At 43.8% G+C, this 61,479-nt stretch overlaps 1 protein-coding gene and 1 long non-coding RNA gene across 7 annotated transcripts; one reads left to right on the forward strand and one right to left on the reverse strand.

Moving 5' to 3' along the window:
- The first annotated feature begins 627 nt into the window (after positions 1-627).
- On the forward strand, positions 628-2,718 carry LOC126984704 (uncharacterized). Its single transcript, XR_007737482.1, has 3 exons — positions 628-2,044; positions 2,183-2,447; positions 2,573-2,718. It is a non-coding gene; the product is annotated as an uncharacterized LOC126984704 (long non-coding RNA).
- Positions 2,719-2,792: 74 nt separating this feature from the next.
- On the reverse strand, positions 2,793-56,355 carry LOC126984702 (constitutive coactivator of peroxisome proliferator-activated receptor gamma-like). 6 transcript variants are annotated; one of them, XM_050838602.1, is made up of 15 exons: positions 56,256-56,355; positions 50,098-50,200; positions 46,719-46,922; positions 42,488-42,643; positions 40,358-40,613; positions 37,488-37,674; positions 36,299-36,410; positions 33,444-33,642; positions 9,825-9,911; positions 8,338-8,492; positions 7,467-7,682; positions 6,423-6,518; positions 3,736-5,455; positions 3,541-3,645; positions 2,793-2,939 (listed from the first exon to the last, which is right to left on the reverse strand). In XM_050838602.1, exons 2-13 carry the CDS (start codon positions 50,170-50,172, stop codon positions 5,051-5,053), a joined length of 2,148 nt encoding a protein of 715 aa, XP_050694559.1. In that variant the 5' UTR covers positions 50,173-50,200; positions 56,256-56,355; the 3' UTR covers positions 2,793-2,939; positions 3,541-3,645; positions 3,736-5,050. The 6 variants fall into 6 exon arrangements, with proteins under 6 accessions (XP_050694559.1, XP_050694556.1, XP_050694558.1 ...); XM_050838600.1 differs by having other exon boundaries at positions 2,924-3,003; positions 3,200-3,645; XM_050838599.1 differs by having other exon boundaries at positions 3,541-5,455.
- Between the last annotated feature and the right edge of the window lie 5,124 nt (positions 56,356-61,479).

Raw genomic sequence — 61,479 nt, forward strand, 5'->3', positions numbered from 1 at the left:
TTCTTGCACCCTATATTGACAACTTCACACATCCCCGATCACAAACTTCCGTAACAAGAGCGAGAAAACAATCCAGAAATGAAGGCTTATAGAGTCCATCTACCTTTTGATACACAGCTAGTAGTCTTCTATTACAACAGAACCACACAAGGACAAATACCAAACATGAAGAGCTGCCTCAGGATTCACAAAGCACAATATATGTATTCTGTTCAAACTCGTAGAAAGAAACACACATATGAGAGAATGGCTCAAGCTCAGGTCGACGGCACGGTGTGGGTGTGGGGGACAACGGGCATCATGTCACTAGGTGCTGAGCGAGGGTTCCCACAGCGGCTGCATGGAACGAAAGGATAACTCGAGGAACGGAAGGTGTGCTCGCAAACTTGTGTGTTACGTCACTGCCAGAATGAACACCAGGGAAGGAAATTGCTCTGGAAAATGAACTCGATTAAGACATTGATCAACAGACATCTCTTATATATCTCATCTAAGTTCCTTCAGAGTACCTTATAGCATGTGCTTGCAAACTTGTGTGTTATGTCCCTGCCAGAACGAACATCAGGGCTCTAGAAAATGAGCTCGATTAAGACACTGATCAACAGACATCTTTTATATATCTCACTTAAGTTCCTTCAGAGTACCTTATAGCATGTGCTCGCAAACTTGTGTTGCGTCCCTGCCAGAACGAACATCAGGGAAAGAAATTACTCCGGAAAATGAACTCGATTAAGACATTGATCAATAGACATCTCTTATATATCTCACCTAAAGGGGCTATTACACTGGGCAAATCTTCCGTGGACCTTCAGTCAAACCAGGATTTCCGCTGGCGAGGTTCTCATATTTCCGTAGTTTTCTGCCGTGTCCACGATCTTCCAAAGCTACGGTAGATTTCACTGAAGGACGACGGTATTACTCACCATCAGCAGCAGCAATAACAAGAAACAAATGAGAACCACGCCAGCGGAAATCGTGGTTTGACTGAAGATAAACGGAAAATTTGCCCGGTGTAATAGCCCCTCAAGTTTCTTCAGAGTACCTTATAGAATGGGCAGCATACTCTTGTTGCAGGTCATTTTCCGAACAATTTTTTCAAGGCATAGGTTAGCGATAGTTTTTAAATGGTACGACTTTTCTCAAGGCTAAAAATCATTCCTCATTTGAACTTAGCATAGCCGGGGGGAAGGGAGGGAGGGGATGGGGGCGCTGTTGTCGTCTGGGAAAAGGGAGGGGCGGGGGTCGGTGATAGCCTGGGAGAAGGGGGGGGGTCTCTTATAAGGGTGGGGAGGGTTGTGGCTCTTAAATGAAATCAAGACTATAAGGTTCTCTGGAAATTTAGCAGTTATAAAAATGAAGTTCTCAAAATAAAGATTGGTCTAAACTCTTTACTCAGACAATAACTCATTTCTGTCACTCTTCCTCCCTTGCTGTGAGAACTGGCTGCAACGTTCCACACAAACGCACGAACACACCCCCGACGAACATACCCACGCAGCACATGGGTCGCCTCTTACAAGCTACACACCATGGAGGTACACTTCCAACACGGCGAAGAAAATATATTCACATGATGCAGACGTTGAACGGAGAGACAACCAACCTCGCACCCTCTCTGTGGCCCCTTGTAACATCAGGGCGTGTTCTCCCATCTGTGCACACCCTCTCAAATAGCTCTCTCACACCAGGAAAACAAGACGACATGTGCTTTTGAGAACTGAGCTGAGGAATGAAAATAATCCTACCAATTAAAGAACGTAAAGAAGTAAAGATGGTCTCTGGTAAATTCTCCAGTCTGTACGCTCCCTCCAATTAGCGCCCACACCAGGAAAACAAGGCGATATGTGCTTTTGAGAACTGAGCTACGGAATAAAAATAATGCTACCAGAGAACGTAAAGAAGTAAAGATGGTCTCTGGTAAATTCTCCAGTCTGTGCACACCCTTTCAAATAGCTCTCACACCAGGAAAACAAGGCGATATGTGCTTTTGAGAACTGAGCTGAGGAATAAAAATAATGCTTCCAGAGAACGTAAAGAAGTAAAGGTGGTTCTGCTAAGTTTTCCAGTCTGTGCACACCCTCTCAAATAGCTCTCTCACACCAGGAAAACAAGACGACATGTGCTTTTGAGAACTGAGCTACGGAATAAAAATAATGCTACCAAAGGACATAAAGAAGTAAAGATGGTCTCTGGTAAATTCTCCAGTCTGTGCACACCCTTTCAAATAGCTCTCACACCAGGAAAACAAGACAATATGTGCTTTTGAGAACTGAGCTGAGGAATAAAAATAATGCTTCCAGAGAACGTAAAGAAGTAAAGATGGTTCTGCTAAGTTTTCAAGTCTGTGCACACCCTTTCAAATAGCTCTCACACCAGGAAAACAAGGCGATATGTGCTTTTGAGAACTGAGCTGAGGAATGAAAGTAATGCTGTCAAAGAACGGGAAGGTGGGTGATAAGTTTTCCAGTCCGTATGCTCCCTCCAATTAGCACCCACACCAGGAAAACAAGGCGATATGTGCTTTTGAGAACTGAGCTGAGGAATGAAAGTAATGTTGTCAAAAAACGGAGAGGTGGGTGATAAGTTTTCCAGTCTGTACGCTCCTTCCAATTAGCGCCCACACCAGGAAAACAAGGCGACGTGCTTTTGAGATCTGAGCTGAGGAATGAAAGTAATGTTGTCAAAGAACGGGAAGGTGGGCGGACAAGGGTAAAGAAGTAATGAGAATGAATGCAAACAAAATATAATAATGTTACAAAAAATTAATAAGATCTCTTCTCGAAATTATGATCCGAGGAAATAATGTAAAATATAAAGTTGTCTGAATTCTTGAGGGCTGGAAATTTTCAAACACACAAATTAACAGACTTTTGCTCGATATTTTCCTTATACAAGATCTAATTGCATTGGTGTATACAAACTACAGAACATGCCCTGAGCTACAATGAATTTTCAAAAGTGCAGATTAACAGAATTTTGCTTGATATTTTCCTGATACGAGATCTAATTGCAATGGTGTAGACAAACTGCAGAACGCCCTGACCTACAATTTTTTTTCCAAAGCGCAGATTAACAGACTTTTGCTTGATATTTTCCTGGTTCAGTACGAGCTCTAACTGCAGAACATCCCCTGACCTACAGTGAATTTTCCAAAGCGCAGATTAACAGACTTTTCCTCGATATTTTCCTAACACGAAACCTAATTGCAATGGCATATACAGACTGCAAAAATGCCCTGACCTACCATGTATTTTCCAAAGCACAGATTAACAGACTTTTCCTCGATATTTTCCTGATACAAGATCTAATTGCTTTTTTTTTAGTAGCGGGCTTTTTTTTTCATTATTTTTTAATTTTTTTGTGCCCTTGAGTTGTCTCCTTTGCTGCAAAAAATAAATAAATAAATAAATAAATTAAACTGCAGAATGCCCTGAGCTACAATGAATTTTCCAAAGCACAGATTAACAGATTTTTCCTTGATTTTTTTTCCTGGCACAAGTAACTGCAATGGCGTACACAAACTGCAGAACACACCCTGACCTACAACGAATTTTCCAAAGCACAGATTAACAGACTTTTCCTTGATATTTTCCTAATACGAGATGTAATTGCAATGGCATATACAGACTGCAAAAATGCCCTGACCTACAATGTATTTTCCAAAGCACAGATTAACAGACTTTTCCTCGATATTTTCCTGGTACAGCACGAACTCTAACTGCAGAATGCCCTGACCTACAATGAATTTTCAAAAGCACAGATTAACAGACTTTTCTTGATATTTTCCCGATACGAGATCTAATTGCAGTGGCGTATACAAACTGCAGAATGCCCTCAGCTACAACAAATTTTCCAAAGCACAGATTAACAAACCTTTGCTTGATATTTTCCTGATACGAGATCTAATTCCATTGATGTATACAAACCACAGAACACACCCTGATCGTTACAACCCTTCTCCTTTGTTGTAAAAAAAATATAAATAAATAAATTGACCACAGAGAGACCAGCGCTGCGTAACGTTCAACTCATGGAAGCTTTAGCTGTGCTCGTTAACACATGTAGGCGCTCTCAGACGGGGCTGTGAGTGGCTGACGGGGGGGCGGGGAGGGCGGGATGGGGGGCAAACGTCACATTGAAGGGGGACCACACGATGAGTTGCATAAAACCTTGCCGTAGTGACATAGCCTAGACGGTCCTCCTCCAACCAACCTGGATGATTTATTATGCCATCGGTCTTTAATTTACGGTTTGTTTACAGTCTGACGGAGCGCCCCGAGGAGCCTGACCCATACGCAACCTTGGGCCACACTCCTGGGCGGGGAAAGCGTCCGTCCGTCTGCCGTGGCCCGCACAAAAATACTGCGTGTAACTCTGAAAAATGGACAGGTGTGATTTGAGGACGTTGACTCGTTAACTGTGCAAAGACGGAATGAATGTGTCCGACACCCAAGGGTCCAAACAGATTGATGTCCTTTGGGGGGTTGTGAATGTCCGGTGTGGAGGGAGGGGCACACACTAAGCCTTGGCGAGAAACACTAACCCGAGACCTGACCCCGATGCCGCACGTGCAGACAGGCAAAGGTGCATTGGGGTAGGTTAGCAGCTGTGTACGTGTGTGTGTGTGTGTGTGTGTGTGTGTGTGTGTGTGTGTGTGTGTGTGTGTGTGTGTGTGTGTGCTTCAGCCATGCACACACAATACTGCTCCCAGCCAGTCCCATGAAGGCGTTGTGCTGCAAAAAAGGTAAACACTGCCTTGTGCGTGTGTGTATGGAGCACTGCTACCACTACAACTAATGCGTACAGTGTTGCTACAGCCTGTGTGTGAGTGCGTGTGTGCGCCTCTGCCGTGTGCGCAGCAGGTATGCCCACGCGCGCCGCCTCGGCCAGCCGGCACAACAACAACAACAACAAGGGGCGGCGGGGTGAGTCAGCCCCAAGTGTCACCCTGACCCAACGCTGGCAAAGCCGTGAGGTCAGGACCATGGCGGGGGAGGGGGGAGGGGGGAGGGAATACAGAGGCCCTGACCTGACCTTATGTAGCAGGTGATCATGATGCCATCTTCTTGGGGGACCTGGCGGGGGACTTAGCTGCCGAGGACTTGGCGATCGGGGACTTGGCGATGGGGGACTTAGGCTGCGGGGACTTGTGTGGGGGCTTGACGTGGGGTCTGCCGGCATGGGGGGAGCTGGGGGACACCATGGGGGAAGGGCCGCGGGAGTGGTTCTTGCCGTGGATGTTTTTGGTGATGGCGAGGGTGGTGGGGTGTTCCCGCGCCGGGGTGGTGGGGGGGGTGCCTTCGGGGGTGATGGACGCCGCGCACCCCTTCTTCTTGGGGCTCTCGTGGGGGCTGCGGCTTGGGGAGTTGGGGGCGTTGGACTTGAGGGGGACCGGCGGGGGCATGTGGGGCATGATGAGGGTCTTCATCTCCATAAACTTCTTCAGTATGGGTTCCTGGAAGGGTGGCGGAGGGAGGCTGTTAGAACACTGGCATCATCATCAAGAGAAGATGGCGCCACTATAAACACTTGCCTGCGCCATGACGGGCTGGGGCCAAACATCATCCAGGCCCCTCAAGCAAGCCTACCGGTGCTATAGGCGTAGACGTAAAAAATAAATAAATAAATAAATAAATAAATAAAAAAAAAAAAAAAAAAATAAATCACCTACTACTTCTCTCTCTTTTTTTTTCTTTTTTTTTACAGTAAAGTTGAAGACTCAAAAAAAATAAAAAAAAAAAAAAAAAATAGCCCGCTACTCTTCTACTACTACTACTACTACTACTACTACTATTACTACTACTACTACTACTACTACTACTACTATTGCTTCTTTCAATCTTCATTCATCTTTATCAACTCCTCTTCCTCTTCCTCCTCCTTTTCTTTTCTACTTTCATTTATAGAAGATTTATACATTAATTTTTGTTTCTTTCAATTTTCATTCGTCTTCTTCATCAACTCCTCCTCCTCCTCCTCCTCCTCCTCTTCTCTACTTTCATTTATAGAAGAAGATTTATAGATTGTTTTTTGCTTCTTTCAATCTTCATTCATTTTCTTCATCAACTCCTCCTCCTCCTCCTCCTCTTCTTCTCTACTTTCATTTACAGAGGAAGAATCAGTCAAGGAAATACACTTGCAAGAATCCATCATAGGACTTTCATAATGTAAAATTATATTTTGCTTCTTTCAATCTTCATTCATTTAATCGGATCTCTGCATACATTTGTACTTGTCTAACTGGACCTTTGCTCATAATGGTTGAGTAGCCCTGATATATAGATTAATTTTTACCCTTGAGCTGCTTCCTTTGGTGTATAAAAAAAGGGGAGGGTACGGCCGGACCTTGACTCGATCCACTGGTTAATTTCACCCTGACCAAGCCACCCACCAGCCACCCTGCCGAAGCATTGCCCCCTCACCTTGTGCTCGCAGAGGTCGTCCACCCTGGCTCCAGACTTGGCTCTCAGGTAGTAGTGATGGAACACCTTGCCGTCCCAGAAGGCCCAAGGCACCATCTGTGGGGCGAGGCGGAACATGCTCACCATAACATCCACGGCAGTCACCAGGAAAGGAAGTGTGTCGGTGAGGAACAGCGCATGAGAGAGAATGTTATGCCTCTAAAAAGATACAGGAATAATATCAAATAAGCAGACAAATAAATTATGATGAAAAAAAATGTGCTTAACTCTAGATTACCAGCATTGTCCGGAATCCCGGCATGGGGGGTTGATGAGCATCGCATAAGGATAGCTGTTAGAGGTACGGTGCTCTGCGGCCATGACATCTCAGTTAGCATTCTGCCCTTGGTGTGAGGTACGTTTGTGTTTTCCCGTGCTTAATTCCTGAACTATTCCCAATTGTCCGGAATTCCTGACAATGATAGTAATTATGACATATCAAGTATAATGCAGGCATAAGGGCTTCCGAGGCTGGAACATTTCGGGGGACGTGTGAACCCCACGTGCGGCACAACTCAACACAGTCAGCCAACACAGTGCCTGGCGGTGGTGCCTTCATTAGGGAAAAGTAGCTTTCTTTAAAGTTTTTTTTTCGTAATGTTATTTTTGGGTAATATGTTAAGTTTATAGGTCATAGAATTAAGAATGTATTCTAGTTTAAGTAGAAAATTTGTAATTAAACTTTCTACCATTCCTATATGTGTTTTCAAGCCCACAAACTTTGTCCAGAATTCCGGCCATCACTGGTAACCACGTTACTCCAACAATGCTGGTAGTCTAGGGTTAAGAATATAAAAATGTACAAAAAATGCATAGAAATATAGAGGAAATGTACATAAAAGAATAAAAATATACAAAAAAGTTATAAAAATATCCAAAAATAGCATAAAAATATTTGAAGTGTACAATAAAATGTTTAAAAATAATGATAACAAATAAAATAAAACAAATAAAAAAACAAATAAAAAAAATTCAAAATCCACCCAACTCCTCCGCCAAACCCACATTGAGCCTGGCCACGGGGTAGTCACAGGCGGCAAGGAGGAAGAAGAAGTTGACGAGGCCCTTCATGAAGATGGCGGCCACGTGGACCGCCCGGGCGTCAATCCTCTGCAGCGCGACGGACCGGATGAGCAGCAGGTCTTCGCGCGTCGGGGAGAGGATAGCGGCCATCATCGCGTTCATCTCCCAGTCCTTCAGTATGGGCTTAGGGTGGTGGCACTGTTATGGGGGCGGGGGGGGAGAGATGGGGGAGGTTAGTTTAGGGTACTGGTGGTGGTGGTGGTGGTAGTAGTAGTAGTAGTAGTAGTAGTAGTAGTAGTAGTAGTAGTAGTAGTAGTAGTAGAAAGAAGTATATTGTAGTGTTGTTGTTTTTCTCATTATCATTTATCATTATTCTTTTCCTTCTCTTCCTCCTCCTCCTCCTCCTCCTCTTCCTCCTCCTCTCATCCTTGTCTTATTCATTTCATTAACTCCTTCCTTACGTTATCTCCTCCTCCTCCTCCTCCTCTTCCTCCTCCTCTCATCCTTGTCTCCTTCATTTCATTAACTCCTTCCTTACGTTATCTCCTCTTCCTCTTCCTCTTCCTCCTCCTCCTCCTCTCCCTCTTCCTCCTCCTCCTTTCCTAATACTCCACATATACTTCTTCCAAAATCTCCCTTCATCTGCTTTATCAACTCCTCCTCCTCCTCCTCCTCCTCCTCCTCCTCCTCCTCCTCCTCCTCCTCCTCTTCCTCCTCCTCTTCCTCTCCCTCTTCCTCCTCCTCCTTTCCTAATACTCCACATATACTTCTTCCAAAATCTCCCTTCATCTGCTTTAAAAACTCCTCCTCCTCCTCCTCCTCCTCCTCCTCCTCCTCCTCCTCCTCCACTCACCTGCAGGTAGAAGAGTAAGGCCACAGGGACAATGAGGTGTGGCGGCAGAGAGCGGATGTGAGTCCCGGAGAGCTGGGGGTGAACACAGTCGAGGAAGGTGCGCCATTTGAAGTCTGCATCGCCGTCCCATAACTCCTCCAGGGACGGGCTGCCACCTGTGTGTGTGTGAGAGGTCAAAGTCAGGTCAAGGTGGAGTACTGGGTAGGTAAGGGAATGAAGGAAGTAGCGGGCTTTTTTTTTATTATTGTTTCCTTTTTTTTTGTGCCCTTGAGCTGTCTCCTTTGTTGTAAAAAATAAATAAATAAATAAATAAAACCAATATTACAAGCTCTGCCATTCCGTTGAGAGTGACAACAATATCAGTCAACCAGGCCCTCTTCTGTATGAGTGTACATTAAACTATTTTGTGGGTTCATGGGTTATTCAATTTGTTAGTAAGCTTATCTCGAAACTATGTAAACACACACACACCCATATCCACGCTGGAAAATAGAGGAGGATTGAAAGGGAAAATGATAAACTGGATGGAAAGTTGCCTAAAGGGAAGAGAAATGAGAACAGTGGTGGAGGACATGAAATCAGAATGGAGAAATGTAGATAGTGGAGTGCCTCAAGGATCGGTACTGCACCAATACTTTTCCTAGTGTATATAAATGTAGATAGTGGAGTACCTCAAGGATCAGTACTGCACCAATACTTTTCCTAGTGTATATAAATGTAGATAGTGGAGTACCTCAAGGATCGATACTGGCACCAATACTTTTCCTAGTACATATAAATGATATGCCGGCAAAAGTAAATAGTTACATGAGTGTTTGCAGACGATGCGAAATTGCTGAGACACAAAAGAAATAGTAAAGACTGAAATTCTGCAAGAGGAACTAAATAAGATTTGGGATTGGAGTAAGAAATGGCAGATGGAGTTTAATGTGAAGAAATGTCATGTAATGGAAATGGGAAAGAGTGAAGGGAGACAAAAATGGACATAAAAATGGGAGATGGAGAAATATTAAAGAAAGTTCACGAAGAGAGAGACCTGGGAGTGACAATACAAGATAGTAAACAGCCTGAGAGTCATGTTAATAGGATATTCGGTGATACGCATAACATGGTGAGAAATATAGGATTAGCATTCCACTACATGGATAAGGATATGATGAAAAAGTTAATAACCACTATGGATCTTTGGATTCTTTTTAGGAGCAGTGAGTAGCAGGCTTTTTTTTTTTATTAATGTTTGCTTTTTGTGTGCCCTTGAACTGTCTCCTTTGCTTTAAAAAAAAAAAAAAAAAAAAAAAAAGATTAGACCAAAGATGGAATATGCAAAAATGGTGTGGTCTCCCCATAAGAAAAACACACACACACACACACACACACACACACACACACACACACACACACACACACACACACACACACACACACACACACACACACACACACACACACACACACACACACACACACACACACACACACACACTCACCCTCCAGCTCAACAGGGTCCACGAGGTCAGGTTCCTTCAGGGTAGCTCCGCTGTACATGCACCACTCTGGCACCTGGGTCCAGCCATCTGTGGGGTCAGGTCAAGAGAGGTCACACCAGGTCACGTTGCAGTTCAGGAGGGTCATGGGGCTGATGGGGCATTGTGGTGACTTGTGTGAGTGATTTAAGGTCAGGAGTGGTCAGAACAGGGTAAGGTCAAGATTGTCTGGGTAGGGTAAGTAAGGCTTGCAAAGGTGTGGGGTTATGTAAGGCATTGTTGGTTTTGTTAGAGGTCACAGAGGTCAAGGTCAGGTCAAGAGGAGCCTGGGTATGGGTTAGTCAGGATAGGTCACAGAGGTCAAAGTGAAGCATACCAGTCTTGTTAGGGGTCACAGGTCAAGGTCAGGTCAAGAGAAGGCTGGGTATGGGTTAGTCAGGGGAATTAAGAATGTCAGGATAGGTCACAGAGGTCAAGGTCAGGTCAAGGTGGGTGGGGGAACTAGTCTTGTTAGGGGTCACAGGTCAAAGTCAGGTCAAGAGAAGGCTGGGTATGGGTTGGTCAGAGGAATTAAGAATGTCAGGATAGGTCACAGAGGTCAAAGTGGAATGATAAAAGCAGGGGAATGGATTTTGTTAAGATGTGTCAAAAAGGTCATGGTCAAGGTAAGGTCAAATTAAGCAAGGGTAGGTACAGAGTAGGTGGGGATATTTAGTTTGTCACAGAGGTCAAGGTCAGGTCAGGGTAGCTGGGGGAATGGATTTTGTCAGGATGGGTCATAGAGGTCAAGGTCAGGTCAGGTCAGGGTAGATGGGAGAATGGATTTTGTCAGGATGGGTCACAGAGGTCAAGGTCAGGTCAGGTCAGGGTAGATGGGAGAATGGATTTTGTCAGGATGGGTCACAGAGGTCAAGGGCAGGTCAGGTCAAGGTAGATGGGGGAATGGATTTTGTCAGGATGGGTCACAGAGGTCAAGGTCAGGTCAGGTCAGGGTAGATGGGAGAATGGATTTTGCCAGGATGGGTCACAATAGCTCAAGGTCAGGTCAGGGTTGAGGGCAAGGGGTAGGAATTAAGGTCACCCTACTTTAACTGAGGTCACAACACAGTCAACAACAGGACGTCTTTACCTGAGGCTCGGTAAGGGATGAGTTGACTGATCTGCCAGGCCCGGGAACCCTCTGCCCTGTCTCTATAGCCCACCTCTGTACTGTGACACACACACACCTCTTGGACTAAAGCCCTAAACTCTGCCCTGTCTCTAACCCTACCTCTGTACTGTGACACACACACACCTCTTGGACTAAAGCCCTAAACTCTGCCCTGTCTCTAACCCTACCTCCGTACCGTGACACACACACACCTCTTGGACTAAAGCCCTAAACTCTGCCCTGTCTCTAACCCTACCTCTGTACCGTGACACACACACACCTCTTGGACTAAAGCCCTAAACTCTGCCCTGTCTCTAACCCTACCTCTGTACCCTGACACACACACACGCCTCTTGGACTAAAGCCCTAAACTCTGCCCTGTCTCTAACCCCACCTCTGTTCCCTGACACACACACACACACCTCTTGGACTAAAGCCCTAAACTCTGCCCTGTCTCTAACCCCACCTCTGTACCCTGACACACACACACGCCTCTTGGACTAAAGCCCTAAACTCTGCCCTGTCTCTATAGCCCACCTCTGTACCCTGACACACACACACGCCTCTTGGACTAAAGCCCTAAACTCTGCCCTGTCTCTATAGCTCACCTCTGTACCCTGACACACACACACGCCTCTTGGACTAAAGCCCTAAACTCTGCCCTGTCTCTATAGCTCACCTCTGTACCCTGACACACACACACGCCTCTTGGACTAAAGCCCTAAACTCTGCCCTGTCTCTAGCCTCACGTCTGTACCCTGACACACACACACACCTCTTGGACTAAAGCCCTAAACTCTGCCCTGTCTCTAGCCTCACGTCTGTACCCTGACACACAAATGCCTCTTGGACTAAAGCCCTAAACTCTGCCCTGTCTCTATAGCCCACCTCTGTACCCTGACACACACACACGCCTCTTGGACTAAAGCCCTAAACTCTGCCCTGTCTCTAACCCTACCTCTGTACTCTGACACACACACACCTCTTGGACTAAAGCCCTAAACTCTGCCCTGTCTCTATAGCCCACCTCTGTACCCTGACACACACACACCTCTTGGACTAAAGCCCTAAACTCTGCCCTGTCTCTATAGCCCACCTCTGTACCCTGACACACACACACCTCTTGGACTAAAGCCCTAAACTCTGCCCTGTCTCTAACCCCACCTCTGTACCCTGACACACACACACGCCTCTTGGACTAAAGCCCTAAACTCTGCCCTGTCTCTAGCCTCACCTCTGTACCCTGACACACACACACGCCTCTTGGACTCAACCCCTCAATGCCAATGCAAAACTCAAATCCTAAGCTTATTCATTTCCATCAGACATTTCTCCTATGAACTCTGATGCTAACCTAATTCATTTTTCTCTCAAACAATCCTATGAAGAGCTCGGATGCTAGCCTGTTCACTTCTATTAAAAACTGCCCTCGACGCCAATGTAACACTCAAGGCCTAAGCTTATTCATTTCCATCAGATGTTCCTCTAATTCCTTATTCATTTTTCTCTCAAACACTCTTCCTATGAAGAGTTTGGATGCTAGCCTGTTCACCCCTATCAAAAACTCCTGCAGTGAAGAACTCGGATCATGAACTTATTAATTTCTCTCAAACACTCCCCCTATGAAGAGTTTGGGTGCTAGCCTGTTCACTTCTATCAAAAACTCCTGCAGTGAAGAACTCGGATCATAAACTTATTAATATCTCTCAAACACTCCTCCTATGAAGAGTTTGGATGCTAGCCTGTTCACCCCTATCAAAAACTCCTGCAGTGAAGAACTCGGATCGTAAACTTATTAATTTCTCTCAAACACTCCTCCTATGAAGAGTTTGGATGCTAGCCTATTCACCCCTATCAAAAACTCCTGCAGTGAAGAACTCGGATCGTAAACTTATTAATTTCTCTCAAACACTCCTCCTATGAAGAGTTTGGATGCTAGCCTGTTCACCCCTATCAAAAACTCCTGCAGTGAAGAACTTGTATCGTAAACGTATTAATTTCTCTCAAACACTCCTCCTATGAAGAGTTTGGATGCTAGCCTGTTCACCCCTATCAAAAACTCCTGCAGTGAAGAACTTGTATCGTAAACGTATTAATTTCTCTCAAACACTCCTCCTATGAAGAGTTTGGATGCTACCCTGTTCACCTCTATCAAAAACTCCTGCAGTGAAGAACTCGGATCGCAAACGTATTAATTTCTCTCAAACACTCCTCCTATGAAGAGTTTGGATGCTACCCTGTTCACCTCTATCAAAAACTCCTGCAGTGAAGAACTCGGATCATAAACTTATTAATTTCTCTCAAACACTCCTCCTATGAAGAGTTTGGATGCTAGCCTGTTCACTTCTATCAAAAACTCCTGCAGTGAAGAACTTGGATCGTAAACTTATCAATTTCTCTCAAACATTCCTCCGATTCAGAGCTTAAGGCCTAAACTGTTTATTCCTAGCAAAAACTTATATTAAAAACTCGGATTCTAAAACTTCATTCCTATCAAAACTTGGACCGTAACTTCCTTCTTTTATATTTCTTTTTACCATCCTTTCCTTTCTCTTCCCTACCCTTCCATTCCCTTCCCTTTATATTTGTGTTCTTTTCTTCCCTTTCTATTCCTTTCCATTCCTTCCATTCCCTTCCCTTCCTGACCTTAAACTATCCTTCCTTTCCATTCCTTCCCTTCTCTACCCTAAACTATCCTTCCTTTCCATTCCTTCCCTTCTCTACCCTAAACTATCCTTCCTTTCCATTCCTTCCCTTCCCTTCCCTACCCTAAACTATCCTTCCTTTCCATTCCTTCCCTTCCCTTCCCTTCCCTACCCTAAACTATCCTTCCTTTCCATTCCTTCCCTTCCCTTCCCTTCCCTTCCCTTCCCTAAACTATCCTTCATTTCCATTCCTTCCCTTCCTGACCCTAAACTATCCTTCCTTTCCATTCCTTCCCTTCCCTTCCCTTCCCTTCCCTACCCTAAACTATCCTTCCTTTCCATTCCTTCCCTTCCCTTCCCTACCCTAAACTATCCTTCCTTTCCATTCCTTCCCTTCCCTTCCCTTCCCTACCCTAAACTATCCTTCCTTTCCATTCCTTCCCTTCCCTTCCCTACCCTAAACTATCCTTCCTTTCCATTCCTTCCCTTCCCTTCCCTTCCCTACCCTAAACTATCCTTCCTTTCCATTCCTTCCCTTCCCTTCCCTACCCTAAACTATCCTTCCTTTCCATTCCTTCCCTTCCCTTCCCTTCCCTACCCTAAACTATCCTTCCTTTCCATTCCTTCCCTACCCTAAACTATCCTTCCTTTCCATTCCTTCCCTTCCCTTCCTTACCCTAAACTATCCTTCCTTTCCATTCCTTCCCTACCCTAAACTATCCTTCCTTTCCATTCTTTCCCTCCCCTTCCCTTCCCTTCCCTACCCTAAACTATCCTTCCTTTCCATTCTTTCCCTCCCCTTCCCTACCCTAAACTATCCTTCCTTTCCATTCCTTCCCTTCCCTTCCCTACCCTAAACTATCCTTCCTTTCCATTCTTTCCCTCCCCTTCCCTACCCTAAACTATCCTTCCTTTCCATTCCTTCCTCCTTCCCTTCCTTCCTACCCTAAACTATCCTTCCTTTCCATTCCTTCCTCCCCTTCCCTTCCCGTCCTTACCCTAAACTATCCTTCCTTTCCATTCCTTCCCTTCCCTACCCTACCCTAAACTATCCTTCCTTTCCATTCCTTCCTCCCTTCCTTCCCTACCCTAAACTATCCTTCCTTTCCATTCTTTCCCTCCCCTTCCCTACCCTAAACTATCCTTCCTTTCCATTCCTTCCCTTCCCTTCCCTTCCCTTCCCTACCCTAAATTATCCTTCCTTTCCATTCTTTCCCTCCCCTTCCCTACCCTAAACTATCCTTCCTTTCCATTCCTTCCCTCCCCTTCCCTTTCCTTCCTTACCCTAAACTATCCTTCCTTTCCATTCCTTCCCTCCCCTTCCCTTCCCTTCCTTACCCTAAACTATCCTTCCTTTCCATTCCTTCCCTCCCCTTCCTTACCCTAAACTATCCTTCCTTTCCATTCCTTCCCTCCCCTTCCCTTCCCTTCCCTAACCAAAACTATCCTTCCATTCCATTCCTTCCCTTCCCTTCCCTTCCCTTCCCTACCCTAAACTATCCTTCCTTTCCATTCCTTCCCTCCCCTTCCCTTCCTTACCCTAAACTATCCTTCCTTACCTTTCCTTCCATTCCCTTGCCTTCCCTACCCTAAACTATCCTTCCTTTCCATTCCTTCCCTCCCCTTCCCTTCCCTTCCTTACCCTAAACTATCCTTCCTTTCCATTCCTTCCCTACCCTAAACTATCCTTCATTTCCATTCCTTCCCTTCCTGACCCTAAACTATCCTTCCTTTCCATTCCTTCCCTTCCCTTCCCTTCCCTTCCCTACCCTAAACTATCCTTCCTTTCCATTCCTTCCCTTCCTTCCTTCCTTCCCTACCTAAACTTTCCTTCCTTTCCATTCCTTCCCTTCCCTTCCCTAGCCTAAAATATCATTCCTTTACATTCATTCCCTCCACTTCCCTTCCCTTAACTATCCTTCCTTTCCATTCCTTCCCTCCCCTTCCCTTCCCTTCCTTACCCTAAACTATCCTTCCTTTCCATTCCTTCCCTTCCCTTCCCTTCCCTACCCTAAACTATCCTTCCTTTCCATTCCTTCCCTTCCCTTCCCTACCCTAAACTATCCTTCCTTTCCATTCCTTCCCTTCCCTTCCCTACCCTAAACTATCCTTCCTTTCCATTCCTTCCCTTCCCTTCCCTACCCTAAACTATCCTTCCTTTCCATTCCTTCCCTACCCTAAACTATCCTTCCTTTCCATTCCTTCCCTACCCTAAACTATCCTTCCTTTCCATTCCTTCCCTTCCCTTCCTTACCCTAAACTATCCTTCCTTTCCATTCCTTCCCTACCCTAAACTATCCTTCCTTTCCATTCCTTCCCTCCCCTTCCCTACCCTACCCTAAACTATCCTTCCTTTCCATTCCTTCCCTTCCCTTCCCTTCCCTAAACTATCCTTCCTTTCCATTCCTTCCCTTCCCTTCCCTTCCCTTCCCTACCCTAAACTATCCTTCCTTTCCATTCTTTCCCTCCCCTTCCCTACCCTAAACTATCCTTCCTTTCCATTCCTTCCCTTCCCTTCCTTCCTTCCTACCGTAAACTTTCCTTCCTTTCCATTCCTTCCCTTCCCTTCCCTTCCTTACCCTAAACTATCCTTCCTTTCCATTCCTTCCCTTCCCTTCCCTTCCCTTCCCTACCCTAAACTATCCTTCCTTTCCATTCCTTCCCTCCCCTTCCCTTCCCTTCCCTACCCTAAACTATCCTTCCTTTCCATTCCTTCCCTCCCCTTCCCTTCCCTTCCCTACCCTAAACTATCCTTCCTTTCCATTCCTTCCCTTCCCTTCCCTTCCCTTCCCTACCCTAAACTATCCTTCCTTTCCATTCCTTCCCTTCCCTTCCCTACCCTAAACTATCCTTCCTTTCCATTCCTTCCCTCCCCTTCCTTTCCCTTCCCTACCCTAAACTATCCTTCCTTTCCATTCCTTCCCTCCCCTTCCCTTCCCTTCCCTACCCTAAACTATCCTTCCTTTCCATTCCTTCCCTTCCCTTCCCTACCCTAAACTATCCTTCCTTTCCATTCCTTCCCTTCCCTTCCCTTCCCTTCCCTACCCTAAACTATCCTTCCTTTCCATTCCTTCCCACCCCTTCCCATACCATCACTACCCTAAACTATCCTTCCTTTCCATTCCTTCCCTTCCCTTCCCTTCCCTTCCCTACCCTAAACTATCCTTCCTTTCCATTCCTTCCCTTCCCTTCCCTTCCCTACCCTAAACTATCCTTCCTTTCCATTCCTTCCCTCCCCTTCCCTTCCCTTCCCTACCCTAAACTATCCTTCCTTTCCATTCCTTCCCTCCCCTTCCCTTCCCTTCCCTACCCTAAACTATCCTTCCTTTCCCTTACTCCCTTCCTATGAATAAAAACCTTCGACTGTAAGCTTATTCATTCCTATCAAAACTTGGACTTCAACTGTTTTCATTTCAATCAATAACTCGGATCATAACCTCATCAATTCCCATCAAACACCCGACCATACCTGCTTATTTGTGGGTTTCTAGTATAGTATGTAGGGTTTAATTATTACCATCTATATGCTAAGTTCATTAATGCATTTGACAACCTAACTTATCCTTAATCACTTTACTGGCTGACTAGATGACAAGTAACATTACGTATTATATTAACCTTATCCTCCCATGCTATTCCAAGATGCAGGTGAACTAATTATGCACCAAAAATGATGATACTTTAGCTTTACGGTTTGTAGTTTGTAGGGATCAAAATGTAGGCTGAGCTATGGGCGTCTGCTGCTAACTTAACCTTACCACCACACTCTCATCTACGACACCTCAGCATATCTTTCCATCATCGTCTAACACCACATATTTGAGGCTCATTTGTTCTTGCGTATTTGCACTCTCACGGGATGAAGTCAGGCTTGTGATGTCTCGTGTATATGAACAAGACACGGGACTTTACGAGCCTGATTCAACCTCGTACAAACACAACAGTCTATCGCTCTATCTAACACCAACTCTATATACCGGTCCCTTAAAAAAAACATCATATAAGGGAACAAAATCACCCGCTAAACATCCCACTCAATCTCATACAAACACAACGGTCTATTGCTCTATCTAACACCAACTCTAGTCCCTCAAAAAAACACATCATATAAGGGAACAAAATCACCCGCTAAATATCCCACTCAACTCCGCTACAGTCTTTTAAAAAATCTAAAAAAAACTATGGTTGTTCGTTTAGTACAGGGCCAACAGCTGTCTAGGGGCCTGGTGCACACAGCTGGGTCAATCTATCCCTCTATCTCTACGCCAGGCTAAGGGGGGGAGAGAGGCTGTGAGGAGAGGTGAGGATAGGCTGTGCTAGTGTTCTGCTGTGGACGGGTGAGAGAGAGAGAGAGAGAGAGGGAGGGAGAGAGAGAGAGAGAGAGAGAGAGAGAGAGAGAGAGAGAGAGAGAGAGAGAGAGAGAGAGAGAGAGAGAGAGAGAAAGTGGAGGGAAAAGAGAGAAAGTGGAGGGAAAAGAGAGAATGTGGAGAGACGGAGAGAAAGAAGAAGGGTTACAAACAGAGAAAAAGATAACAGAAAAAAAAGGAAGGGAGAGAAAAGGAGAGACAGAAAATGGGAAAGAAAGAAAATGTAGGTGAAGAAGGGAGACTAAAAAGATAGACAGACAAAGACATAGACAGAATAGATAGAAATAGAGACAAACAGAGAGAGAGAGAGAGAGAGAGAGAGAGAGAGAGAGAGAGAGAGAGAGAGAGAGAGAGAACTACAGCCTACAGAGTAATAGAGTGAGCGAGAGAGGATGAGGGTGCCCGCTTTGCCCTCTCTCTATCTTTGTTGAGGTCAGCCGCAGGTCACCTCAGATCCAGGCACTCCATCGCCACTCTCCAAGACCAGACTGACGTTTGTATTGCCAGGATCATCATCATCATCAGCAGTTTAAGCATAATATCGCTGTTTTACATATAAGTTTAACCATGTATCAGCGGCGGGTCAAATTTGTGGCTTTACCGTGTAGCAGCGATGGGCCAAATTTGTGGCTTTATCGTATACCAGTGATGGGTCAAATTTGTGGCTTTACAATGTAGCAGCGACGGGCCAAATTTGTGGCTTTACCGTGTAGCAGCAACGGGCCAAATTTGTGGCTTTACCGTGTAGCAGCGATGGGCCAAATTTGTGGCTTTACCGTGTACCAGCGATGGGCCAAATTTGTGGCTTTACCGTGTAGCAGCGACGGGCCAAATTTGTGGCTTTACCGTGTAGCAGCGACGGGCCAAACTTGTGCCATGATATAAACCCCCAAAATAGATGATACATAAACTGATCACAAATGCTTTGATATATATTATGAAATGGTTTGCGTGAGTGATGATTTTTTCTCATTTTTCTCGCTTAGAGGGACCATTAAGAAACATGATCCCCGCTGCTGCCAAGTCAATCATCAACTTATTAATCATTTTCATCTTTTGTATCCTCTCTATCATCTTCATCACCTTCATTTTCATCTTAATCACTATCATCTTCATCAGTTTGCTTCATTATCATTCCCATCATCATATTCACCATCATATTCACCAATCACCACCTGTATCATCTTCATCTTCATCATCAATCATCGTCTTATTAATCATTTTCATCCTTTATATCCTCTCTATCATCTTCATCACCTTCATTTTCATCTTAATCACTATCATCGTCATCATAAGTTTGCTTCATTATCATTCCCATATCTTAATCACCACCTACATCATCTTCATCTACACCATCAACATCACCATTACCTAATTCACCATCATCACCATCACAGAACCACAGAGCAGGAATGTACAGCCGACCACCTTTTCACCGGCACCACGATGTTACTGAAAGACCCGTGCGGTATGATCAGGCTCTCACAGAAGTCCCCGGAAGATAAAAAGCACCGTCATATCAGCATCGGTTCGGATTCCACACGTCAGGCAAGACAGAAGCAGCGGAGTGACTGGGGCGGCATGTGGTGGAGTGCGTAAACCCGTGGCGAGAGTGTGAGGCGGAGTGCGTGAGGTGAGGGGTGAGGCAGAAGCTGTGTGTGTCTGTGAGTGGTGTAGATGGGTTACCTGTATTGTCTAACTCCCTTGTAACTTTTCTACTCTCCACCTGTCAACTTTTCATTCCATTCCTTTACTCAGTCCACATTTTCCTCCCTCCACCTGTCAACTTTTCATTCCATTCCTTTACTCAATCCACATTTCCCTCCATCCACCTTTCAACTTTTCTTTCCATTTCTTTACTCAATCCACATTTTCCTCCATCCACCTGTCAACTTTTCTTTCCATTTCTTTACTCAGTCCACATTTTCCTCCCTCCACATTTCAACTTTTCTTTCCATTCCTTTACTCAGTCCACATTTTCCTCCCTCCACCTGTCAACTTTTCTTTCCATTCCTTTACTCAGTCCACATTTTCCTCCATCCACCTGTCAACTTTTCATTCCATTCCTTTACTCAATCCACATTTTCCTCCCTCCACCTTTCAACTTTTCTTTCCATTTCTTTACTCAGTCCACATTTTCCTCCCTCCACCTTTCAACTTTTCTTTCCCTTCCTCCACTCAACTCTACTCCTCCACCTTTCAACCTTTCCTTCACTCTTCCACACTTTCCTCCCTCCACTTTTTCTTCACTCCACTTTTCATCTTTTCCTTTCCTTCCTCCACTTACCCCTACTACTCCACATTTTCCTCCCTCCACCTTTCAACTTTTCCTCCACTCCTCCCTTCCCTTACTTAGCTTGACTCCTCCACACTTTCCTCCCTCCACCTTCTCTACACTCCACCTTTCAACATTTGCCCTGTTATATCATCACGCTCAGAATATTGAAACTCTCGGCATCTCGTCAAAAAACTATCGTGCAGAAACAATGGTATTTAGTCACACTCATTGCTAATAGCGTAATAATTCATGTGTTTATGGATGCAAAAATCAATGCCAATGAGGGTGTTTTGTTTTCAGTGAGGTGGATGAAATAGAAATAAAAAATCTCCTGAAAAAATTACGAGTTCCAATCAGTTTTCGCACAGCAAGCAATGTTGGGTGGACCTTGCGATAAAAAGGTGGTTCGGAGTGTAGTATATATGTTCCATCCACCTATACCAAACCCTCTATGTGTGTATGTGTGTGTGTGTGTGTGTTTGCCTAGTTGTATTTACCTAGTTGCAGTTTTACAGGGCCTGGGCTTACGCTCGTGTGGTCCCGTCTCCGTATCTATAATTATCCAACTTTTCCTGGAAACTTTGCACACTCTTCGCCGATACTATTTCTTCACTTAATCTGTTCCAAACCTCTATATTTCTTTGTGGGAAGCTATATTTCTTTATGTCTCCTGAGCATCTTCCCTTCCTCAACTGTGTGTGTGTGTGTGTGTGTGTGTGTGTGTGTGTGTGTGTGGGCAGGTGTGTGCGTCAAGACAAAGCAGTGATTCCGCTTGTGACGGTGAAAAAGACTGAGCTGCAAAAGACTTGAGGGAGAGAGAGAGAGCGGTAGAAAAAGAGAGCGAGGGCGAGGGAAAGGGAGAGAAACGCAGACAACAGAGGTAGATTGGTAGGTGGGAAGGATGGACGGAAGAGGCAAGACGGACAAGACAATTTCGTAGGTCGACTCTTACAAGTTTTCCTCCTGTGCCCACGTTTGTGAGGGCGAGGGAAGTCTGGAAAGTGTTCACGAGAGACAAGGTTACTGGGGGAGGAAGGGAGGGAAGGACGGAGGGGGACGGAGGGACGGAGGAAAGAGGCAGGCAGGCAAATGGGGACAATGGGATTAAGAGACACAAGGGCAAATTCAAAATAAGATTAAATGTGCAAGATGGTTCAAAAGACGTAACACTCCACAGTATGTAAATAACACGGGGCAGACCAGTCGATGAGAGGACAGTCCCTGAGGTTGAGACGGTACTGTAAAGCTCTCCTACTCACCCAATTGCTTCCCCGGCCAAGTTTGTGTGACGTAACAACATGCAATCCTTCTTACCGTTAACCGATACTCGTGTGATTCTCAAGCAAAAGTTTACTCTAGAATGGAACATATTTGACCTTCGGATGTGGTTATTAAAGAAAATGCAAAGAATAATTCAAGTGATGATGAAAAATGAATGATGAAGTGGTTTGATACTCAGGAATATGCTAATAAATATCAAAATTCGATCTTCATAACTAATATATCAAGCAAAACTTTACTCCAGAATTGAATGCATGTAAATATTCAATTGTTATAAGTGAAGAAAATGCAAAAATAATTCCAGTAATGAGAAAAATGTTAGCGGACTTTTTCGGTAATAAATTTATATGCGGGAATATGCAAAATAAATTCAAAAATGGATCTTCATAGCTTATCATGGTAGTCTTGCATAGTCTCAAACGCAGCTGTAAAAAATGCTCCGCCTTCCTTGTGGCGGCTTAACGGAGAGCCGCCGTGAGGAGGACACAGGCCGGCGCAGGCAAGCACGACAGAGCCTTCCAAAACAAGTCAGGAGAGAGAGGAAGACGAGCCATGCATTCAAACACCGAGGAAATAAACTATGAAGATCGCATTATTCCTGTTGGTACTATAGTCTCCCAAATATGTCAAGGCCGGTCTGGCGTAGGCTCCCGTGGGTCATTTCCTCCCCTCTGCTCTGCCACAGTCCCAACACCTATCCCTACCTCTCATATGTAAGCTATAGGTAACATATGAGAGGAAGAAATAGGTGTTGGGACTGTGTGGGAAAGCAGAGAGGAGAAATGGACCCACAGGAGCATACGCCTAAACGGACTCGTCAATTTGGTTTCACTGTAAGTTGATGTTAAAATGAAGTTGAAAAATAAGGATAAAATCATGTGTTGTTTTAGAAGAGGAAATACTGCCTGGATGTGTTTAAAATGAGTGAAGAATAAAAATAAAAATATGTATTGTTTTTGAAAGGGAAAATACGCCCCAGATGTGTTTAAAATGAGTGAAGAATAAAAATAAAAATATATATTGTTTTTGAAAGGGAAAATACTCCCCGGATGTGTTTAAAATGAGTGAAGAATAAAAATAAAAATATATATTGTTTTTGAAAGGGAAAATACTCCCCGGATGTGTTTAAAATGAGTGAAGAATAAAAATAAAAATATATATTGTTTTTGAAAGGGAAAATACTCCCCGGATGTGTTTAACCCGGTAGCAGCAGGGATCATGTTTCTTATGGTCCCTCTAAGCGAGAAAAATGAGAAAAAATCACCCCTCACACAAACCATTTCATAATATATATCAAAGCATTTGTGATCAGATTATGTATCATCTTTTTTGAGGGGTTTATATCATGGCACATATTTGGCCCGTCGCTGCTACACGGTAAAGCCACAAATTTGGCCCGTCGCTGCTACACGGTAAAGCCACAAATTTGGCCCGTCGCTGCTACCGGGTTAAAATGAGTAAAAAAAAATATATATATCTATTGTTTTTGGAAGAGGAAATACGGCCAGGATGTGCTTAAAATGAGTGAAGAATAAAGATAAAACATGTATTGATTTTGAAAAGGAGAATACACCCCCAAGATGTGTTTGAGGTCATCTGACAGTTATCGCCCACTGATGAAAATGTTGCCAATGTCTTAAAATCAGAACCTTCATGTAGAAAATAAAAATCAAGGAAGGAAGAACCAACTTATGATTAAAAAAAGGGAAGAAAAACATGGCATTGGGATATTAAAATCAAAACTGTCTTGCAGAAAAAAAAAAATTAAGGGAAGAACAACCAAATTATGAGCCTAAACAAAAACAAAACAAAGAAAAAAAGATGACGCTGAGACAATGAATGAAAAACGAAATTAATAGGAATGCAGAAATATTCAATAACAGCAAAACAAGAGAAAGGAGAAACTGTTAAGTATCTGAAAGGAAAACACAAATTAACCTAAAGAATAAAATGTATTTGGGACAATAGCCAGATGGAAAAATGTTAATACTTACACGGAAATATTGAACAACACAGCAAAAGGAAAGTGAAAGAAGTGAAGGAAATATTGAATCACACAACGAAAGAAAAATTAAGAGAAAGAAGCGAAGGAAATACTGAATCACACAACAAAAGAAAATTAAGAAAAAGAAGTGAAGGAAATACTGAATCACACAACAAAAGAAAATTAAGAAAAAGAAGTGAAGGAAATACTGAATCACACAACAAAAGAAAATTAAGAAAAAGTGAAGGAAATATTGAATCACACAACAAAAGAAAAATTAAGAAAAAGTGAAGGAAATACTGAATCACACAACAAAAGAAAATTAAGAAAAAGTGAAGGAAATACTGAATCACACAACAAAAGAAAATTAAGAAAAAGTGAAGGAAATATTGAATCACACAACAAAAGAAAATTAAGAAAAAGAAGTGAATGAAATATTGAATCACACAACAAAAGAAAATTAAGAAAAAGAATTGAATGAAATACTGAATCACACAACAAAAGAAAATTAAGAAAAAGTGAAGGAAATATTGAATCACACAACAAAAGAAAATTAAGAAAAAGTGAAGGAAATATTGAATCACACAACAAAAGAAAATTAAGAAAAAGAAGTGAATGAAATATTGAATCACACAACAAAAGAAAATTAAGAAAAAGTGAAGGAAATACTGAATCACACAACAAAAGAAAATTAAGAAAAAGTGAAGGAAATATTGAATCACACAACAAAAGAAAATTAAGAAAAAGTGAAGGAAATACTGAATCACACAACAAAAGAAAATTAAGAAAAAGTGAAGGAAATATTGAATCACACAACAAAAGAAAAATTAAGAAAAAGTGAAGGAAATATTGAATCACACAACAAAAGAAAATTAAGGAGAAGTGAAGGAAATATTGACTCACACAACAAAAGAAAATTAAGAGAAAGTGAAGGAAATATTGAATCACACAACAAAAGAAAATTAAGAAAAAGTGAAGGAAATATTGAATCACACAACAAAAGAAAATTAAGAAAAAGTGAAGGAAATATTGAATCACACAACAAAAGAAAATTAAGAAAAAGTGAAGGAAATATTGAATCACACAACAAAAAGAAAAATTAAGAAAAAGTGAAGGAAATACTGAATCACACAACAAAAGAAAAATTAAGAAAAAGTGAAGGAAATACTGAATCACACAACAAAAGAAAATTAAGAAAAAGTGAAGGAAATACTGAATCACACAACAAAAGAAAATTAAGAAAAAGTGAAGGAAATATTGAATCACACAACAAAAGAAAATTAAGAAAAAGTGAAGGAAATACTGAATCACACAACAAAAGAAAATTAAGAAAAAGTGAAGGAAATATTGACTCACACAACAAAAGAAAATTAAGAAAAAGTGAAGGAAATATTGAATCACACAACAAAAGAAAATTAAGAAAAAGAATTGAAGAAAATATTGAATCACACAACAAAAGAAAATTAAGAAAAAGAATTGAAGAAAATATTGAATCACACAACAAAAGAAAATTAAGAAAAAGAATTGAAGAAAATATTGAATCAGACAACGAAAGAAAAATTAAGAGAAAGAAGCGAGGGAAATACTTAATGACACAACAAAAGGATATAAAGACTCGCTGGAAATGCTCAACAACATAACAAAAGAATAAGGGAAAGAATACCCTGCAGTGCCCCCCTCCCTCCCCCATGGACTGGTCTGCCCTTCGGAATGAACAGTGTGAGAGGAACGGTGCTGCAAGGCTGAAGAGAACACCAAGTCGGAAAAAAAATGAAATGATAAAAAGGATAAACCAATATAACCAAGACTGCAGCACCTTGCCACGAGGAGGACACCAGACACCTACCATACAGGACAGTCAGACACCTGCAAGAAGCACACAGATATAGTTTGAGTGGCAGTGCTCCAGCAACACACACAGCACATCGCAACACTCGGCAACTCACACACACGCTCGGATTGGGAATGTCTCGCGTCGGCACTTTGGTTACGTTTGTTTGTGCGTTGTCTTTTCTGACGTGTGTGTTGTTGATCCTGTGAGTTAAGGGGAGCGTCCGCCACTTCTTTAATTATTAGCGCATGATCCTGGTTATATTCGTGTAAAATGTATGCTTATGGTGAAGTAACATACGCTTACTTTCAAATTTATAAGTCGATACATAATAGCAGGAAAATATAAAATGTAGTTTTATAGCGAAACTCAACTCTTTATTTCTCCTTCATCTGATGACCTACGCTGCTGGAAAAAAATAGCAAAGAAACTTAAAGCAGAATCCAAAAGATTCTTCATGGAAAATTTTTCAATTTTGATTTTGTTAAATGATGAGAATTTTTTTCAATTTCGTTGGTGTATCTAACAATACTAATTTTTTCCAACAATTGTCCCTCAATTGAAAAGAAACACGATGAAAAACTTGCACTTCAGGTTCTCTTTCCAATGATGTATTGTTTATTAATAGCGGTCAAATAGCAGTGAAGTAATTGTAGAAAAACTGAAACTAATCCCGTTTTCTAAAAAGGAGAGTTAAAGTCTGCGGGGACTTAAAGAATTTACCCTTTACACCTGGATCCCTTCCCGGGTGGTATTCTTTACTGAATTCCAGTTTTTTCTTTGTTTTGAAGGACTTTGTGTGTCTGATGGCGTCCTTTTCTTGGAAGTCCTGGTCACAAGCTGACGTGCCAAACTTATCTTTGGCTCCTCCGGGGTGACTGATGTATGTGTCAGCTCTGCTGCCTCCAGGGCTTCAGAATATTTTGCCACGAGCTAGCCGAGGCGCATACGAAGATGTGAATTTTTTCAATTTTATTAATTTTTTTTAATAAATCCATGGCGGACGCTCTCCTTATGTTAGAACAGTGCAAGCTGGGGTGACTAAAACAACTAATAAGAAAGAGGAATAAGAGGAGATATAGTGGAAGAGTTCACTTTGGCTAGTTGACAATGAAACAATGAAACAGAAAGCAATATGACAACAGAATGCTTTATGTGACTATTCCCAGGAAGGAAAACATAACAAAAGATCTTATGAATGACCTCTCAGAAATCAAGGAGGCATTATAAGTGTTTAAAACTGGTGCCCTACAAGATGCTAAGGGCAACAATACCATCACAAAACAAGAGTTCGTGCATGTCCGTTCATTTGCTGCCAAAATGGAGGAACAACGTATAAAAAAAAAGGAGAAGCAGAGGAGGAATAAAAAGGAGGAAATAAAAATCACACGCTGGAAAAGGCGCAGCACAGACAACACAAGTGCCGACAACACGAGACTCCCGCTGTTGTGTTCTTTATGCCGCTCCCCGTGCACGCCAAAACAATCCTTTAAATATTTCTTTTGGGGTTTTGGTTGGTATTGTTAGACGCTCCCTTCTCTTGCATCCATCATTTCTAAAGGCAAAATAAGAGATCAAACGCGTCTCCATGGGTGTTTCTTTACATTCACGGTATAGAGGAAGGGTCAGACTACCACCAGGGTCACAAAACTACCCCTGGAAATGCCCACAAATCCCACGAAAGCCTTGTTAAATGTATGTGCTTGGGCGCCGGAAGGTTTAAGAATATGACCTTTTGTCTTTTAATCATATATAACGGCTGCTAAGTCTGTACTGCTCATCTGCTAACCTCATCTGTAAACCAATTCTTGCCTGTCCTTATTACAGATACAGCACAATTCAGACCCTTTCTAAAACTCCTGTACCCTCCTGCACCCACAACCATGGAGGTACAATTGGTGGAGTCGACACGGCCCGCTAATCCCATTCATTGAGGTGAAGCCGACGAACTGTCAAATTTACGGCCAAAAGATGGGGGTGGGCGAGCCTGGCCGAGCCCATTAAGAGGGAGCCTGACCTGACAACACCTGACACCTGGCCGTAAAAATGACAGCTTGGGTGGATTCACTTAATTGGGCTGATGTCGCCTCCACCAATTCTACCTCCATGCCCACAACACAGCGTCCCTGATCCTGTTTACCCTGCAGACTCTGGCAATGTTTCCTTGTGTGTTCAAACCCACTGTTGTCATCCTTGGTGGCTAAACCCAGACTGCTCATTCTGTACCTCCCCTTGACTTTCATATGGCAGGAAGTGGAAAAGAAAGTTGGAAAGTTTCGTTTAGTCGGCACAACATCTGTGGTCATATGCCGGAGAGAGACAGAAGGGGAAGGAATTATAGGAGGAAGGAACAGATCCCAGGAGACAGGACACAACCCCCGATTAATACCTGGGTATCCGAAAAGCCGCCCAAATTTTTCCACTCCGCCCGGGAATCGAACCCGGGCTCTCTCGGTTGTGAGCCGAGTGTGCTAACCACTGCACCACGAAGCCCTCTAAGTGGAAAAGAAGTGTGAAGATCTATGGCCTCTACTGCTTCCTTTCAACAGTAAAGGAAGCAGCTCTTTACTCTTTACTTTTATCTTTTATAGGAGCGGCGAGTAGCGGGCTCTTTTTGTACTCTTTTTATTGCCCTTGAGCCGTGTCTGATGTAAAAAAAAAATATATATAAATAAAAGCTCAAGGGCACAAAAAACATCCAATTAATGCTGCTCCCACAAAGAAAAGAGTTAGTGGCAGTAACGAGGGAGTGTTGACTTGGGTTAGTGAGGTGTCTAACTTCATGGAAAGCAGCGAGACATCACATGAATTTAACTGACTTTTCTTTAAACTGTTTCCGGTCACTCTCACACCAAATACTGGCAATGAGCTAGTACTTGCCTACAATTTATTCAGCCTCACAGCCTGTCTCTCTACTATATACACTCGACCCTCGATTTAACGGACCCCGATTTAACGGACCCCGATTTAACGGACCCCGATTTAACGGACCCCGATTTAACGGATTTTGGATTTAACGGACGACAAAATCTCAACGGACATAGATTTGTCCAGTGTGACACTGGCTTTAGAAATATGAAAACCCTAAACAGAAGGCATCAGGCCGCGTCATGAGGCCGCGACGCACAAATTACAAACACACACACTGCCTCATGGCCTCTAGCTCCGCCCACTTTTTGGCCGCCCGACATTACGCATCGTATAGTGAGTGTCCGCCTTTATGGGGAAAAATTGAAAGCCGTCAACATCTTGCGCTTGGCCACCCATCTGGCCAGCCAAACGCACACGTGCAGACACCCCCAGCCGTGCGCCAGGCCTGGCCCCAAGCAGCTGACGGGCGGCTGATGACGGTGATGGCGATGATGAGTGTCGGCGGCGAGGCCCCTGCTTCGGCGGCACCCGAACGACATCCCCATCGGGGCCCGCGTGTGTGTGGGTGTGTTTATTATGGGTTTGGGCTTCTCAATTTGCCAATTCCCATCCTGCACATGATGCACGGGACCCCTTTCCTTTCTCCCATCTCTTCTCTTTGAAAAGAAGAAATGGGAGAAAAGAAAGAAGTTCGTGGAAAACAAGAATTAGCAAATTGAGGAGCCCGGGCCCACAATAAACACAGCCACACACACATGGGCCCCAAGGAAAGCACCGCCCGAGCGGTGCCGATGCGGGGGCCATGCCGCCGACACCCATCACCACCACCACCATCATCAGTTGCCCATCAGCTGCTCAATCCTGGTGCGTGGCCGGGGCCACTAGCACACATGCGCCTGGCCGCCTGGATCATAAAAAAAAAAAATAATAATAATAATAATAATGATAAAAAAATGTTCCGAGCTAGAAGGGAGGCTGGGTAGATTTGTCCAGTGTGACACCAGCTTTAGAAAAGTCAAAACTGTATTTTCAAGCAACGGACATTTTCAACCTTTTAATCCGTTAAATCAAGGGCCGAGTGTATGGTAAAAAAAATTATCGCAGAGGCCGGCTCAGTGGTTTGGTAAATGTTCGGTACAGATTGCCATGTCTGGGGGAGCTTGTACGTGTGCCTGGCTGCTAAGAGTGAGTGAGATCATGTGGATGGCAGGTGGTACTCAGCGGCCTTATGAATGCATGGCTGCCAGCAGGGTTCGGAGCAAGAGGAAGGTATTAGAATCCACCAGCTGAGGAGTGACAAGTTTTCCTGAAGGAGTAACAAAATTTTCCCCAAGACATACACTGACAGTTTTGAGTGTGCGTACATAAAAATAAAGTCCAGTACGATAGTGTTTTGATGGCACGGTCAGCGGACATAAAGAACACAAGTATGAAGGGTTTATCAGAGCACCGCGCCATTGTGCAGGAGGGAGCACAGGGACAGGGAGGGGAGGCCATGGTGGGGTCTCTTCCACACCACTCACAAGACACAAAACTGAGCATCACACACATGGGGAGGCAAACAAGAAGACAAATACCGATCATAGCTGCAACAATAACAATGATAATAAGAATAAGTTGAATAAGAATAATGATACTAATAGCAAAAAGGATAATAGTGGAATAATCATAATGTTGTCTTTCTCCTACCATCTTTGCTTTTAGTGGAAACAGTGGAACTTTACTTAAGTCTCCATTAATTAAACTTAAAGTAAATGTTTAGCTTCAATGAACTTATGTCTCTCTCTTTTTGAATTATAGTGACTCTCTCTGATAAAATAACCACAGCTTCCTCAGAATACAATTGACTTAACTAATACATGGGAGCAACAACACCAATAATAATAATAATAATAACAATAATAATAATAATAATAATAATAATAATAATAATAATAATGATAATAATAATAATAATAATGATAATAATAATAATAATAAAGTTTGTTCTGTGGTCTACAAGTGAAAAAATGTCTTCCAACTAAATATGAAAAAAAGGTTCACACTAAAATTGCTCATGTTTGTCGCTCTGAGGCGTCACTGTTTTAAGACCTCTCAGAAACACATTTACTAACAATAAATAAAAAAATATAAATAAATCAATTAAAACAAAAAACTATCTCTTGAAAATCTTGGTCAAAATTAGAGCAAAAGATTGAGGCAAAAAAAGTCTGCATTTCAATGTCCTTGTACAGCCAACACACATTCAGCGGAGGAAGGGAACACTGCACTGCACTACACACAGAGATGAACTGCCACCAAAAGTCTGCAATCTGTGTCTTAACAGTAAAGAAATACAATCGTCAGAATTTAGACAAACTGGAAATTCTTATTTTTTCCTCTGAATGAATTACGTACAAAATCCTTTAATCTAAACTCTATTAGTAAAATACTCCAGTCGTCAGATTTCGGGCAAACAGGACTGTCAAGGCTTGAAGCCTGAACCAATTGTCAACACACTTGTAAGCCAGGAATTACACAGCGGCCTCGCACCCAACGAGTCATTGTGTTTCATGTCCAATGCAGCATTTTTATGACAAGTATTTAAAACAAATTATTGTGACACATTTTAATGGCTCAGCGTGCAACAAACCAAGTTGACACGAGGCCAAAATCCACAGAGATTTATGTAACATATGGAAAGATTATCCATGGCACACTGCACCCGTCCACTCAGCCAGTCAGCCTGCTGTATGGTGTGGGACGCCGGCCAGTAATATGAGCAGGTGGTAATGTAATGCACAGAACTGACCAGTCTGCCTGCCCCCACACCCATGATGGTTCTTTATTGATTTTTACTGTATTTTTTTAAGTATTTTCAGAAACTCTCCAAAACACAAATTTCGTCCAACATGATGTGATCTCTGACTTAAGTCCCACATTGGACATGAGGCCACTGTACTTATCAAACACCGACAGTCTTAATTCTTTAACAAAAAAATTGTCACGAAAAAAGTGGTCTGAAGTCTGGAGTGAGGGAAACTATATAAAAGCTCATGGATTAACAGACTTTTGGTGTACAAATAAACTTGGCAGCAGGAGGAGGAGGAGGAGGATGAACTAAGAACTAGAAAAGGTTATAACAGGCACCCACACACACACTGCACTAAAAAGAGAATATAATCAGCAGGAAAAATGCCGTGCTTTCTTTTGTCACACTGAAAAGAAATGATAAAAAATAAACATCAACATCACAGACAAAAGCTAGGGAACAGAACACCAGGGGAAGTTTAGAGGGGGACAAACACACCTACAGACACACACACGGACGGACATGTACAGAAAAGGGAAATATTTACTATGCACAAAAACACGGATTAGGAAAAAGGACACAGGGAAAAGTTTACAAGGCTAGAGAAATTAGGGAACAGAACACCAGGGGAAGTTTAGAAGGGGACAAACACACCTACAGACACTCACACACACGGACAGACATGTACAGAAAAGGGAAATATTTACTATGCACAAAAACACGGATTAGGAAAAAGGACACTAGAAAAAGTTTACAAGGCTAGAGAAAACACACACACACACAAATGGACTATAAATGGCGCAAAATCACTGCCACCCAAAAATAAACAAAAAAGAAAGAGAAAAACAAACACCTATCCCCAGCCACTCGCTTAAAAAAATAATGGGACAAAATTTGACGCCTTGAATTATGAAAAAATATATCGAAGAAACTAACTTTGCCACTGCGCATGTGAACCGTAAAGTATACCTCTCAGAAAAGCGACATTTCTTGAAGGGGAAAATATTATAAAATGAGAACAACTGAAATCTGAAGAACGACAAATAAAGGATATATGGGAATTCAAGGCAAGGACCGTAGCATTGAATAACACACCACAGGATAATAAAAATGAACAAATGAACAGAATGGACGCCTTACCCTTTCCCGACGCAACATAACAAAAATCTACACTTGCAATATCGATAAAAAAATACGAAATAGACAAAACTGAAAGCCGATAGGGAAATTTGGGACAAGAAACGCCATAGGATTAAAAAAACGAAAAAGATAAACAGAATGGATGTCTTACCCTTTGCTGGCACAACAAAACTCTATACGTACCGACAAAAAAGACGAAAAATGCTGAAAAGGACCAAAAAAAAGGGCATAGGGAAATTCAGGGCAAGGAACACACCATTATACAACAAAAAATAGTAAATAGATTAACCGAATGGAAGGGGAAAAAAATATAAAAAGGGGACAACTGAAATCTGAAGAACGACAAATAAAGGATATATGGGAATTCAAGGCAAGGACCGTAGCATTGAATAACACACCACGGGATAATAAAAACGAACGAATGAACAGAATGGACGCCTTACCCTTTCCTGACACAACATAACAAAAATCTACACTTGCAATATCGATAAAAAAATACGAAATAGACAAAAATGAAAGCTGATGGGGAAATTTGGGACAAGGAACGCCATAGGATACTAAAAACGAAAAAGATAAACAGAATGGATGTCTTACCCTTTGCTGGCACAACAAAACTCTATACGTACCGACAAAAAAGACGAAAAATGCTGAGAAGGACCAAAAAATAAACACACCATAAAAAAGATATCTTACCCCTTGCTGACATCACAAAAATTTACACCTACAAAAAATATATATAAAAAAAAACATGAAATAGATAAAAAAACGCAGATATGGAAATTCGGGGCAAAGAACGCCTTAAAAATAAATAAATAAATAAATAAAAAATAAATAAATAAATATCTTACCCCTTGCTGACATAACAAAAATTTACACCTACAAAAAATATATGAAAAAAAAACATGAAATAGATAAAAAAAAAACGCAGATATGGAAATTCGGGGCAAAGAACGCCTTAAAAAAAAAAAAAAAAAAAAAAAAAATCTTACCCCTTGCTGACATAACAAAAATTTACACCTACAATTAATAAAAAAAAAAAGCATGAAATAGAAGGAAAAAAAAGCAGATATGGGAATTCGGGACAAGGAACGGCATAAAAAAAATGAAAAAAATAAAAGTCTTACCCTTTACTAACATCACCAAAATTCTCACCTACATGAAATAGATAAAAAAACGCAGATATATGGAAATTCGGGGCAAGGAACGGCACCAACAAGAACACGTCACACGGAAATAAAAATTAATACGTATAAAAAAAAAAAAAAATATTAACGGATGTCTTACCTTTAGCCGACTTCTGCAGGATGCGATACACCCTTGACCGCAGCGGCTGGAACACGATGGCGCCGGAGGGAAGGTTCGACGTGTAGTCCTCCAGGGTGGTGGACGACTCGTAGGACTCGCCGCGCAGGATGGCAAACAAGTGGCGGCCGAGCTCAGAGTTGATGTGTCTGAGGTGCACTCGTTCCATAATGTCCATACCCTACTGGGATGGTGAGAAATGAGTGATTGTGTGTTGTGGGCGGGGGTGTTGTGTTGTGCTGTGGGGTGGTATGGTGGATGCAGACGAGTGTTGTGCTGTATTGTGTGTTTGTGTGTTGTGGGTGGGGGTGTTGTGTTGTGCTGTGGGGTGGCGTGGTGTATGCAGACGAGTGTTGTGCTGTATTGTGTGTTTGTGTGTTGTGGGCGGGGGTGTTGTGTTGTGCTGTGGGGTGGCGTGGTGGATGCAGACGAGTGTTGTGCTGTATTGTGTGTTTGTGTGTTGTGGGCGGGGGTGTTGTGTTGTGCTGTGGGGTGGTATGGTGGATGCAGTTGAGTGTTGTGCTGTATTGTGTGTTTGTGTGTTGTGGGCGGGGGTGTTGTGTTGTGCTGTGGGGTGGTATAGTGGATGCAGACGAGTGTTGTGCTGTATTGTGTGTTTGTGTATTGTGGGCGGGGGTGTTGTGTTGTGCTGTGGGGTGGCGTGGTGTATGCAGTTGAGTGTTGTGCTGTATTGTGTGTTTGTGTGTTGTGGGGCGGGGGTGTTGTGTTGTGCTGTGGGGTGGCGTAGTGGATGCAGACGAGTGTTGTGCTGTATTGTGTGTTTGTGTGTTGTGGGCGGGGGTGTTGTGTTGTGCTGTGGGGTGGCGTGGTGTATGCAGACGAGTGTTGTGCTGTATTGTGTGTTTGTGTATTGTGGGCGGGGGTGTTGTGTTGTGCTGTGGGGTGGCGTGGTGTATGCAGTTGAGTGTTGTGCTGTATTGTGTGTTTGTGTGTTGTGGGCGGGGGTGTTGTGTTGTGCTGTGGGGTGGCGTGGTGTATGCAGACGAGTGTTGTGCTGTATTGTGTGTTTGTGTGTTGTGGGCGGGGGTGTTGTGTTGTGCTGTGGGGTGGCGTGGTGGATGCAGACGAGTGTGTTGTGGTGTATTGTGTTGTGGGGCTGGGCGTTGTGTTGTGCTGTGGGGTGGCGTGGTGGATGCAGTTGAGTGTTGTGCTGTATTGTGTGTTTGTGTGTTGTGGGCGGGGGTGTTGTGTTGTGCTGTGGGGTGGCGTGGTGGATGCAGACGAGTGTGTTGTGGTGTATTGTGTTGTGGGGCTGGGGGTGTTGTGTTGTGCTGTGGGGTGGCGTGGTGGATGCAGTCGAGTGTTGTGCTGTATTGTGTGTTTGTGTGTTGTGGGCGGGGGTGTTGTGTTGTGCTGTGGGGTGGCGTGGTGGATGCAGACGAGTGTTGTGCTGTATTGTGTGTTTGTGTGTTGTGGGGCGGGGGTGTTGTGTTGTGCTGTGGGGTGGTATGGTGGATGCAGTTGAGTGTTGTGCTGTATTGTGTGTTTGTGTGTTGTGGGGCGGGGGTGTTGTGTTGTGCTGTGGGGTGGTATGGTGTATGGAGTCGAGTGCTGTGCTGTATTGTGTGTTTGTGTGTTGTGGGGCTGGGGGTGTTGTGTTGGGGGGTGGTATGGTGTAAGCAGTTGAGTGTTGTGCTGTATTGTGTGTTTGTGCGTTGTGGGCGGGGGTGTTGTGTTGTGCTGTGGGGTGGTATGGTGTATGCAGACGAGTGTTGTGCTGTATTGTGTCGTGAGTGTGTTGCGAGGTGAGGAGGAGGAGGAGGAGGAAAATGAAAGAAAAGGATGAATTAAAAAAGAAAGAAGAGGGACAAAATGAAGGAGGAGGAAGGAAAGGAAAAAAGACAAAAGAAAAGGTCAAATTAATAAAAGAAAGAAGAGGAGAGATAAGGAAGAGGAGGAAAGGAAGGACAAAAGAAAAGGTCAAATTGAAAAAAGAAAGTAGAGGAGAGAAAAGAAAGGGGGGGGAGGTGAGGTGTGTGTTGTGTGTGTATGTCTCGTGTTGTGTTGTGTGTGTGTGAGAGTGTGTGCGTGAGGTGTGTGTTGTGTGTGTGTGTCTTGCGTTGTGTTGTGTGTGTGTGAGAGTGTGTGCGTGAGGTGTGTGTTGTGTGTGTGTGAGAGTGTGTGCGTGAGGTGTGTGTTGTGTGTGTGTGTCTTGCGTTGTGTTGTGTGTGTGTGAGAGTGTGTGCGTGAGGTGTGTGTTGTGTGTGTGTGTGCGTGAGGTGTGTGTTGTGTGTGTGTGTCTTGTGTTGTGTTGTGTGTGTGTGAGAGTGTGTGCATGAGGTGTGTGTTGTGTGTGTGTGTCTCGCGTTGTGTTGTGTGTGTGTGAGAATGTGTGTGCGTGCGTAAGAGTGTGTGTCGTTGTTACATTCATCTGTGTGTATGTGTGTGTGTGTGTGTGTGTGTGTGTGTGTGTGTGTGTAAGTACATTTCAAATTTACCACAACAACAAAAATATCCCACCTCTTACATGATAAAATTAATGAAAAACTGTTAAAATATACTCAACACACTTACTCAACACAACAAAGACTATGAGTACTAAACTAAACACTTATATTCAACCTTACAGACTGAATGAATAAACTATACACACACTAATCAAAGACTGTATAAACTGACTACGCACACTTAAAAACAACTGTATAAAATGATAATCAACACACTTATTTTCAACATTACACAACACACACTTACATTCAACACGGTATAAACAGACTTCAAACACTACAACTATACTATCAATAAGCTGAACACACACTTCTACTCTACACAAAAACAAAGGTCCGCGTTCTCAGAGGAGCCCCGCAGCCCCGTACCTCAGTGTCTGTGGGCTGGTTGGTGTACTCGCAGGGCGCTTCAATGTCCAGCTGATACATGCCTATTCCCTCCGCCAGCAGATGGGCACGGTTCTCATCTCGCAGAACAACCCTGAGGAGGAGGAGGAGGAGGTGGTGAAGGAGGGATAGGAGGGACAGAAAGAGGAATAGGGAGGAGAAAGAGGAGCAGGAGGAGGGACAGAAAGAGGAATAGAGAGAAGGAGAAAGAGGAGCAGGAGGAGGGACAGAAAGAGGAATAGAGAGAAGGAAGAAGAGAAGGAGGAGGAGGGATGAATAGCAGCAGAATGGGAACAGAAGTAAGATGAAGAGGAGGAGGAGGGACAGAAAATGGAATAGACAGAATTAGGAAGAAGAGGAGAAGAAGAAGGAGAAGGGATGCATAGAGGAAGAATGGAGACAAGTAAGATGAAGAGAAGGAGGAGGAGGAGGAGGAGGAGGAGAAGGGACATGAGACAGAGGGAGGAATAAAGACACCAGGAGGAAGAGGAGAAGAAGGAAGAGAGACAAAAAGAGGAGGAAGAGAAGAAGACACAAATGAAGGAATAAGGAAAGGAGGAGGAAGAGGAAGGAGGAGGAAGAAGAGGGGAAGGAATAGAGACAAACAGAGGAGGAACAGGAACAGGAGGAGGAAGAGAAGAAGAAGGGACAAATGGAGGAATAAGGAAAGGAGGAGGAAGAGGAAGGAAGAGGAGAAGGAGGAACCTCATAACAACCCCCCCTTACAAGTTCACAACCTCACAAACACATTCTTAACCCCAAACCTATCTTCTATACCCCAAGAACAACCCCCCAACAACCTCATAACACCCCTCCCCCTTACAAGTTCACAACCTCACCTCCCAACACACACTTCACAAACTAATACTTAACCCCAAACCCATCTTCTACAACCCCAAGAACATTCCAACAACCTCATAACATCCCCCCTTACAAGCTCACAACCTCACCTCCCTACACGCACTTCAAATACTCATTCTCAACCCCAAAACCTATCTTCTACAACCCCCAACAACCTCATAACACCCCCCTTACAAGTTCACAACCTCACCTCACTACATGCACTTCAAAAACCCATTCTCAACCCCAAACCCATCTTCTACACCCCAAGAATCCTCCCCCCCACTACAACCTCATAACACCCCCACACGCCATCCCGGCCCCTCCGTACCTGGCCAGGGAAGGGAGTTGCTGGTTGAGTTGTTCCATCGGCGGCTGGTTGTTGATAAATGTTGCCACCTTGGGAATGAGAATCTCTGGCGGGGGGCGGTTGTGGTGGCGGTGGAGGTGATGCATGGATATCTTGAGTGTCTGTTGGTGGAAGAGCAGCAGGTCCTCTTGGTGGATGACGTCGTTACCTGCGGAGTGGCGGAGGAGTGGTGGAGAATGGTAGGGAAAGTTGGAAAGTTTCGTTTAGTCGGCGCAACATCTGTGGTCATATGCCGGAGAGAGACAGAAGGGGGAGGAGTTACATATAGGACACAACCCCCGATTAATACCTGGTACCCATTCACTGCTGGGTGGACAGGGCCGTAGGGTATCAGAACAGCCACCCAAAAGCAAAGGGAGTGATGGTGGAGTGGTGGAGTAGGAGCATATGGTAGTGGAAATAAAAGGAGTGATGGTGAGGTGGAGTGGGAAGGATCAGTAGAGAGTAAGTGGTTGTGATGTCGTGGACCCATCAGATGCAGAGTCACCTTCCAAAACACACTCAGTTAACCCGGTAGCAGCGACGGGCCAAATTTGTGGCTTTACCGTGTAGCAGCGACGGGCCAAATTTGTGGCTTTACCGTGTAGCAGTGATGGGCCAAATTTGTGGCTTTACCGTGTAGCAGTGATGGGCCAAATTTGTGGCTTTACCGTGTAGCAGCGACAGGCCAAATTTGTGGCTTTACCGTGAAGCAGTGAGGGGCCAAGTTTGTGGCTTTACCGTGTAGCAGTGATGGGCCAAATTTGTGGCTTTACCGTGTAGCAGCGACGGGCCAAATTTGTGGCTTTACCGTGTAGCAGCGACAGGCCAAATTTGTGGCTTTACCGTGTAGCAGTGATGGGCCAAATTTGTGGCTTTACCGTGTAGCAGTGATGGGCCAAATTTGTGGCTTTACCGTGTAGCAGCGACGGGCCAAATTTGTGGCTTTACCGTGTAGCAGCGACGGGCCAAATTTGTGGCTTTACCGTGTAGCAGTGATGGGCCAAATTTGTGGCTTTACCGTGTAGCAGTGACGGGCCAAATTTGTGGCTTTACTGTGTAGCAGCGACGGGCCAAATTTGTGGCTTTACCGTGTAGCAGCGACGGGCCAAATTTGTAGCTTTAACATGTAGCAGTGATGGGCCAAATTTGTGGCTTTACCGTGTAGCAGCGATGGGCCAAATTTGTAGCTTTAACATGTAGCAGTGACGGGCCAAATTTGGGGCTTTACCATGTAGGAGTGATGGGCCAAATTTGTGCTTTACCGTGTACCAGCGACAGGCCAAATTTGTGGCTTTACTGTGTAGCAGCGACGGGCCAAATTTGTGGCTTTACTGTGTAGCAGTGACGGGCCAAATTTGTGGCTTTACCGTGTAGCAGCGACGGGCCAAATTTGTGCCATGATATAAACCCATCAAAATAGATGATACATAAACTGATCACAAATGCTTTGATATATATTTTGAAATCGCTTGTGTGAGAGATGATCTTTTCTCATTGTTCTCGCTTAGAGGGACCATTAAGGAGCATGATCCCCGCTGCTACTGGGTTAAGGTGGTTACTCTTCTAGCCAGACTGGAAGAGGAGATGGTTTGATCCACAGCACCAGAAGGTCATTTTGGGTACGGATTAATTTCTTGAGTGCTTTGTGACATGAAGAGGTCAATGGATTTCGGGCAATACAGTGAAGGGGCAGAAAATAGCAATGAGTATGAGTGGAGTAAATTGTTTTGTTTTTTTGTTTATATAGCAAAGAAGGAGGTTCAAAGGAAAGAAAAAAAAGATATAGAAAAAAAGCCTCGTATGTGTGTGTGCGGTGAGTAATCTTTTTAGGGGCAGTAAGTAGTGGGCTTTTTTTTTTTCATTGCTTTTCTTTTGAGCCCTTGAGCTGTCTCCTTTGCTGTAAAAAAAAAAAAAAATAAAAAATAAAAATAAAATAAAAAATAAATAAAAATGCTTATTAGTGATAGTGGTGGTGAATGGTGATGAAAGGGTGTTAAGGAATGAAGATGGTGAGGGTGGTGTGTCAATCCTTGGTGGTGATGATGGGGGAGTGGTGTACGAAGGGAGTGTGAGGAGACAAAACACAACTAGGTGAATACACACACACGCACACACACACATTCTGTCCCACTGCACTCAAAACCACCCACCAATAAGACAGGAGAAGACGCTGGTAAGGAAAGACACAAACCCACACACACATCCATCAAACAGGGGTGAAAGTAAGATTAGATTCTTGGCGGTACTGTCTTCAAAAGTGTACCCCTGCGTCCCAGCTGTAGACGGCTGTATATCTCTTCCCGGTACAGTGGACCCCTGTGCACGCGACACTGGACACCACTCATCTCATCTAGAACCCGTGAGAAACTGAGAATGCGAGCCACTCAGGCAGTGCTGTCGACTCTGATGGACGAAAATGCTCAAGACTGGGTATCCAAATCTGCTAGAAATCCGCCAAATACAATGAGCTACTTTGCAATACGAGCGTTTCATGTTTACAAACAAATCCTATCACCTGGTAGGTAGCCAGGGGTGAAAGTTGTGTCTTCAAAAGCATACCCCCGCGTACCAGTTGTAGATGGCTGTATATCTCTTACCGGTACAGCGTAACACTGCGTACTGGCTTACTTTCACCCCTGCATACACACAAGCCACCCTTCACACCCACATCCCAGCTCCCATATCCCCCTCCACACCCATACACACCCATATCCACACCCACCAACAAAACAGGACAGCAAGGAAGGCGAGCCAGTAAAAAATGACACTACAACATACACACAAATACACCAAGGTAAATACACATGAACGCTTTCTCTCACACACCCCACAGCCACACCAGGACCCACCAATGAGGCAGGACAAGAGGGGGAGCTGGTCAACGGTGATATGCAGGACACGGCACAGCGCGTTCCTGTCGTACATCACCGTGTCCAGCGTCTCCAGGTTGAGGTGGTTGATGGAGAAGTAGTAGTGGGCCGTGTTGTAGATGATGTAGTCTGAGTCCTGCCCGAGGATCCCCATGGCCCCGTGTCTCTTAGCGTACTCGGCCACCGCCTTGTCACACTCGTCCAGACAGGTGTAGACGGGGCAGCCCAAGACGTCCTGTGAGGGAAGAGGAGGGGAGGGAGGGTGTTGTTAGGGGTTTGGGTGTGGGATGGTTTGCGTGGGTATGTTTGTGATGTGTCTGAGTTTGTTTGTGTTGTGTGGAAAATCATATCAGCCCAGCGCGGCAAATCTACAGACGATTAACTGGTGGATGTTCTTGCCCAATATAGCGGCATTTTTGCATAGCTTCACCTATCACCTGACTCATTCTTTGACCAAATAGTTGTAAATATTGCAGTCCAGAATCTGAAGGAGAGATGTCCGCAGTTCCCTCAATATGGCTGATCATCCCGCACGCACCGACGTAAGTGTCAACATTCAACACTCCCTGAACGTGCACGTACGTTCGCAAGAGAGGCATACATAACCAACTTCTATAGATCTGGACCTCCTCTTTCCAATGGTGTTTTTGGTTTTTAGCTGTGATGAATAGTTTTTGAGATACAGAGGTTAAAAGAGACCCCCCATTGGGCTGCCTGACTGCGCCTGAGGGGACAGTCGCGTCCCGTCCTGTGTGCAAGGAAAGGGTTAATAAGCACTAATGAGAGGCAACACCAACATATATAAGGTGGGTTTAAAAAAAATTTCACTTTGCTAAACCACTTTTTGCATGTTTTTCCATTATCTTACAATTGCTTAGGATTTTTAAAGCTCATAAAAAAAAAAAAAAAAATCGTCGGCACCACAGACAGGTCTGGGGTTGTAATGGCCGGCGCCGCGCGGGTTAAAGAAGACTGGCAGTGTAGTAGTTAAGTCTGTCTGTTTAGTATTTAATTTTGAACAATAACTGAAAAGTCAGAATGACTGAATCACTGATTCTGATGACTGATACCGACTGACTGATTGAGTCCGAGTCACTGTAAAAACAAAATCATTTCTGTGAGCAGCAGCATCACGCCGCGCTGCAAATGTTGTCTCCGATAGTTTTCAAAGTACCGCAAAAAAGTACACCATGATTTTTTAGTGCGGTCCGCGGTAGTGCGGTATTTTCAGAAATCTTGCGGTAGCGCGGTATTTTTTTTGTGATGCGGTACTACCACACTACCGCACTGAGTACCGCACTTGCCCACCTCTGTCCGGCACACACTCATTGCTGGGTGGACAGGGGCATGGGTTGAAAGAGACTGCCCATCCATCTCTACTCTGCCCACTTGGTTGTAAGGCAAGTGTGGTAATCACTGTGTGTGTTTATCTTTTAAAACTGACACATAATCAATTAAAATTTGCACATTCACACTAAAACACACACACATGTACCCTTAATAGTTGGAAATATGCCCTCAAACATTAGAGAAACATCAATAATTCAGTGTAAAATCTTGAAATGTGCAACACCGGGTACCCAAAATCAAACCCGAGCCTCCAGAATAGAAGTCAGGGTAGCTTGTGTGTTTACCTAGTTGTATTTACCTAGTTGTGACATAGGGGAAAAGAGCTACACTCGCGCTGTCCCGTCTCCATATCCTCTCTTATCCAACTTTTCCTTAAAATCATGAATGTTTCTTGCACAAACCACCTCCTCCTCCAGTCTATTCCACAGCTCAATGCTTCTGTTTGGGAAGCTAAACTTTTTCCACATCTCCCCTACACGTGGTCGCCCTCAACTTCTTTCCATGTCCTCTCGTTTCTCTCTCGCTCCACACACACAGGTCCTCTCCATCAAAACGCTCCACCCCGCTCGCCACCCTGTACACCGCTATCAGGTCTCCTCTCTCTCTTCTTCTCTCCAGGGTGTGCTTGTGTTTTGGTGTGAATGTGTAAATTTCAAATCATTATGGTGATGGAAACCAGGATTCAATACCCAGAACTCAGCAGCGTACATTCCCACATGCCCTCAAACCTTGCACTCAGCCACCACCACCTCCACCCACCTTGAAAATGATAGGTGTGAAGGCCGCCAGCCCCGTAGGAAGGAAGAAGTGCTTGCCATGCTCCAGTTCCTTGTTAGACTTGATGATGGTGAAGTAGTTAATCACGTCCTTCAAGTTCTCCAGGCGACGGTGGCTCCATGTCTCCCTCTTCCGCTCCTGTGGGGGGGGAGAAAGGAAGAGACGCGGGAGGAATAGGGACAGGAGGAGTAGGAGAAGTAGGAGGTGATAAAGTGGAGAAATTGATCAAAAAGGGAAGAGATGAAAGAGGAGGAGGAGGAGGAGGAGGAATGGGGGAATAAGAGGTAAGGTAATGTAATGTAAGGTAAGGTAAGGTAAGGTTAGGTAATGTAAAGTTAGGTAAGGTAAGGTAAGGTAAGGTAAGGTAAGGTTAGGTAAGGTAAGGTTGGGTAAGGTAAGGTAAGGTTAGGTAAGGTAAGGTAAGGTAAGGTAAGGTAAGGTTAGGTAAGTTAAGGTAAGGTAAGGTAAGGTTAGGTAAGTTAAGGTAAGGTAAGGTAAGGTAAGGTTAGGTAAGGTTAGGTAAGGTGAGGTAAGGTAAGGTAAGGTTAGGTAAGGTAAGGTAAGGTAAGGTTAGGTAAGGTTAGGTAAGGTGAGATAAGGTTAGGTAAGGTAAGGTAAGGTAAGGTAAGGTAAGGTAAGGTAAGGTAAGGTTAGGTAAGGTAAGGTAAGGTTAGGTAAGGTAAGGTAAAGTAAAGTTAGGTTAGGAAAGGTAAGGTAAGGTTAGGTAAGGTTAAGTAAGGTAAGGTAAGGTTAGGTTAGGTAAGGTAAGGTAAGGTAAGGTAAGGTAAGGTTAGGTAAGGTAAGGTAAAGTAAAGTTAGGTTAGGAAAGGTAAGGTAAGGTAAGGTTAGGTAAGGTTAAGTAAGGTAAGGTAAGATATGGTAAGGTTAGGTAAGGTAAGGTTAGGTAAGGTAAGGTGAGGTAAGGTGAGGTAAGGTTGGGTAAGGTAAGGTAAGGTAAGGTAAGGTTAGGTTAGGTAGAATAAGGTATGGAGAGAAATAAGATTAGGTAATGAAAGGTATGGTAAGGTAAGGTTAAGTAGAATAAGGTATAGAGATAATTAAGGTAAGGAAAGGAAAGGTAAGGTAAGGCAAGGTGAGGTAAGATATTGTAGGGTAAGATAAGGTTAGGTTAGATTAGGATAGATTAGGTTAGGATAGGTTAGGATAGGATAGATTAGGTTAGGATAGGTTAGGTTAGGATAGGTTAGGAGAGGATAGGGTAGGTTAGGATAGTTTAGGTTAGGATAGGTTAGGATAGGTTAGGGTAGGTAATACAAAATAAGAGAGGAGGAGGAGGAGAGAGAGAGAGAGAGAGAGAGAGAGAGAGATGAGATAAGAAAGCAGAGAAGAGAGAGAGAAGAGAGGAGGAGGATAAAAAAAAAGAATTAATATTGTCACTCTAATTATCATCATTTTTTAATCATTAGCCACACAAGGAAATTATGAAGATGCATATTATGATTAAAGTCCTCTCTCTCTCTGTCTCTCTCTCTCTCTCTCTCTCTCACAAACACACTATCCCTCATATCCACCCCCTTCACTTACTCACACACACACACACACACACTCACTCTTTACATACACACACTTTCCCTCAGCCTCACACACACACACACACACACACACTAGCCCGTATTCTCAACGTCTCGGCACCTCAGTTCGCCCGTTCTTTTTTTTCTTTTTCCTGTTTTTTTTTTTTTTTTACATCAGAGGACACGGCTCAAGGGCAACAAAAAGAGTACAAAAAAAGCAGAGCCCGCTACTCGCCGCTCCCACAATAATAGATAACAGTAAAGAGCAGACGTGGGCGCGGCACTGAAAAATCATTAGTGCGGTTGCGGTAGAGCGGTGCTTTTTCCGGAGTGCAATTGCGGCAGTGCGGTCCAATTTTTTTCTTTCCCGGTGCGGTACGCGGTGTGCGGTACTGCGGTAGTTAAGATAAAAGAAATACTTCGGTGTCTATCCTGGCTATCCAAACAAAGGAAGCATGCTTAAAATAGTACAATTGCCCTAATTTACAATACTTTCTTAAAATAAAAGAAATAATAAATCAAACAGCTATAAATGCACTTTTGGAATCAATTTATTTAATATTTATCATATTTTAGATATAATAGAAAAATATTCGCCGGTTTCCTCAGACCTCAGCTCTCCTCCTCCTCCTCCTCCTCCTCTTCCTCCTAATAACTAGTAAGAACCATGTAAAACCAAGTGAGAGTACCGTCATTTAATATGCACCAAGGAAAGGCAACACCAACATATATAAGGTGGGTTTAAAAAATCTTCACTTTGCTAAACCACTTTTTGCATGATGATTGGTTGAGTCCAATTCACTGTAAAAAAAAAAAATAATAATAATAATAAAAAAATATAAATTCCGTGAGCATGCCGCGCAGCAAATATCGTCCTCAATAGTTTTCAAAGTACCGCAGGATTTTTTAGTGCGGTCCGCAGTGGTGTGGTATTTTCAGAAATTTTGCGGTAGTGCGGTACTTTTTTGTGATACGGGACTACCACACTAAGTACCGCACTTGCCCACTTCTGATAAAGAGTAGCCAAAAGAGAGGTCAATTTCACTTCTCTCGTATAACTTGCATGGATTTCTCTGGGCTGTTTTGTGATCCCAGTGATAGTTTTACACGACTCCTGAACCTTCAACGGGAAACTCACCCCCCATGAAAACCTGGCTGCCCTTCTCTGTGGCCTTGGGAAATGGTCGTGATGGGAGCCTGATACGTTTAGGAACACACACACACACACTCACTCACTCTCCCACACATACACACACACTTACCTCACACTCACACACTGACTCTTCCACATACTCATACATACACACTCACTCACTCTCCCATTCCTCTCCCATACAACCCGATCAATCTACCACACTCACTCTCACATTTATACTATCCCCATACACTCTTCCCTTCCCCACACACACACACACTTACCTCACACTCACACACTGTCTCTTCCCCATACTCATACATACTCACTCACTCACCCTCCCATTCCTTTCCCCTACTACCCCATCCCCCTACCACACACACACTTACCTCACACTCAAAAACTGACTCTTCCCCATACTCATACATACTCACTCACTCACCCTTCCATGCCTTTCCTCTACTACCCCATACACTCCTTCACCCTTCCTATACTGCCCTCCGAAACCCATTTTTAGCTCCTTGACTCCGGATTTCCTGCAAGAAGACACCACCAAGCTACAGGAACGGAACAAAAAGTGGCTGATAGAATTCAATGAAGAAAAATGTAAAGTCATGCACCTTGCGAGGGGATATCCAGCACACCAATACCACATGGGAAACACTCCACTATCCACCACAGAGGCAGAGAAAGACCTGGGAGTGTATGTTATCAGGCTACCAGTGAAGGGATATCCAGCACACCAATACCACATGGGAAACACTCCACTATCCACCACAGAGGCAGAGAAAGACCTGGGAGTGTATGTTACCAGGCTACCAGTGAAGGGATATCCAGCACACCAATACCACATGGGAAACACTCCACTATCCACCACAGAGGCAGAGAAAGACCTGGGAGTGTATGTTACCAGGCTACCAGTGAAGGGATATCCAGCACACCAATACCACATGGGAAACACTCCACTATCCACCACAGAGGCAGAGAAAGACGGGATTTTATGTTACCAGGCTACCAGTGAAGGGATATCCAGAATACCAATACCACATGGGAAACACTCCACTATCCACCACAGAGGCAGAGAAAGACCTGGGAGTGTATGTTACCAGGCTACCAGTGAAGGGATATCCAGCATACCAATACCACATGGGAAACACTCCACTATCCACCACAGAGGCAGAGAAAGACCTGGGAGTGTATGTTACCAGGCTACCAGTGAAGGGATATCCAGCACACCAATACCACATGGGAAACACTCAACTATCCACCACAGAGGCAGAGAAAGACCTGGGAGTGTATGTTACCAGGCTACCAGTGAAGGGATATCCAGCACACCAATACCACATGGGAAACACTCCACTATCCACCACAGAGGCAGAGAAAGACATGGGATTTTATGTTACCAGGCTACCAGTGAAAGCCAAATCTGTGTCAATCGCAGCGAATGGGTTAGAACCAAGGATAAACTCAACCTCTCTACCTTCCAACCTAATCATTTCCCCACACACACACTCCCCCTTCCTCCCTACCCCTCCCCAGCGCTCACCGGGGTATTGCCGTCGAAGAAGAGGACCATGTTGATGCCGTGCGATTTGAGGGACTTGTGGAAATCCTGGATGTGCTCGATGTAACCCTTCCACTGGCCGCCACATATCCAGTTGAGCTTCCCGTACAGCTTCCGCAGACATGACATTCCATCCACCACGATCAGCGGACTCTTCCCGGTGCGCTTGTGGTACTCATCGGCGACCTGGGGTGTGGGGTGATGGGGTGAGGTGAGGTTATTTTTTTATTTTTTTTACAGCTAAAGAAACAGCAACAAAAAGGGCATAAAAAAAGGTCTGTGTTGGTTTGAGAGTACAGCCAAAATGTCTGTCTGTATCTTCACTGTCTGTCATTAACCATCTCTGCCTGTCTGTCTGTCTGTCTATAACTAATCTGTCTGTCTCAAGGGTAACAAAAAAGGCATAAAAAAAGTCTGTGTTGGTTTTGATAGTACAGCCAAAATGTCTGTCTGTATCTTCACTGTCTGTCGTTAACCATCTCTGCCTGTCTGTCTGTCTGTCTATAACTAATCTGTCTGTCTCAAGGGTAACAAAAAAGGCATAAAAAAAGTCTGTGTTGGTTTTGATAGTACAGCCAAAATGTCTGTCTGTATCTTCACTGTCTGTCATTAACCATCTCTGCCTGTCTGTCTGTCTGTCTATAACTAATCTGTCTGTCTCAAGGGCAACAAAAAAGGCATAAAAAAAGTCTGTGTTGGTTTGATAGTACAGCCAAAATGTCTGTCTGTATCTCCACTCTGTCGTTAACCATCTCTCCCTGTCTGTCTGTCTGTCTATAACTAATCTGTCTGTCTCAAGGGTAACAAAAAAGGCATAAAAAAAGTCTGTGTTGGTCTGATAGTACAGCCAAAATGTCTGTCTGTATCTTCACTGTCTGTCATTAACCATCTCTGCCTGTCTGTCTGTCTGTCTATAACTAATCTGTCTGTCCACTGGCTCTTCTTTTTTGTCTGTCTATTTCTCTGTCTGTATGTATTTGTGTCTATCTCATGTTAAGGTAAGGTAAGATAAGGTAAGGTAAGGTAAGGTGAAGTAAGGTAAGATGAGGTAGGGTAAGGTAAGGTAAGGTAAGGTGAGGTAAGGTAAGGTAAGGTAAGGTAAGGTGAGGTGAGGTGAGGTAAGGTAAGGTAAGGTTAAGTATGGTAAGGTAAGGTAAGGTAAGGTAAGGTAAGGTAAGATGAGGTATGGTAAGGTAAGGTAAGGTGAGGTAAGGTAAGATGAGGTAAGGTAAGGTAAGGTAAGGTGAGGTGAGGTAAGGTAAGGTAAGGTGAGGTGAGGTAAGGTAAGGTAAGATGAGGTAAGGTAAGGTAAGGTAAGGTGAGGTGAGGTAAGGTAAGGTAAGGTAAGGTGAGGTGAGGTGAGGTAAGGTAAGGTAAGGTGAGGTGAGGTAAGGTAAGGTAAGGTAAGGTAAGGTGAGGTGAGGTAAGGTAAGGTAAGGTGAGGTAAGGTGAGGTGAGGTAAGGTAAGGTAAGGTAAGGTGAGGTGAGGTAAGGTAAGGTAAGGTAAGGTAACGTGAGGTGAGGTAAGGTAAGGTAAGGTAAGGTAAGGTAAGGTAAGGTGAGGTAAGGTAAGGTAAGGTAAGGTGAGGTGAGGTAAGGTAAGGTAAGGTAAGGTAAGGTAAGGTAAGGTGAGATGACGGAAGGTAAGGTAAGGTAAGGTAAGGTAAGATGAGGTAAGGTAAGGTAAGGAAAGGTAAGGTAACATGAGGTAAGGTAAGGTAAGGTAAGGTAAGGTAAGGTAAGGTAAGGTAAGGTGAGGTAAGGTAAGGTAAGGTAAGGTAAAATGAAGTAAGCTAAGATGAGGTAAGGTAGGGTAAGGTAAGGTAAGGTGAGGTAAGGTAAGGTAAGGTGAGGTAAAGTAAGGTAAGGTGAGGTAAGGTAAGGTAAGGTGAGGTAAGGTAAGATGAGGTAAGGTAAGGTAAGGTAAGGTAAGGTATGGTAAGGTAAGGTGAGGTATGGTAAGGTAAGGTAAGGTAAGGTAAGGTAAGGTAGGGTAAGGTAAGGTGAGGTAAAGTAAGGTAAGGTAAGGTAAGGTAAGGTAAGGTGAAGTAAGGTAAGGTGAGGTAAGGTGAGGTGAGGTAAGGTAAGGTGAGGTGAGGTAAGGTAAGGTAAGGTGAGGTAAGGTAAGGTAAGGTGAGGTGAGGTAAGGTAAGGTAAGGTATGGTAAGGTAAGGTAAGGTGAGGTAAGGTAAGGTGAGGTAAGGTGAGGTGAGGTAAGGTAAGGTAAGATATGGTAAGGTAAGGTAAGGTGAGGTAAGGTAAGGTGAGGTAAGGTGAGGTAAGGTCAGGTCAGGTAAGGTAAGGTAAGGTGAGGTAAGGTAAGGTGAGGTAAGGTAAGGTTAGGTAAGGTAAGGTAAGGTGAGGTAAGGTAAGGTGAGGTAAGGTGAGGTGGTGAGTAAAGGTCAGGTGAGGTAAGGTAAGGTGAGGTAAGGTAAGGTAAGGTTAGGTAAGGTAAGGTGAGGTAAGGTAAGGTGAGGTAAGGTGAGGAAAGGTAAGGTAAGGTAAGGTAAGGTAAGGTGAGGTAAGGTGAGGTAAGGTAAGGTAAGGTAAGGTAAGGTGAGGTAAGGTAAGATGAGGTAAGGTAAGGTAAGGTGAGGTGAGGTAAGGTGAGGTAAGGTAAGGTAAGGTAAGGTGAGGTGAGGTAAGGTGAGGTAAGGTAAGGTTAGGTAAGATAAGGTAAGGTAAGGTAAGGTAAAGTGAGGTGAGGTAAGGTTAGGATGGGGTAGGTTAAGATAGGTTAGGTTAGGTTAGGATAGGGTAGGTTAGGATAGGATAGGGTAGGTTAGGATAGGTTAGGTTTGGATAGGGTAGGTTAGGATAGGGTAGGTTAGGATAGGATAGGTTAGGTTAGGATAGGGTAGGTTAGGATAGGGTAGGTTAGGATAGGGTAGGTTGGGATAGGTTAGGTTAGGATAGGGTAGGTCAGGATAGGTTAGGTTAGGTTAGGATAGGTTAGGGTAGGTTAGGATAGGTTAGGTTAGGATATGGTAGGTTAGGATAGGGTAGGTTAGGATAGGGTACGATAGGTAAGGTTAGGTTAGGTTAGGATAGGTTAGGATAGGGTAGGTTAGGATAGGGTAGGTTAGGATAGGTTAGGGTAGGTTAGGGTAGGTTAGGATAGGTTAGGATAGGTTAGGTTAGGATAAGTTAGGTTAGGTTAGGATAAGTTAGGATAGGTTAGGTTAGGATAGGTTAGGTTAAGTTAGGATAGGGTAGGTTAGGAAAAGGTTAGGTTAGGGTAGGGTAGGTTAGGATAGGGTAGGATATCAAGGTCTGTTTGTCTGTTTCTATCTCTATCTGTCCATTTCTCTGCCAAGTTTATATCTGTGTGTCTGTCAGTTAGTGCGGCCCTCCCCCTCACCTTGCCAATGTTGACGGAGTAGCAGGCCTGGCCACAGTGGGACTCCAGGAAGGACTGAAGACCACGCACACCCATGATGCCGTGCGTTCTGAACCCTCACGATCTGCGGGGGAACCAGACTTTTACACACACACAAAAGTAGAAAAATGTGAGCTACAGTAAATGGTGTGAAAAGGCTAGTAGTTAAAGAGATATTAAACGGAAAGTTCTTAAGCATCTGTCTATGGGGGTAGGTGGTGGCTGAAGTGGTAGCGTGCTGGGCCCACATTCACTGGGTGATGGACGACGCATGCAGGTTCGAATCCCCACGCTACCACATTGGATTTTTCAGTCACCGCCGAGTGGCTTAAAACTACCCACATGCTGTCCTGAAGACCATCCATCGACCCGGACTCTAGAGGAAACCGTCCAAGTGAATCAAGCATGAGTTCCGAGGGGCAGCATGAGCCAAGAGAAGATGGCGCCACTATAAACACTTACCTACACCATGACAGGCTGGGGCCGACTACCATCTAGGCCCCTCAAGAAAAGCCTACCGGCGCTATAGGCATACACATAAAAAAAAATAATAATAATAAATTAAAAAAAAAAAAAAAAAATCCACTTCTGACCTCTCTGCTCGCCAGTATGGGTTCCACAAGGGGGCGTTTTATTTGTGATCTTGGTTTCCTAACTGACACCTGATCATCCGCTCTTATGGGGCTATTACACTGGGCAAATTTTTCGTGGATCTTCAGTCAAACCACGATTCCGGCTGGCGTGGTTCTCATATTTCCATGGTTTTCTGACGTGTCCACGATCTTCCAAAGCAACGGTAGATTTCACCGAAGGACGAAGGTATTACTCACCATCATCAGCAGCAATAACAAGAAACAAATGAGAACCACGCCAGCGGAAATCGTGGTTTGACTGAAGATCCACGGAAAATTTGCCCAATGTAATGGCCCCTTTAGCTGTTTTGATGAAACTTTTGCTGTTGCCTCAGACATCTCGAGAGCTACTGATAGAGTCTGGCACAAATCTTTGCTGTCTTAGCTTCCCTCCTACAGGTTCTATCCTTCTCTCTGTACTTTTCATCTCCAGTTTCATTTCAGACCAATCTATCTCTGCTGTGGTAGACAGTCACTGTTCTTCCCCTAAACCTATCAATAGTGGTGTCCTGCAGGGCTCTGTACTATCTCCCACTCTCTTCTCTTGTTCATTAATGATCTCTCCAAAACAAATTGTCTTATGCACTCCTATGCTGATGCCTCTACTCTACATTATTCTACATCTTTTAACAGAAGACCCATCCTACAGGAATTACAGGACTTTAGGTTGGACACTGCAGAATGCTTTACCTCAGATCTTGCTAATAAGTTGCTATCATTTTGGGTGGGCGGTGGCTGAACTGGTAGCGTACTGGGCCCACATTCACCGCATGATGGACGACGCGAGTTCGAATCCCCACGCTACCACCTCGGATTTTTCAGTCACCGCCGAGTGGCTTAAAACTACCCACATGCTGTCCTGAAGACCACCCATCAACCCGGACTCTAGAGGAAACCGTCCAAGTGAATCAAGAACGAGTTCCGGGGGGCAGCATGAGCCAATGCAAGATGGCGCCACTATAAACACTCGCCTGCCCCAGAATGGGCTGGGCCGTCCATCAAGCCCCACCGGGAAGAAGCCTTGGGGCGACCATCAGGCCCCACCGGGAAGAAGCCTACCAGTGCAATAGGCAGCGACGTATAAAAAAAAAAAATTAAAAAAATCCAAATGGGGCAGGAGGAGCTTGGTGTCCTTCAATGCCTCAAAAACTCAATTTCTCTATCTGTCAACTCAACACAATCCTCCAAACCCCTATCCTTGTTCTCTGATACACAGCTGTCACCTTCTACACTAAACATCCTCGGTCAATCCTTAACTCAAAATCTCAACTGGAAACTTCACATCTCCTCTCTTACTAAATCAGCTTCCTCGAGGTTAGGCATTCTGTATTGTATCCAGCAGTTCTTTCCCCCTACACAGGTGCTGTCCATATTCAAAGGCCTTGTCTATCCTCATATGGAGTATACATCTAATGTGTGTGGGGGGCTCCACACACACAGCTCTGCTGGACAGAGTGGAGTCAAAGGCTCTTTTTTTTTTTCTGTTTGATAATAATACACAGGGCACCAGGGTTGGTGCAAGACATGCACAACTTGCATTTCTCTCATCAACTCCTCTCCTCTTATCAACAGTCTTCTGCCTCTTACATTCCATAGCAATGTTGCATCTCTTTCTATCTTCTATCAATATTTTCATGTTGATTGTTCTGAATTTACTAAATGCATGCCTTCCCCCAGCCCACAGCCCTGCTGAACATGACTTTCTACTCAAGCTCATCCCTATACTGTCCAAATCCCTTATGCAAGAGTTAACCAATCTTCATTCTTTTATCCCTTCCACTGGTAAACTCCAGAACAGCCTTCCTCTGTCTGTGTTTCCTCCTGCCTATGACTTGAACTCTTTTAAGAGCAGAGTATCAGACAAGTCTCCATTCAAAATTGACCTCTCTTTAGACCTCTCATTCTTGTTTTGTATACTGGAGCACTTTTCTGTTGTTTTGCCCTTGGGCTGCCCTTGAGTGTTGTTGTACAAGAGAGGGAATAAACTTTGTCCGCTCAGAACCACAGGACACAGACTCAAGGACACAAGCAATACATCATCTTTATCCACACGGCACCACAGGACAAAGACTTATTGCATTATCAGCCTAACAGCTTCACCACCAAATACAGTGTGGCAACAACTGGTGGTGGGCGGGCTGCCTGCCTCCCACACACGCTGCCAGTGCTTGCGGCAGTGCTGCCAACCATTATTTAAGTGGATTCTCTATCAGCCGTGTCAATGACTTTTGTGCTCTATTTTTATAACAAAGGAACCAGCACAAGGGGAGAGAAAAAAAAAAAAAAAAAAAAAAAAAAAAAAAAAAAAAAAGGCGCGCTAATCCCTGCTGCTATAAAGAAGAGATGAGTGACACAGAGAAGATGGCGCCACTATAAACACTTGCCTGCATCATGACGGGCTGGGGCCGAATACCATCCAGGTCCCCCAAGCAAGCATACTGGCGCTATAGGCGTAGACGTAAAAAAAATAAAAATAAAAAAATAAAAAAAGGTCAATTTTGGATGAAACGGTGTCTTGATACTCCCATCTACGTACCACTCATTTCCATTTTATTTTGTTTATTTTTTATTTATTTATTTATTTATTTTATTTTACCTTTTTTATGGTCATGGGGTGATCAGCTTGACTGTGTTCCTCTCATATCTTCTCCCTTGATAATTATACATTACTAAACACTTGTTGGAGCACTTCATTACCTTCCCCGCCCTTTAAAACTATTGGTGTGAAGTGTGAGAGACAGACAGTGTGGGTAAGAAATAAAGCACTGTAAATAATGGCAAAACTGCAAAATATATGCTTGATAAAAATACCGATCAATACCCAATTAGACAATGCAAAAAATAATAATTGAAAGAAAAAACAAATATAAAAACAAAAAAATAAATAAATAAATAAAAATAACAGTACCGGTATGCAATAGACACAAAAATTAGGAAGTCTTAAATCCATAATGATAGTATTCGCTGCAAAATATATGCTTGTAAAAAATAGCGACCAATAATTAGACAATGCAAAAAATAATAATTGAAAGAAAAAAACAAATATAAAAAACAAAAAAAAACTAAAATATATATAAAAATAACAGTATGCAATAGACAGAAAAATTAGTCCCATAAATGATAGTACTCGCTCATCTTGTGTGTGTGTGTGCAGACATATACTAGACTCACAAACAACCATGATAGCGAGCAATAAATATCGTATAAGTAATAGATCATAATACTCAACATAACCTTAAGCAATAAATAACATATAACTAGATATAAGTAATAGATCATAATACTCAACATAACCTCAAGCAATAAATAACATATAACTAGATATAAGTAATAGATCATAATACTCAACATAACCTCAAGCAATAAATAACATATAACTAGATATAAGTAATAGATCGTAATACTAAACATAACCTCATTGCAATACTCAATGTAAAAAAAAATTACAATACACATAAAAGTCATACACCCCAAAACTCATCAGTAAAAGTGTCATACAAACGTGACAGATGAATATGTTGTCCACTTGGAAAAAAAAAACATTATGAAAAATAGCCACAGACAATGGGCCAGTCTTACAGTCCAGTACAGCACGTTTGTAAGCTCCCCAACCAAACACAAAACATGACGAAAATTCCTTGTATAGTGTTTTTTTTTTCACATTTGTTATCTTTTTTTTATGCCCTTGAACTGACTCCTCTGCTGTAAAAAAAAAAAAAAAAACACTATACAAGGAACTTCTGTCGTGTTTTGTGTTTGGTTGGGGAGCTTACAAACGTGCTGGACTGGACTGTAAGACTGGCCCAATAGCAGCTAGTGGTTTGGCTATTTACACAAGCCTACAGATACTTTAGTTCAATTACGTGTGTGTGTGTGTGTGTGTGTGTGTGTGTGTGTGTGTGTGTGTGTTGATGGTGGAGGGTCTAGATCAAGGTCAGTATATCATCATCATCATTATTATTATCATTTTCCTTATTTTAGCAAAGCGTGTCATGGAATAGATGTCATTTTTCATATATACGTGTGTGTGTGTGTGTGTGTGTGTGTGTGTGTGTGTGTGTTGATGGTGGAGGGTCTAGATCAAGGTCAGTATATCATCATCATCATCATCATTATTATTATCATTTTCCTTATTTTAGCAAAGCGTGTCATGGAATAGATGTCATTTTTCATATATACGTGTGTGTGTGTGTGAGAGAGAGAGAGAGAGAGAGAGAGAGAGAGAGAGAGAGAGAGAGATGAACAGAGAGTGATAATTATTGAGAAAAATATGTAGAGAAAAAAATATATATATAAATGTTTCATATCTTTCCTCTTATTCCTTCCTTGCTTATTTTTCTTATCTCCTTCATTTCCTCCTTTTCCATCTCACTTTCTCCTTCCTTGTTGTTTTTCTTATTTATTACTCCATTCTTTTCCTTTATTCCACTTATTTCTTATACTCTCATTTCTTCCCCTTTCATTCATTCCTACCCCTACCCCCCCCCCCCTCCAATGGCCATGCCCTAATATCACCATTGACCTGATCTTGGCATACGCTCAAGCAACCTTCTATGCTGTACCAGAATTCCCCCCTGAACTCCACCACTGATAGACTGATGATGGGCACCTCGCCACCCCACTGGACAAAGGTACGTGGCCACAAATTGAAAAACTCTAGGGTCAGGGGATGCCGGTTTTCAATATCTGCCACATCCGCGGTAGGGTCAACTCAACAAAATGGACTTCATGGGCGAGTAAGTACTACCATAATTTTCTACCATCCTTACTGGTTGTTATATCCCCATTCCTGTAAAAATAATGATAAAAAATCGACCGACGCCGTAAGGGTTAAGCACACTTACACCTTTGTCCACTCAGCTAAATTGCTTCACTAAATTAGATTGGGATAGGAGAGAGAGAGAGAGAGAGAGAGAGAGAGCGCACATAAGACAATAATGTATGAAATGTAGGCTACTTAAAATTCATGCAGTTTTGTCATAATATAATAATGTAAAATAACACACACACACACACACACACATAATTGAACTAAAGTATCAGTTATTTTGTGTAAATACCTAAAAATATTAAATATGAAAATAACATTAAAAAAAAAAAATATCAATACAGTCTGTCCTTCTGTAACTCTCTATCAGACACAAATATCAATAACACATGACCTCACAGCTTCAAGGTCACTCCAAATGCATACGAAAAGGTCACATTAGGTCAGGTGAGGTCAACCCAAAATGAATCCCTAAACACGTACAGGTCAGGGATAGCAACGCGCTGAACCCCGTCTCGTTCCCGAATGAGTCACCGTGACCTGACCTTGACCCGCCGGCTGACCTGATCAATAAACATAATACCAGGGAAACAGGGACAAAAAAGGGGGAGGGCAAGGAGGGGGGGGCAGCCATGTCACAAGGGTTGAGGTCATTGCCATGCCGTGTGGTGTCTAGGGAAGGTGGGGGGGGCAGGGGGGCAGGGGGCAGGGGGTCAAGGGTCAAAAGGGGTGAGGGTGACCTTCCAGGGTGATGCTGCAGGGTGGAGAGCGGCCGCCTTGCCCCATGAGAAGCACCGTCCTCCCACGCCGACGTCCCGCTGCACACTGGCCCCGCGTTGGTGCCGGGAACCCCAAAACTAGGCCCTCGTACGGCACTCCATGACCTCGTTTGACCTCATCCCGTGACCTAAGGGAACGACATGGCTCATAATGGACTTGTACTGTAAAAGGATGTGTGTGTATAGTGATGGAGGAGGCTGTATGCTTTATTTGGGTGTTCCGTGTGGTCATCGTGCGGCCGGGCGCGGGTCTGGTCCAGGTTGCCAGATTATCGTATGCACCACATTGTATTCATCCTTTTTAAGCCTCAAACTCTCGTACCTACACAAATGACGATAGAAAATTGAAGTTAGCGTTAAAAATCCTATTTATTGATGTTTCTATGTGCTCTTTTGCTATAGTCATTGGTCAGAAACTACGACAATACAATGCGATGAGTACGATACTTTGGCAACGCTGGTCTGGCCGCCTCACCTATTGATCCAGCTCGTATCCTCAGACGCCTCTGCCTCGCATGTCAACTATTTCCAAAGCCCGAAAAGGAGATTAAGCGGGTTCTCATGAGCGTCTGTTTACATTCATGGTACAGAAGAAGGGTCAAACTACCACCAGGGTCATACATTTACCCCTGGGAATGCCCGAAGGCCCCTCAAAAACCCTGCCAAATATGAGTGTGTAAGCGGCGAGGCGTTTGAGAATATGGGGTCGCTGGAGGCAGCCGTGAAGTTCTCTATTTTTATGCCTTGGCTCGCTTAATTTGCCTCAGTTATGTGCTGCTGTGCATACTGACCCCGCGCCCACGAGTTCGCCCCGCCAGCCACAGGGGCGCGGGGCAGGGCAGGGAGCAGGATAAGGCGCCGCCCCGCCCACACCTTGCTCCCGCTAGGTCAACTGAATGTCATTTGCCAGAACGTCTACTTAGAGCTTCTTTTTTTTCCCCCCGTGCCAGACACTTCATGAATAATCAAAGAGCATGGCATGTGCCTCTTAAAGGTGTGCTGCGCGGGGCGGCAGGCGGCGGGGGGCAGGGGAGGGAGGGAGGGGCAGAGAGGGCAGGGGAAGGGGAGGGTCAGGAAAGGGGGGGGCAAAGGAGGGGGGTGTAGGGGAGGGAGGGGGGAGGGGAAGAGGGGGGGGGCAGAGAAGGCAGGGGAAGGGGAGGGGCAGGAAAGGGGGGGACAAATGAGGGGGGTGTAGGGGAGGGAGGGGGCAGGGGAAGGGGGGTGGGCAGGGGAAGGGGGGGGGACAGGGGGGGGGCTGCTCACGGCGATATTGAAGTAGAAATGAAAATAGTAATAATAACAATAATAATAATAATAATAATAATAATAATAATAATAATAGGGGGGGGGGGTCAGGAGAAGGGGGGGGGCTGCTCACGGCGATATTGAAGGAGAAATAAAAATAATAATAATAATAATAATAATAATAATAATAATAATAATAATAATAATAATAATAATAATGGTGGTCGTGGTAGTGATGGTGGAAAAGGTATATAGGAGATGAGGAGATGGTAAATAACATATTCGAAATTCCTCATAGAAGTAATGCTGGCAGGGAAATGGTCATGCAGCCTGGCCATCTTCTCTTAAATAACCTGCTAAGCTTCCTAAATAACAAGGGCTGGCAGGGAACGGGTTAGTGTGAGGGGATACTCTCTTATAGACTAACAACAGCCTCGAAATTGGTTATGAAAGTAATGCTGGCAGGGAAAGGGTCATGCAGCCTGGCCATCTTCTCTTAAATAACCTGCTAAGCTTCCTAAATAACAAGGGCTGGCAGGGAACGGGTTAGTGTGAGGGGATACTCTCTCAGACACGAACAACAGTCTCGAAATTGGTTATGAAAGTAATGCTGGCAGGGAAAGGGATATGCAGCCTGGCCACCTTCTCCTAAATAACCTGCTAAGCTTCCTAAATAACAAGGGCTGGCAGGGAACGGGTTAGTGTGAGGGATGCTCTCTCAGACACGAACAACAGCCTCGAAATTGGTTATAGTAATGCTGGCAGGGAAAGGGATATGCAGCCTGGCCACCTTCTCCTAAATAACCTGCTAAGCTTCCTAAATAACAAGGGCTGGCAGGGACGGGTTAGTGTGAGGGGATACTCTCTTATAGACTAACAACAGCCTCGAAATTGGTAATGAAAGTAATGCTGGCAGGGAAAAGGATATGCAGCCTGGCCTCCTTCTCTTAAATAACCTGCTAAGCTTCCTAAATAACAAAGGCTGGCAGGAAAAGGGTTAAGTGTGGGGGATATACTCTCTCAGACACGAACAACAGCCTCGAAATTGGTTATAGTAATGCTGGCAGGGAAAGGGATATGCAGCCTGGCCACCTTCTCCTAAATAACCTGCTAAGCTTCCTAAATAACAAAGGCTGGCAGGAAAAGGGTTAAGTGTGGGGGATATACTCTCTCAGACACGAACAACAGCCTCGAAATTGGTTATAGTAATGCTGGCAGGGAAAGGGATATGGAGCCTGGCCACCTTCTCCTAAATAACCTGCTAAGCTTCCTAAATAACAAGGACTGGCAGGGAACGGGTTAAGTGTGAGGGCTATACTCTCTTATAGACTAACAACAGCCTCGAAATTGGTTATAGTAATGCTGGCAGAGAAAGGGATATGCAGCCTGGCCACCTTCTCTTAAATAACCTGCTAAGCTTCCTAAATAACAAGGGCTGGAAGGGAACGGGTTTAGTGTGAGGGATGCTCTCTCAGACACGAACAACAGCCTCGAAATTGGTTATAGTAATGCTGGCAGGGAAAGGGATATGCAGCCTGGCCACCTTCTCCTAAATAACCTGCTAAGCTTCCTAAATAACAAGGGCTGGCAGGGACGGGTTAGTGTGAGGGGATACTCTCTTATAGACTAACAACAGCCTCGAAATTGGTAATGAAAGTAATGCTGGCAGGGAAAAGGATATGCAGCCTGGCCTCCTTCTCTTAAATAACCTGCTAAGCTTCCTAAATAACAAAGGCTGGCAGGAAAAGGGTTAAGTGTGGGGGATATACTCTCTCAGACACGAACAACAGCCTCGAAATTGGTTATAGTAATGCTGGCAGGGAAAGGGATATGCAGCCTGGCCTCCTTCTCCTAAATAACCTGCTAAGCTTCCTAAATAACAAGGGCTGGCAGGGAACGGGTTAGTGTGAGGGGATACTCTCTCAGACACGAACAACAGCCTCGAAACTGGTTATAGTAATGCTGGCAGGGAAATAGTCATGCAGCCTGGCCACCTTCTCTTAAATAACCTGCTAAGCTTCCTAAATAACAAGGGCTCATAGGAAAAGGGTTAAGTGTGAGGAATATACTCTCTCAGACACGAACAACAGCCTCGAAATTGGTTATAGTAATGCTGGCAGGGAAAGGGATATGCAGCCTGGCCACCTTCTCTTAAATAACCTGCTAAGCTTCCTAAATAACAAGGGCTGGCAGGGAACGGGTTAAGTGTGAGGGATGCTCTCTCTCAGACACGAACAACAGCCTCGAAATTGGTTATGAAAGTAATGCTGGCAGGGAAAGGGATATGCAGCCTGGCCTCCTCTTAAATAACCTGCTAAGCTTCCTAAATAACAAGGGCTGGCAGGAAAAGGGTTAGTGTGAGGGATATACTCTCTTATAGACTAACAACAGCCTCGAAATTGGTTATAGTAATGCTGGCAGGGAAAGGGTTATGGAGCCTGTTAAAATTACCTTTCTTAAATAAAACCCATGATACTTATATATAAATGACAGCTTTTTGGTATCAATTAAGTATATATTGCGCTGACAGGGTAAGGATTAAGTTTGTGTAGCCTGTCCACCTTCTTTTCAATTATATACATCTACTTAAATAATAGCTTCCTTAAGTAACAAGTAGATACGCTAGTCCTCGTAGAAAATGGGTTATGATATATAGCCTAATCTGTGCATCTTCTCTTCGGTTACATCTACTTAAACAACTGCTTTCTGAATAACAAGTAGGCTAGTGGTGACAGAAAGAGGGTTATGCATTGTATACGAAAGATTAATCTACCAGAAGGGTTATAAAACTACTACCCCTGGAAATGCCCGCAACTCCTACGAAAGCCTTGTCAAATGTGTGCTTGTCAGAGGCTGGTGTTGTCAGACGATGCCGCTTCTAACATCAACTATTTCCAAAGCCCGAAAAGGAGATAAATCGCTTTCTCATGAGTGTTTTTGTGGTACCATGGCACAAAGGAATGATTAGCCTACGAAAAGGGTCGAAAAACTACCTCTGGAAATGTCTACAACTTCTACGAAAGCCTTGTTAAATGTTTGCTTGTCAGACGTTGCCGCTTCTAACATCAGCTATTTCAAAGCCCGAAAATGAAATCAATCGCTTTCTCACGAGTGTTTTTGGTAATCTCATTTCACAAAGGAATTAACCTACCACCAAGGTCATAAAACTACCGCTGGAAATGCTCACAACTCCTATGAAAGCCTTGTCAACTGTGTGCTTGTCAGACGCTGGTGTTGTCAGACGATGCTAAATCTCACACCAACTACTTCGAAAGCCCAAAAATGAGATTAATCGCGCTCTCATAAGTGTTTTTGTGGATCCATGGCACAAAGGAATGATTAACCTACCACCAGGGTCATAAAACTACCTCTGGAAATGCTCACTACTCTTACGAAAGCCTTGTCAACTGTGTGTGCTGAGGCTGGTGTTGTCAGACGCTGCCGCTTCTAACATCAACTATTTTCAAAGCCCAAAAATGAGATCAATCGCTTTCTCATGAGTGTTTTTGTAGGTTCATGGCACAAAGGAATGATTAACCTACCAGAAGGGTCATAAAACTACCTCTGGAAATGCTCACAACTCCTACGAAAGCCTTGTCAAATGTGTGCTTGTCAGAGGCTGGTGTTGTCAGACGATGCCGCTTCTAACATCAACTATTTCAAAGCCCGAAAATGAAATCAATCGCTTTCTCACGAGTGTTTTTGGTAATCTCATGGCACAAAGGAATGATTAACCTACGAAAAGGGTCATTAAACTACCCCTGGAAATGCTCACAACTCCTACGAAAGCCTTGTCAAATGTGTGCTTGTCAGAGGCTGGTGTTGTCAGACGATGCCGCTTCTAACATCAACTATTTCAAAGCCCGAAAATGAAATCAATCGCTTTCTCACGAGTGTTTTTGGTAAGCTCATGGCACAAAGGAATGATTAACCTACCACC

This window comes from Eriocheir sinensis, chromosome 57 (genome assembly GCF_024679095.1).
Source record: "Eriocheir sinensis breed Jianghai 21 chromosome 57, ASM2467909v1, whole genome shotgun sequence".
NCBI lineage: Eukaryota > Metazoa > Arthropoda > Malacostraca > Decapoda > Varunidae > Eriocheir > Eriocheir sinensis.

Bases quoted from the DNA above. Each gene is read 5' to 3' on its own strand.
- LOC126984702 (XM_050838602.1), bottom strand. From the start codon at position 50,172: ATGGGTGTGCGTGGTCTTCAGTCCTTCCTGGAGTCCCACTGTGGCCAG. The intron at 9,912-33,443 runs GTAAGACATCCG...CTGACCCCACAG, and splicing joins CCTGCAGAAGTCGGCTAAAG to ATGGCTGGACCCAGGTGCCA. The intron at 5,456-6,422 runs GTGAGGGGGCAA...CCACCCTTCCAG, and splicing joins ACGACCTCTGCGAGCACAAG to GAACCCATACTGAAGAAGTT.